Source organism: Lytechinus variegatus, chromosome 18, assembly GCF_018143015.1.
Source record: "Lytechinus variegatus isolate NC3 chromosome 18, Lvar_3.0, whole genome shotgun sequence".
In the NCBI taxonomy this organism is placed as follows: Eukaryota; Metazoa; Echinodermata; class Echinoidea; order Temnopleuroida; family Toxopneustidae; genus Lytechinus; species Lytechinus variegatus.
Window position 1 is genome coordinate 534,171 of NC_054757.1, and position 59,318 is coordinate 593,488.

General features: G+C 35.6%; 2 protein-coding genes across 2 annotated transcripts; one reads left to right on the plus strand and one right to left on the minus strand.

Annotated features, from left to right (window-relative positions):
- Positions 1-3,997: 3,997 nt before the first annotated feature.
- LOC121432132 lies at positions 3,998-23,052 on the minus strand. Its single transcript, XM_041629988.1, has 9 exons — positions 22,971-23,052; positions 21,099-21,231; positions 17,931-18,188; positions 15,539-15,593; positions 8,175-8,712; positions 7,567-7,611; positions 6,449-6,655; positions 5,278-5,447; positions 3,998-4,292 (listed from the first exon to the last, which is right to left on the minus strand). The coding sequence occupies exons 1-9, from the start codon at positions 23,050-23,052 to the stop codon at positions 4,005-4,007; spliced, it is 1,776 nt and encodes a 591-aa protein (XP_041485922.1). The 3' UTR covers positions 3,998-4,004.
- Positions 23,053-37,617: 14,565 nt separating this feature from the next.
- On the plus strand, positions 37,618-44,243 carry LOC121405594 (tetraspanin-5-like). The gene is made up of 5 exons (XM_041596524.1): positions 37,618-37,822; positions 40,267-40,573; positions 41,474-41,717; positions 42,701-42,791; positions 43,643-44,243. The coding sequence occupies exons 2-5, from the start codon at positions 40,325-40,327 to the stop codon at positions 43,944-43,946; spliced, it is 888 nt and encodes a 295-aa protein (XP_041452458.1). The 5' UTR covers positions 37,618-37,822; positions 40,267-40,324; the 3' UTR covers positions 43,947-44,243.
- Positions 44,244-59,318: the final 15,075 nt, after the last annotated feature.

Sequence of the window (59,318 nt, forward strand, 5' to 3'; positions counted from 1 at the left end):
CAAGTCAAAGTTAATTTCAGATTAACTTCTGTTATGGAAATATATATATTTTTTTGCAAGTCTTAATAAATTAGCGCCAAATGCTTGTTAAATATCACAATGACAAGCAATGAATGACAGGATATAAAGACAAGGTCAAAGTTCACAAGGGACCTACATGTATTGTAGAAAGAGATATGGTCTAACACAATTTGCAGGGGCCGCGGAACGGTTTTCAAAGTGGGGGGGGGGGGGCTGATCATGCAAAAAAACACAACCATATGGTCATTCTTACGTTTTTGTACACGGTTTTGGAAAAAAGTGGGGGGGAGGCTGAAGCCCCCCAGCTTCCGCGGCCCCTGACTTGACTTTCAACTTATAGATGTTCATGTGTAAACTTTAAAAAGAAAAATTTGAAAGCGAGGGAACGAATTGGCCGGTCTACTACATATATTGGTGAATTTAGTGAAAACTTTCATTTAAAAAAAGTTTTCAAAAATTATTTATTACTTTTTTGGGGGGAGTGGTTGCCCCCCCCCCTGCTGCATACAGCCATGGCTCTCTAACATTGATGTTTCTGCAACAGTCCCCAGGTCTACATGTATGAACTAAGGTTATAAGAGATTGTAACTTTATGCTTGAGCTTAATTATTCATCTTCATATTCCATGAAGCTTGTATGATAAGGAATGATGCATCAGCTGTCATGTGAGGAAAATTTCAAGTCATTGGATAGCACCCTATCTCGTTTCCTCCTTAAATTCTCCTATTCTTTCTTCCCACTTTTTTCTCTCCCCCCCCCCCTTCCAGGACAGTAACTACATGCTGCCCTACCCCATCATAAAGATAATTATTTGATTGGTTAGAACTTTTCCCCCTAAGAAGAAAGTATTTATAATTTAGGGGGATAACATTTGATTTTATGTAGATGAAAGCAAAATAATTGAAGGATACATGCCTCACAGTAACCAGAGTAAACTGCAAATAACAATTCACATAGGCTTGGTCATGATCTAGTTGGGGAAATAAATTTTTATTTTTCTGAAAAGAGCAATACCATTTTTTCACATGCACACACATACAAACACACATTCACACATGTGAAATGAACAGGAACAAATATGAAATGTAAAACCATTAAAGATCATATCCATGAACTATTGCAATCATATTTTATAAATCCTGAATACTGTGTGAAATCAGTTAACATCTTTAAAAGTAAATTCCAAAATTATTCATTAATAAGAGAATACTTATTAGTCATTAATAATAATTAGAATACAAATAATGAGCTTAACAAGATAAACTACAACAAAGAGCATGCAGTGTACACATTTTGACTGTATTAACATTTAATACCATATTTTGAATGAGAATTCATTGGCAAGATATTTGAAAATACTTCTGTTGCAAAGGCCTACACTTATGAAAAATAACACAGCTATGTATCTGTATTGGCTAATTTGGCTAAAGTTGTGATATTTAAGTATAAAAAGAAGCTGAAGTTCTATTGATAGAAATGACATGAATTAGATGAAATATAATACTTCATTTTATCAGACATGTAAAATTAAAAACAAGTGTAATACAGAAAATGCATAGAATTCAAAATCACTTTGAACAGTCAAAGATTATTCAGCCAAACTCCTGTATTCAGTTGGGTGTAATTTAGACCATGGTCTAACGCTGTGCAGAAAATTATGGGAAGCCAAACATATCAAAGTTTTGTTTACAATGAATGTTTCTCATGTTTATTGTGCTAATTCTTAATGGTGAAGACAAACTATCATACAATGTCGTATTCATCCTTCCTAGGTAGCTAATTTTTTTTAGAGTCAAAACAGCTGATACATTGAACTTCTACTGTTAGAGATTTATGTCATAACTGGCTTTTCATAGTTAAACCACAACTTAAAACCAGGGTTTAAATTAAATCCAACTTTAGAATACAGGCCAATGAGTTTGCAAAGTTCATCAATATAACATATCCATGTGCTACGAAAAGACATCATACATTGTATCAACAGGTATCTTAGGAAAATATGCTGCAAGGATTAAAATGTATGTTCTAATACTGGCCACATGGATGATTACAGTTTTTGAATAAAAAAATATACCCTTACATCCATAGATGAATAAATGTACAATAAAATTTGAATAAATATATATTTCACAGAATAAGTAGATGTACAAACAAATTCAAGAATAAGAGAACAAATAAGTGCATCGAGATCAATATAGCAATATTGAATCCTTTATTCTATATTTCATGTTTTAGTACAATGAAATAAGAAGTTTGAATATAACATTGAAATTTAATTTCATTCAATAATGTAATAAAGAGTACAATAAATGAAGTCATCAATAAGTGAATGTATAAATAATATTTCAGATCAATAATTATATAACTAGAATAAAAATTGCCTGAAAAAGCAGTCAGTATTTGCAAGTAAGTTCACATTAAATTGCATGTACATGTATTTTCAGCATTCTATTCTACACCAGCTGCATAAAACTAATGACTGATATTAACTTTGTAATCATTATTAAAAAGCCTCTTTCAAATATAGTAAGACAATGCACCTCATGCTAATCAACACAAGCCTAAGTCCCCAAAATTGTCTAAAGTTTGCTTGACAACTCATGACATGTTTTTATTCTCATATTAACATGGCTCAAAATTACTATAATGCATATGTTACTTAAGAGGACATCATCATGAATATTTCCACTAAGTCGAACAGATAGTGCTTCCCACAGTATGTCCCAGAGAAAAAAGAAGACCTTGTTTCCAAGGTGATCATCAATAGGTGTTTATTTCAAATTTGAAACTAACAAAAACTTAAATATATTCTTTAATTTAAGACCAATAGACCGGTTTGTAAATAGCCCTTATCTCAAATGACCTTCAATATCCCCAAATACTTCAAATCATGGCGGGCTGGGTGGTTTCTTTCTTTTTTTTTTTTGCTCTCTGATCAGGTAACCTCTCTTCCTCTCCTTATTTATTACGTATCATTAAGTATTTATTGTAGTTGTTTATGATCGTGATCGATTTCTATTATTACCTTTACTTGACTTAATTCTTGTTATAATATGAAATGTATATGTTCCATAATTTCTATTATTATTTTGTGTTATTCCTTTTCAAAGCACTTAGAAACACTCATTAAAAGTGCATGCGCGAAGATAAGCCCTTAGTAGCACACATAAGGGCGTTTTTGCTCTGGTGAGGTGCGCAGAAGTGTGGTACTAGGGCGTTCCTGCACCAACCAGATATGTCAGTGTGCTTTAGTTAGGGAAAAGCTAATAAGCCATTCATTTGTTATGAAGACTGTTACCTATTGTCTTGCATCATCAGGGATTCAGATGATATTGAAATAGCCTCTTCAATCTTTGTGCAGCCCCCCCCCCCCTGTATACCTGTTATTAAATTTTAGTTTCTGAATTTCATTCCTTTCTTTTCATGATCCCTTTCTGAAACATGCAAGCAGCTCATCTTCAAAGCAAAGGCTGTATAACGTATGAATCAACATCTGTTAATGAAACATTCACCTGATATCATACGTCATATCATAAGTCATTTACTTACTGTAAGAAATATTTATTGGCTGCAATAGGCAAAACATGCACACTATCTCTATTGATCTAAATCCAATATCAGACCAAACTGAGAAGAATGATACATATTAACACTATGTATTCATGTAATACAATATAAATCTGGCACCTTGAATTAAAAATTATCTTACTTGCAATTAAAATGAAAAATTATATTACTTGCAGTACAGAGCAATGTTTTATACATAGCAATGTTTTCCCGGCTTCCAGCCAGGAGCCCCGCTTTTAGCAGGGAACCCTCCTTTACCAGAAGGGTATTTAAGGCTTACTAAATACCGGTACTCCCCAATAATCAGAGGCCGCTACCCCCCTTGATGTTATGGTTATCTGATGTGCATCACATAACCATATATAATCAAGGTCAACCATAAATTTGTAGGACTGAAAAGATCTTCTAAAACAGATCTACTCTTGATCAAGACTTTCATTTGAGATGGAAGCATGTACTACTACCTGGCCATCAATATCTTTGATGATCCTAGCTTCGATTAGTTCTGTATTCTCTCCATTATCTTGATCCTTGTCCAGGTTCTGTGGCTTGTCTCCTCTAGTCTGAGATGTCATTACTATAGGTCCTTGGTAGGTTTGGGACTGGTGTGATAAGGGAGACCAGGCATAGTTGTGAAAGCCTCCTTGGGCATGGTGTGGTGGTCTAGACTTGGTCCAGGTTGGACTTCTGTTGACTTGAAGTACCTGTAAAGAGATGAACATGCACATTCCAATAAGTTTTGATCTAGTTGAGAAGTCTTTGGACTAAAAATGGAGACCAGGCACAGTTGTGTATGCCTTTGATGTGATGATCTAATTTTGCAAAGGTTTGAGTTATGGTACACATAAAGAAATAAACACTATATCGCCCGAATTCACACAGGTGGTTTTTAAAAACCATCAGCTGAACGCATGCATGGTTTATAAAGATTTCTTGTATAAATTGCACTTACTTACCGCATATATTAAAAAATTTCAATGCTTTTGTCACAGTGCACCAAATTGACACCTGTTGCCATGGTTAAGTATACTATTTTATAGTCCACTGTTTGAAGAGTGGACTCATGAATAAAATAGCGTGGATAACCACAGCAACAGGTGTCCATTTGGCGCACTGTGATAAACCACGCATTAGTATTGGAATTCTTTTGCTATACACTACTGTGTAATTTACTACACAAGTGTAATTTATACTAGAAATCTGCATAAACCATGGGTTCAGCGATGGTTTTAAAAAAAATGTGAATTCAGGCCATTACGTTCTTTTATATTGGATAAGTCTTTGGACTAGAACAAAAAATGGAGACCAAGAAAAGTCGTGGATGTTTTAAGCCCAGCGTACACTATCATATGCAACATGATTGCATTAAAGATCCAAGTGGAGCAAATCACCCTGCATACAGCCCTGCAGCATGCTACATCTCCCAGCAAATTGGCCATGAAGTTATCGTCTAGGACAAATCTGATTGGCAGAAATGATGTATGATATTCGGTCTGTGATACTACTGCAACAAAGCAGGTCGCAGTTTCAGGTAATTGTAGGTTATTGCAATCGGATCTTGAAGATATCATCTCACAAAGCATTTGCTGGGTTTAGGTCTATCTTTTTATGGTCTAGACCTTGCCCAAGTTGGACTGCTGTTGATTGACCCTAGATGACAAATTTAAGAATGCATAATGTATCAAGTACCTGTGTGCTGACCTCTTGACCTGTCTGTGCAGATACTGCAACTTCCTCACAATCCTGATTTGACCTTTGACCTTCTGAGTTGCAGATGTCTAGTGATTCATAGACCAAGCTTCTCAATTCTTTCTTAATTTCATCATGGACTTGGCTCTCACTCTGGTTGCTGTTGAATTCTTCAAGAAAAAAAAAAGAATTTTCACAATTCATGAAAAACATGACTGTAGCAGTTTGGGCCATTTTCATAAATAACTCACAATTATAATCATAATTAGAACTATCATTCTAAGGTAATTAATACCTTCGCCTTAGCTGTTGCCATGGCAACAGTTTCCAACACATGGAAGTCCTGCCCATCTTTACCCCAAGACCTATGTGTGAGCAAAATATCATGAGAATTGGTAAGGAACTGATGTAGTAGTTTGAACTTCAAGATTTTTGCCTATTTTTTTTACACATAACATACTGTTTTCATGGCAACATCTTTACATCAATACCAATGTGTGTGCCAAATTTAATGAAATTTGGTTAAAAACTGAGGAAGTAGTTTGAACTGCAACATTTTTACCTTATTTACTGTTACCATGGCAACACAATTTTTGACACATTCAAAAATTTGTCTTGCACATCTTCACCCCAACACCAATGTGTTCCAAGTTTCATGAGAATTGGTTAGAAACTGAGGAAGTTTGATGCGCTAGACCGTACCCCCTTCAAACTTCTTTTCGCAGGAGATTTAATTTTATAATGATAAATAAAATGCAACATCTATAAAATGTTTAATACAATATTTCTAAGTGTTGCATACTATTATTTAACTTGCCATTCATGTTAGTTACCATTGGATAAACACTGTGACTTCATACTATAAGTGAAAGGGAATGAATTGAGCCAATTAACAGAGATACCCCCCCCCCCGAACAATACGTTTACCGCATGGATTTATGCCAATTTTAGTAACAGCAACAAATCATAATCAAGCTTTCTAAGGTAAATGTAGTTATACAGTTAAGACTAAGGTACCATAATCATATGTGTAATAAGTTCTGTAATAAGGCAGGGCCATGGACTACATATGTATTTTGGGGCCTACTTTTACTTGAATACAAAAACAACTTTCAAACAAGTGAGTAAAACATCCATCATATGTGAATGCTGCTTAACACATCTTCCTAACCTTGGTTTTGTTCTGCTATTTCTTCATTGGTTTGAATCACATCAGACATGGAGATATCTTGAGTTTGACTATTGTCTGCCATTCGAATAGATACAGGGGTAGGTTGGCTTGAAGACTGTTGTTGTCCTTGAACTGTGGCAGTGTTGTTATTCTGATTAGCATGGAGACCATTTGGCACTGCAGTAGGGCCAAAAGCTTGGGTCATACCTACACAAGAAAAAGTTATTTCAGTACAGCGAATTCTAGCCCTTTAAATAATATTTTCAATCGTTCAAAGAACATTTACTAACAGGAAATAGTTGTAAAGCGATCATTCTAATTAAGGCAAGGATTTGTTCTGTTTGGCAGGTGTAGAGTTTAGGAAATAATACTAATACCCAAACAAATTGTGTATCATGAGAATCCTTGTTACTTGATAAATCTTCTTTATCTCAAAACTATAACCATTAATGATATTAAATATGATACTACTCATCATTACACATATATGGACATAAAATTACATGAACATTTATAGTTCAAAATAATTTCCTTCTTGGTCACATCATACAATTTTGTCATTATTGCCACAAAGGCCCTTTGCTAAAAGTTTTGGGGTATATTTATCATGTTATCTTAATTCACAACAATTGCAAACAAAATTTTAGAGGCATAATAGCATGAAATATGAATATTTGACTTTATTCTGATTATTCAAATACATTCCCCACTAAGTATCAAAAGTAATTTGTCAGTATTCAAATTGCCAAGAAAAGCAAAGGTTACAATCAACTGTTAAATAGCAATGACCAATGAAAAACATTATTGCACGAGTATGTTGTTCAAAACACTAACCAGGAACCAATCAGGGATATTCTTTCATATTTTCAAATTACATACACCTTTTGGGTACAAGTGTTGCTTTTGTTAAAAAAAAACCCCATTTCAACAAAGGCTGTTTAGTGGCCATTAGTATGCAGTAGAATACACAATGCACTGAAAAGTTTGGTATTGACCTTATCAATTTTTAATATAAATCATGATTGGCCATTGATTGACAACTATTCTGCAATTATCATACAAAATATTTTGAGATTATCAAATAATTCTGAAGTACATATAAGGCTTAATGGTCCTACCTTGTTGATTACCCTGAATCACTGCACTGTTCCCTCCAAAGTAAGCTGTAAAAAAAGTATTAAATTAAGATTCATTAATGATAAATAATCAATAAAAGGTACTGTTTCCATCATTTATTCAAATGAATTGAATTTCACATATAAAATTGAATTGCTATATTGTCATTTGACATCACATTATGCAGTAGAATACTCATGAAAAACTTATCTTGTAATTTTTTTCACAAAATGTGATATTAGGGGCTGAATCAGTCCCAATGCATATTGTTTTAAGGTTTAAAGGAGGTTGTCAAGTTTTCATCATCTGTTGTAATCTTCAAAGGGCTCTGCAGCCTATCTCGAAGATGAAATTAAACTTGGATGCACATTATGAGTAGGAGGGATATTTTCAACATCATTTTGCAGAAGCTTTTGGAAGCTGTCAAGCAAAACTGCATTAACTATTTGAAGAAGGAGTTTATTCCATTCAGGTACAGATCGTTGGGCAAGGGCAAATTTGTCAATATCGCCTCTTGGACGTTTTGATGATTTTAAAGATTTGAACAATATCCCACATAAGTTGAATTAAAATTACATTAGTTTATATGTTGAAAGATGTTACATCATACCTGCATTATTTGGTATAAACTGCTGCTGATTACAAGCTGAGAATCCAGATACATTCCACTGTCCCATATTAACAGGTTGCATGGTCTGAGGCATTGCCATCTTCTGACCAGCTATGACATAGCCTACTGTAGGAGCACGATACGGCTGATAGTACATGTTACCTCCACCAGTGTGAATGGGGCCAGTGGGACCGGGAGAGAAAGTCGACTGCATTGGTGTTGTGTCTGCTAACTCAATATAAGGATATCGTTGGGCAACATGTTGTGACTGGAAAAATGTTGGAGCGGTCCTGTTCACGTGGTAGAGTGGTGGTGGTACATAGTCTGTTCGGGTGTTCCCAAGAAAGCGCTGTTTGCGGCGAGTGACCCTGAGAGGGTTTGGTGTTCTACGACATCTAGGGGCTTTGGGGACTGGAGCATTTTCATCATAGTCTTCATTCAGAGACCAGAGACACCCTCTCTTGGTTGTTGGTTTTTCCTCTTGGTTGATCTTACGTGATTTAAAGCGTGGTGTGGTCAAGGCATGACGTACAGAACTCTGGAACAGATAAAAATAAGTCTATTATTTAGTATGAACAGTCCAGTTTACCTAGGGACTTGATTTGATTTGATTTGATTTATTGTTTTCTTCTGCATCCATAACATTTGTATAATACATTTTTCATAACATAATAAACATAATATGTTAGCATTTTTGGCATAAATTGTAAATAAAGATTACTAAATTTAATTCCAGACAAAAATGATTAACTATATGATGTTCACAATTTGCAGGAGAAGGATTGTCATCATAAGCAGATTGCTTGAAAAAAATGACAATCCCAAACTTATACTAATTGAATTAATACATTTTTAACATTGATAAAGCAGAATGGGCATATTCTTTCAAATAGCTGAGGGTGATGGTGATATGATGATGATGTTGATGATGATGATGATGATGAAGGCCATGGAGATGATGATGGTCAAGATGAGATATTGGGTCATGACTAAAACGAAGGAGGATAAATTCACGATAAAAAGGATACGACACAGAATTTTACTTCAAGTATTCTGATAATAACATAGATTTAACGTTTGCCTTAAATGAGTGAAGAGACGAACATTGTTTAACAGGCTCTGGTAGAGAGTTCCATAAATCTGGACCATGGTGTCTTATGATCTCTGCGCAATAAGCAATTTGGGGTTAATTAAATGGAAATTTGAAGAGTTACGGGTAGGGTATGAATGAATAGATGTATTCAGAGTATAAAAATTGTGGAATGAAGGTGGGAGCATGTTATTTACGTACTTATACATAAGTAGTTAAGCTTTGAAGAGTATTTATGTCAAATACTGTTAGAGTCTTTAGTTTATGGAATAATGGATTTGTGTGATAAATATTGGGAATCAGTACGATTCGAATTGCTTTTTTCTGTAATAAGTATATTGTATTAATTTTAGTTTTTGCACATGTTGCCCAAACTATGTTGCAATACGATATATAAGGCAATATTAATGAATTGTATAGTATGACAAGAGTTGTATGTGGAATTATATTCTTCATTTTGTAAAGTATACCAACGTTTCTAGAAATACTAGTAGTTATACAACGTACATGTTCATTCCAATTTAAATTTTCATCTATTGTGACACCTAAAAACTTTGTTTCTCTTTTCCTTTTGAGAGGAATATTGTCTATGTTTATATTATAAGGAAATTCGTTACCATGTAAGTGTGTATGCTTGAAATATATAAAGTTTGTTTTGTCTATATTGAGTGAAAGCTTATTACACTTAAACCACAAAGATAGTTTTGGTAACTCACGGTTAATTATATCTACTAAAGTTTCTAAGCTATTATGTGAACAAAAAATGTTGGTGTCATCTGCAAATAATACATATGATAATAAAGGTGTTACAGAAGTCAAATCATTAATATATATTAAAAAGAGCAAGGGGCCTAGGATTGATCCTTGTGGAACTCCGCATTGTATTAACTGAAAATCAGAAGAAATATTATTGTGAATTACATATTGTTTTCTATTGGACAAATAACTCTTAAACCAAGATAGTGTAATTCCGCGAATTCCCTAATTTTCAAGTTTTTTAAGTAATATCTGGTGGTCAAGAGTGTCAAAGGCTTTGCTTAAGTCCATGAATACACCTATTATATGTTCTTTATTTGCCATTGCATTTGTAATTTTATCATATATTTGTATTAACGCCTGATCAGTCGAATGTCCTTTCCTGAATCCATATTGGTTAGAATTTAGAAAATGAAAAGTATCTAGAAACTTATAAAGTCTATTGTAGATAATCTTCTCTAATATTTTGGAAATGCTGGGAAGAATAGAAATAGGCCTGTAATTTGTTATTTCATGCGGATTGTCTTTTTTAAAAACAGGATTTACTTTGCAATTTTTAGGAAATCAGGACATATTCCAGTGCTAATTGAGAGATTGAAAATATGACACAAAGGAGAGGCAATATAGTGTATGATCTGCTTAAGAAGGGAAGTACTAATTCTATCAATTCCCTGTGATTTACTTGATTTTAGATTTTTTGTTATTTCAATTAATTCCTGAACATTTGTTGGGTTAAAGAATAAAGAAGAGTTAATGGGTGTGGGAAGAAATTTTCCAAATTTTCATCAGTTCTGTCAAGTTTGTTTGCCAAGGAGGGTCCTAAGTTAACAAAAAAGAATTAAAGGTATCAGCTACATCTTCTGAATTTATTGCAAGATTATGAGCTGTGAAATTATCTTTGGGTAATGTTTTGGGTTTCTTGCCAATCAAATCATTTATAATCTCCCATGTTGCTTTCATGTTTGATTTGACTTTGTAAAGCTTCTCGGAATAATATAATTTGCGAGAAGCTCGAATTGTATTGGTTAGTCTATTTCTATAAGTTTTGTATTTATTTTTGTTTTGAATAGAAGGGTTCTTTAAAAATGCCTTGTAAAGTTTATTTCGGGTACGTATGGATCTTAAAATTGCTTTAGAAATCCATGGCATTTTTGCCTTCTTTCTTTTGACCTGTGATATCAGGGGAAAATTTTTCTCGTAAAATGTCTGCAATTTATTGTTAAAATTTGTGTAAGCAATGTTTGGATTAGACTCATGAAATACATCCAACCATTCTTCAATTGCAAGATCCCTTTTAAACGATTCAATGTTATTTTGAGATTCATTTCTATACATTGTCGATTTGAGTATATTTTCTTTTGGAATATCATTATCGCAAAATAAAAAACCGGCAAATGATCCGATATATCAGATATTAACAATCCGCTGGTAATATCTCTGTTTAATATATTTGAAAAAATGTTGTCGATAAGTGTTGATGAATGGTTATCAATTCTGGTCGGTTTGTTTATATGGGATAATAGCCAAATGAATGCATTGTGTGTAGGAATAAATCGTGTTCATTATTTTGGGATAACAGGTTGATGTTAAAATCTCCCATTAAATATATTTGTTTCTGTTCTTTTCTAATAGTATGAAGGCATGTTTCAAGGTCTTCACAAAATAAATTTACTTTATCATGAGGGGGTCTATAAATCAATCCAATAATTATATTTTTGCTTTTTGGCTTCGTGATTTCTATGAATAAAGTTTCACTCTGTTTTAATGATATTTCTTTCCTTACTTTGAATTGTAAATGTTCACTGATGTAAAATGCTACACCTCCTCCTCTTTGTTCTTCCCGGTCACGCCTAATGAGATTATGGTTTTGCAAACTGAATATGTTAGGTGAAGTATTGTGAAGCCATGTTTCCGTGACACCAATAATGGAAAATTTGAAATTGTTTAAAGTGAAAAGTAATGATTCCAATGACTCAAAATTTTTGTTCAAACTTCGAGCATTAATATGAAGCAAACTGAATTTATGTTCCATGTCTCTAAATCTAGAAGTAAAATCTTCGGTTGAGTAATAGTTATTATCAGATGATATATTGTTTGTATTGAAAATAGAAAAAATTTCCATGTCATTACTCAGGAGGAATATTTAATATTACCAAAAACTTAAGATTATTGGTATGACATGTGATTTGTGTGTAAATTTTCTGTGTCGTGACAGCAAGATGGTGATGAGATGAAGAGAGGATGAAGTTTAAAAAAACTAAAAATGAATGAATGTGAAATAGAATTTGCTGTTGGTGATTATGATGATGATGGTGATAATGATGAGGATGATGAAAATGATGACAATGATGACAATGATGATGGAGTTGATGATTGGAGAATTCAAATCCTACAACCGGAATCTGATGAATATTCATAATCGAAATGTAACGAACACTCTTATTTCTGAGTGTCTCAGCCATGATTTGTATATGAAGGAACCTTTTAAACACGAAATATCAGTGGCACTGTAATAATAAGGATACAAAATAAAGGTTTCGATCCTATCGATAAAATATACATTTATATATATTGATATAATTGGTTATCGGCATCACGAAGTGTCTCAGAGGTCTGAGTCAATCCAGAATCAAAGAAAAATTTTAATTTGTTAATTTCTAATGAGATGCAAATTGTTAAATATCTCGTTAAATTTCAGAGTCTTTTATTTTTCATGATCGATCACTTGTGTTGGTATTCAAAATAATAAAGTAAATTCTAAAAGCTAGAAATTAAACACAAGTTTCTCAAAATTGGTTCATGACCTCTGAAAGAAGGATAGTTCGTGAAAATGATGATAAATTAGCACATAATGTCATGTACAACCAAAGGGTGGTGCCACAATGGATATACGTGGTATAGTCACATAATGCATGGTTGCATAGGGCCTATACACATAATGGCTGCATACATGTTGATTCAGCAAAAGCTGGTGGATGCAAGGAAGGGAAAATTTCACTTGTCAATAAATGTCTGGACGATCAAATGATTATAAAAACTGCCCTGACCTGGCAACGGGTAATGCATGGACAACGTGATGAGTTTATTCACCGATTAATAACAATGGAACACCCCGTCACGTCACATGGCAACCGAGATAGCAAGAAACATGTATAAAGGTACGGTCCAGTAAACCGCCATAGGCACAGTTAATATTTCCCGGAAACAAAGCAATGAGGTATCCCTAAACTCACTCATATAGTGAATTGCAGCAATCAGGAAGTTGATTACATAAACATTTGTTTTCCCGTCCCTATTTTATCGATTTAGTCTAATTTTTCACTTGAGGCGCCCAAAAACAAGATAAAATAAAATGACAAATCGAGCCTTCCAATTGATATCAGCTCACGGTGAATAAACTACATTCTCGTATGCACCTTCACATTCTAGCTACACAGCAATAATAAATAAAAAAAATCCACAAAATACATCCACATATTAGAGTCTCGCAATATGTGATGAAATATGTGAAGTATACTAATGGTAGTCACTTCTTTAACAATATCTGCAGACATTTCGCATCTCCAGTATAAAAAAAGAAAGATTCACATAGAGCCAGATTTAGTGTACACTTTCACAACTAGCTAAATGAATCTCATGATATATTGAAATTTAATTGTGGTGTTTACAAAGACAATATAATATATTCAATATTTTCCTTCTAGATAATCTAGAAATTAACGCATTTAACTGAAGTTCTATAAAGACTTAAAAGCAGTTGTTATCCCTCGAACAAAAACACAACCACATATTTTCACAGTTTGTTGATTGAATCTCTAATAACGTATATTGAAATATACTTTGTATATTGATGATAATCTTATGTTAATAAGAATATCTGCAGAACATCTGCAGTTTACCTAGGGATACCAAGTCTCACTAAAAAATATTAGATGTCATTATCAAGGCCCTGGCAAAATGCAGTTAATTGCAAATTTTAAGCAACGATTATGAACACTTAAATGTGAAATAATTAAAAATGTATTTATGTAATCTGTTTTAAGTGATTGCCATTATGCATTACATCAAACCCCCGTTTGGAGAAAGACTGCAGTTCAGATTGCAAACTGCGGTTCTAGACCCCAATTTTCATTTGAAAATCTCAATAACATTTCCAAGCCCTGATAAATCCTTTTTTGGCCAGGTAATCCCTGTTGTCTCAATTTCACCTCCACAGGCCAGTAAATGAGCGCTGAGCCCAGGACAAAATGATAAACAGCAGCTGTGCTATTACGTAAGACTTCTCTGCCTGTAGTAGGACCTTCGGAATGAAATTATTGTATTTGATATTTAATCACGTTTTCAAAGGCATATTGTATTAAGAAATGCAATGTTAGTCCATTTTCAATTTCGAACGAAGAAAATCGACCTCGAAAGGAAAGTAAATAAAATGACAGCATGCATGGCAGGGACCACACTCGGGGCTGTTGTGTTATCTTCAGACCGAGGTCAAGAAACAGGTGTTTTGATACTTAAATATTATTGCTTGCTTGGGGCAGTGGGTTTGGCGTACTTGGAGAAGAGAATTGATTGAGGGAAATTGGGGTATGGTGTTCTCAAATGGAGGTTTTCGTCATGTGTGATCAATTGCAAAGATTTGTTAATGAGCCAGAAGGCCCAAATTACTTTTCATATTCACACCTTATAAATATATATATTTAGACCAATGTAATCATTAAATATTAAATGCCTATGTGCCACAAGGCCCCACACATGATAAGATTCAAATAAGGATATATGATAGCTCAGGTGTGGAACATGAAAGAAATTAATAGTTTATTTTTATGCAAATAAACTTTGTTCATATAGAAAGATATGGGGCTGCATAGGCTTTAATATAGATAAGCTAATCTGTACATTAGAATCAATTTAGGGCCTGGTTGTCTCACCATGATCTTAGCTATGTAACACAGAGGTTGGTGATTAATGAAAATGTCAAATCAAGATCATAGATACATGCATGTTTGTTCAAACTAGTGAATAAAAATCAATCTGAAGTCTTTTACATATGCTGTCTCTTGCAAACCTATGTGTTACAAGGTCTGCTGCTGAAAACCAAGTCAACAAAATTCATACCCTCATCAAATCCCTAAAAAGGGATTCTCCCATTAACGTACATTTAGTAGTCATGCCAAATCTTAGTTAATTTCTCTGCCCAATTATTATTATTGATGATTTTCTCATGACATAGTCACATTGTCTTTCCTGAAGGAATCTTGCAATCAGCAATTCACAATCAATCATCACAATGCATAAAAAAGAACACATTAAGGCAGGAAAGCTGTAGTTAAAATAATAACACCTTTCTCACAAAATTCCTCCAAAAAAGACATGGCACAGACTTTTAACTAGTTGTCTTAAAGTGTCTTTAAGTCATGTCTTTTGCTCATTTAAAAATAATGGTTGAATAGATATGAAATTGTCAGTGTAATCAAATGTTTCATCCCTAAAGCCCTAAAAACAAAGTGATCAAACTCACCTTCCAACTCTTTCTCTTCTGTCCAATGATATGTTTGTAATAAGGAAATACTTTCCTGCAAAGGATATCAAAATGTCATTTTATATTAAAAACATTTCAAAACATATACACGAAGGTCCTAGGACATACTCTCCTACAAGGACTACCCCAGATATTTGGTTATGAGAGTTACATGTAGGTACATAAATCATGTAGCCTCTGGGGTGATATTCTGAACATCGTGTTAAGTTTGGTGTTAAATATCAAGTAAACTCTTTGATTTAACACGCCCTGAACATTCCTAACTCAGTATTCTAAAAACGGTTTTATCTGCGTGTCATCTCATTTTGTGCCATCTTCAGCTCCTCCCACTCTGCATCTATTTACTCCAATCAAATGCGCTGTTACAGAAAAAAATCATGCAGAATTTTAAGGTAAAAAAAATGAGTGCACGCACGCTGACACAAAGCCTGCATTGTGACATCATTTTTTTTATGAAAAGCACAAGCAGCTGAATAAAAGTTAGAGCTAGATACAGAGTGGGAAGGGATGATTGTGACAATTAAAGGTCAAGTCCACCTCATTAAAATGCTGATTTGAATCAAAAGAGAAAAATCAGACAACCATAATGCTAAAAAATTTCATCAAAATCGGACATAAAATAAGAGTTATGACATTTTAAAGTTTCGCTAATTTTCCACAAAATAGTTATATGCACAATTTAGTCATATGCAAATGAGAGAATCGATGATGTCCCTCACTCACTATTTCTTTTGTTTTTTATTGTTTGAATGATACAATATTTCAATTTTTACAGATTTGACAATAAGGACCACCTCGACTGAACCATATAATGTTAAACACAATGGTAATTCCACATGTTCAGTGAGAAATAAAACTTGTTTCACAGGACAATGAGGAGAAAAATAGAATATTTCATATTTCTTACAATAAAATACAAAAGAAAAAGTGAGTGCGTGAATGTCATCAGTTCCCTCATTTGCATACCGACCAGGATGTGCATATAACTATTATGGGAAATTAAGCAAAACTTTAAAATGTCATAACTTTTTTATTTTACATCTGATTTTGATGAAATTTTCAGTGTTATGCTTGTTGGATTTTTCTCTTTTTATTCAAATCAACTTTTTGTTGGGGGTGGACTTGTCCTTTAAGAATGGATCATTTCAGACAGCATAGATACAAAATCATAGGAGACAGAGGACTCGATCGATTGTGGAGGAGGCATGGGGCGATCAACCCATGAAAATACAGGGGGGGGTGTAAGCATATCTATTTGCCCCCAATAATTTTGAAATCTAAAAAATAAAAAAATGAAAAGCATGAAAGCACTTTTCATACATTAAACTTGACATAGAGATATTAATCATCAAACACACAAAATTGTATTTTTGGGGTGCGCTCCGCACCCCAAAAGTAAGCAAAATTCATTATCATAATTTGGTGTGCAGAGTGATCAGCAAAATATTTGTTTGTTTTTTTCGTTTTGGCCCTCCCCCCCCATTCGAAACATAAGATTGATGTCCCTAGCAGCGGGATAGATTAAGGATAACCTACAAGCATTGAGTGCTGAAAATTCTAATCACTGGAATTATGGTATTGAAAAGGGGAAAAAAATTGTGAATATTGTAGAAGAGTTCCCCAATCCCATGTTCTTAACAATTCCATTATTTTGCTGTTTTTGCTTTTTTAATTGAATTTTTCCTTTCGTCCTTCCTTACGATATGGCAAAAAGTAAGCAAATAAATTATTAATGAACATGCATGATAATGAATTTAACATACGGTTAGTTAGATTAAAGATCAATGCATTTGAAGGATATTTTCACAGGAAGTATATTGTCAGAAGAGAGAAAAGTAGATCGAGGGAAAATAAAGCTGGAACAAATGGACTGCTTCTGTGACATAAGACATGTGTGAAAAATATACTTTATTACCCTTATGTCTATGTCTCATGAACTTTTCGATTTGTGACACAAAATATGGTTTCATTTATATCATTGTTACTGTATGAATTTATGAATATGAATGCAGAAACTTCTGCAAAAAAGTAAAAAAAAATATTCTCTTCTTTGAAATTAATTAATCTGGATACTTTTACGAATTTAACAATTTCTTAAAGGTAACATGATTTAATATGTCACAGTACATACCCTCATATCTGACTATTCATAAACTAAAATAAATGTTGTACTTGAATGAGATAGAAAATACATTTCATTAAGTGATTACAATGAAACCAATCTATCTGTAACATCCACATTCCTACTAGCATCTGGAAATATAACAATGTTCTAAACAATTCAGTTAGTTGTATAAATGAAGAAAAAAAATGAGATCTATAATAAAGAGTTACCTAAATTTCTTTCTCTTATACCAATAATTGTACTTACTCCATTTCAAGATAAACCTGTGAAGGTAACATTTCAGTCTTGGAGCTCTGTTTAAAACATTCTACCACCTGCTGAATAAGACCCACAGAGGGGCGCTGAACATGGGTGCATTCTTCTTCATCTGCTGAAGAATTGTTGTTATAATTCAAGAAAGTTGGCATCTGGGGGATAACCTGGGTGGAACCAGGGAGGGGTGTGGTGTGCCAGATATCACTAGACTGAAGGCAAGTCTGTGGCTTCACAAAAGATTGTGGTAGCCTGTCAAAGGAAATGCAGATTTATATCATAAGAAAGCAATAGTTTTTGATAACTGAGAACGTAATTGATTTTCCATTATTTGTAATTAAGGATGTTCATTAGTTATGTTTGTGTGCATCATTATCTGCACTTATTATGTGATACTCATTGACATCACAATGACTTACAGTTGACTGGTTAAATCAGGGCTCTAATGGATACCGGTAATTCGTTTTTCTTTTCTAATCATCGAAGAGCAAAAACGGAAATCAGCCCTGTGGTTCGGTCTTTGAAAACACAAAAACGAAATCACAGCGAGAAAAAACGTGCTGTGATTTTGTTTTTGTAGATCAAAAACAGAGTATTGAAATCAGAAATATTGTGTTTTTTAAGACCAAACCACAGGGCTGATTTCCGTTTTTGCTCTTCGATGATTAGAAAGGAAAAACAAATTATCCATTAGTACCCTGATTTGGTTAGCTGTAAGTATCAGCTGATGTGTCTGTGACTTATAAACTGCCAATATGATACGTTATATGAAGCTGATTAGCTGAAATGAGTACCAGGTCATGGTTTGAAAACTCTCTACATCTCTAATGAAAATGACATGGACTTCACTTAAACTGTGGAACAGTTAATATAAGTTAAGAGTTTTTTCGGGGTTTTAGGGTAGTTTTCTTTTCATGTTTTTTAACTACTTGATATTTTACAATACAATAACACAGCAGAATACAGTGAAGGACAAGTCAAGAAGCTGTACTAACTAAACGGGTAAAATTAAATTGACAAACCCATGAATTTTATTCAATCAATATAGTGAATTGTTAGATAACTGTGGTGTAATAGGCCAAAAAAATGGGGCTTGATATGACATATCGCATGAAATTTATTTAAAAAAACTATGAGTGATCAAAGCAAGCAAGCAGAAATTTTGAAATTTTTATTACAAAAATCCAATTTGTGATAGATTTTAACATAACATCCAGAAAATAATACCATATTTCACCTTCTCTTTCCTTTTCTTTTTTATTTTCTTGGTCATGAAAAATTGGCAGGGGGTGCAAGTGCCCCTCACCCCCATCCATACACCAGTGCTTGATAAGGATTATTAAAAGCATGGGTTGACCATCACTCCACATGCAGCCCCTTCTCCTCCCCCTTCTGCAATCTCATGAAGATATGAACATAATCTTGTAATGCAATTTTCTTATCTTTCATTCTTTGTAATGTTGCGAGGAACACAACATAATGCACACAATCAAACATTGGGAAAAGGGCAATTAGTTCCCCCCCCCCACCTATTAGTAAGTGGGTTCAATGTTGTACCAGTGAAAATGCATATTTTGAGGGAAAACTCCTGGGAAAGAAAAAATGTTTTGATTTTGCAAACCGTCCCCCTTTTTGCAATCATTTTCAGTTCATGAACAATATTTTATTCATTTCAAAATTCATCAAAATGAAATCCTCTCATCTTTTCAAAACAAGAAAAAAGTAACAATTCCTTTGCAGGCTTGGATGATAGAAGAACCTTACTGTAAACTTTGTAGAAAGGACTGTTATTTTCATAACAAAAATGTTATGAAAATCAAAATGAGTGGAAATTGAAGGACAAGAAAACAATAAACAAGAGTATTCTTTTGTGGGATGATTTAAATCCCTCATTATGACTGTAAAGCAGAATGTAGAGCAGTCCTGTGATGAGATTTGGCAGCAAAGAGAAAGTGGGATAACGAGTGACTGTCCTTAAGATAAAGCCCCTGGGAGAAAATATTTTGCCTACCCCCTCACACACACACATCTTTCCCTCTGTCAGTGTTGTTAAGTTGTTATTCTTTTTTTGTGCGTGCTGGCAGCATTTTCAAGATTTACAAACATTACCTACTCCATCCAGCCCACCCCCCCCCCCCCCCAGTTGAAATGTTTCTCTGAAATCTCATGAAGATGTGAACAGAGGTAAGGAATGTTCATTCTTATTTATTCTTATAGCACTGTTCAAACAAATATTTGTTCAAACAAATATTTGGTCAAAAAAGTGAATGCAACATATAAAGCCCCCCCCCCCCCTACAAAATACATCAGGACAAAGAATGTAACCGTCAAAAGGTAAACATTTCTCAGAATCAACCCCCCCCCCCACCAAAAAAAAAGAACCATCCTTGCTCTTATTGCAAAAGAGCTCAAATTAATTGCTGGTAGAGTCTGTATACTAAATGGAATGATTGAAATTGTTGAAATAAATGAAGGAAATTCATTATGAAATTATTTTTTTTACATACAGGTACACATTACCATCGTCCCACTCCCTCCTCTCACCTTTGCTTTCTGATATCTCATAATAATAATAATAATAATGAGACTTGTAAAGCGCCAAATCCACTCTGTAGAGTGCTCAAGGCGCATAAAGAGCTAAGAGTTAAATAGCAAAGTTTTTAGAAGATTTTTGAAAGTTTCGACAGAGGTACATTTTTTTATGTCTTCAGGAAGGCTATTCCACAAAGTGGGGCATGCAAAAGCAAATGATCTTTCCCCCCAAGTTTTTGAAGATCTGAAAAGAGTTTAAGAAGTTAACTTCTTTCTTTCTTCTTATTGCATTGCAATAAACTGAATATTCTCTTTTCCTTATGGCCAAAGATTAGCAATATTGAGGAGAGTTTCATTAAGCACTTTGTACAGTTATGCATTAAGAGCAATTGATACATGCTATCAGCTGAATTACATACCAAATATTTTCTGAGTGTTTTTAAGCAGCAGGACTAAATTTCCTTTACCCCTGATCAAGTACTTGTTCATATTAAGAACAAACTTGTCAGTCTTTAAAGATTGTATTTGGAAATTAAGTGGCAATCTCTCAGATTTATCACAAAAGAACATGTTCTAGTCATTTGTAAAGTAATCCGACACCGTCCCCCCCCCCCCGTTTGGACTGCTTACCTCTGTGACTGTGTCTGTGAGTTTGGATAAGCAACTAATGTTGGTTGGGGATTCCCCTGAGAGTCTGTTTGATCTTGACTGATAGCCAATTGCCAGCTACGATGAGGAATGTCCAATGCAGGATTGTTTTCAACTGTTGAAAAGAAATGGAAACATATCTCCAGAGTTTTAACGAAAGCCTAGGCCTAACTTTATAACCATCTGTTGGGTGAATTGAGACTCCATGGCCTGAATTTACAAAGGTGGTTTGAAAACCACTGGTCTATGCCTAACTTTGATAGACCCTCCACCTACACTAGCTTTAAACTAGGGCAGCCTAATCTAGGCATAGCCTAGATCAACTCGGTCTAGATCTAATGGTACCTTTCAAATGGCAAAAAAAATGGCATCCTATTATCAAAAACTTTTGAATTGCATAGACATTCTAGATCTAGATCTAACTCTTAGGTCTAGGCCTAATCTGCCAAAGCTAGGTCTAATCTGTCATGAGACTGAGACCAGTACGGTAGATCTAGATCTTAGATCTCTAGATCTAGGCTAGATCTTCTTATCTAATTCAATACCAATTTAATTTTAAGTGGTCCAGTTGACCAGTGGCAGTAGGCCTAGATATGAATACAAACTTTATGAATGCAGACTTTATGAATGTAGACTCGTCTAGATGCAATAGACTAAAACGTAGTCGTTAGATCTAACGTCAGACAGATAGATCTAGACTAGACTAGGCCTAGCCTAACTTAGATCTATTCATTCAAAAAATTGACTCAAAATGGTGGGAAAAAAATGAATTTTTGGCATTTCATGTAAAGGCCTCAAAATGTAGCCTTTTTAAATTCAAGATTAGTCTATGACTAGTAGGCCTATACGGTACCTAGTTGTTGTGCGTCCGGACGATCAATTATAGAAAGTAATTTGGAAAAAATTACAAGCGAAGTTTCATCAATTTTCAGAACAAAATGTTAGGAAATATTATACCCAGTTGTTGTGTGTCCGGACGATCAATTTTAGAAAGTCATTTGAAAAAAATACAAAAAAGTTTTTATCAATTTTTAGTAGCCTAGGCTTACGAAATGTTAGGAAATATTATATAGGGCCTAGGCCTAGATCTAGAGAGTCTAAAGAAAAGAGAAAATGATTAGGACAAGTAGGTATTTAATTCATATTTTTAGTGTAGGCCTAATCCAAAGACAAAAAAGAAGGCTTCAAAAACTGAAAAAGATAAACTGTAAGGACACCCTAGGCCTAGGCCCTACCCCCCATCTAATAAAGAACGAAAATAGAAGATGATTACAAGTAGGGCCTAGATCTAGGCCTATTGAATTCATATTTTTAGTGTAGGCCCTAATCTAAAGACAAAAAAAGAAGGCTTCAAAAAGATAAAGACTAGGCCTAGATCTACCCCTAGATCTAGAATAGAATGAGATAATATTTGGTAGGCCTACGCTTAATTAACGTAATAACTAATATCATTCATTCACCTGTCAATTCGTCATATGAAAATTATTAACTGAAAGATTTTGTAAAATACGGTACCGGTACGTTCACGTTAGATCTAACGTTAACACGTTAGGTTCACACTGTTAATGACGGGGTAAAAACAACGGTAATTAACTTGGGTCATACCACCATAGGCATAGCCAGGCAGCCTAGGCCAGCCCAAGGCCTAGCTCTGCCTCTGGTCAGGTCAATAACCCAGGGAGTTCCGGCGCGGGCCGGAGCTCCCTGGGGCTGGGACTGGGTTATTGCTAGGCTAGCATAGCTCAAAGTCAAATCGGTGACGTTTAAATTATTTGTAACAACAACTGGATCGAACGTTAGATCTAGAATCTAGTCCTTGATTTTACCCTTTATTATATTTACAATTTTCTTCACCTTGTTCGTTGTCTGCGCTTATTTCTTTCTCCATTGATGACTTCAACTCACTACCTGTATCTTGGACTTGTTGGGTTTTCATTTTGTTTACCGTACCTCGATATCAGCTGATGTAATTAACCAGGCCGGCCAGACACTCTCGGCTCACTATAGCGCAGGTGGTGATTCACGCCATTACCATAGGCGCATAACGCAGTCAATTTATGCCCGAAATTTGGCAATTGTATTTGTTCCTGTGTTATTTTCTACGCGTAAATAACGCCAAAAATATGCGCATACGCGCTCATCTAGCGTTCAAACGCCAGCAGTGTTATCTCATTGGTCAATATGACAGAGTGGAGAATGATGTTATTTGTATCGTACTTCCTCCCCCTGGTCTTTAAACAAACATGCGAGATAAAACGGGTGTGGATTCATTTCCTCCAACTACAAAATGTAGGACAAAGACTTGACCTCAATCCTCAAAGCAAAACTTTGCTCATAGTTAAGGACGTTCCACAGTTAAAATGAAATCCATGTCATTTCACCAAATCTTACATAGAGTTACTTTGGTTTCTATGCATTATGAAAATGCAAATAAATGATATAGGTTCACCGTTCATCGCTTAATTCTTTTCCACGGGACTTCCAAGTTGCCGTAATTGAATGATATGGAAACATTTCATAGCGCAGTCAAGAGAATTATGCCTCTCTTAGACCTCATGAATTCACCAAATGAGTTTAAATCATCCTTTTTTCAGCCATTTTCCCCCGATCTGCCGCTCGAAGATGATTTTTGGTCTCTTTGAAGGGGCTAGTCCTAATAGTCACTGTTAAGTTTTATTTTTATAAATCAACATAAATACACAATCCTTATTTTATAATGCGAGCGCGAGCTAATTTTTGTGTGGAAATTTATGTATTTTTTTCTAAAATTTGAACATTCTGGGCAATGTTTGTTATCCTGAAAAAGAAGTGTATTCATTTAAATAATTGCATAGACGAAGCATGAGCAGAAATGAACCAATGGAAAAGGCCATCGGTTAAAGACTGATTATAGTTAGCCATGAAAACGTTGAATTCCTAGTGCCTACATTGATATTGCGAGCACAAAGCGCGAGCAGAAAATTTTTTGATATTGTGGAGAACTGGATAATGATTTAAAATTTAAACTAAGTGTCCAAGTGTTGCAAGTTGGCTTGAAAATCGCCGAAAATGCGCCGAAAACATGCAAAAGTTTAATGGTTCCGTATAGTTCTCTTCCGAAACAAAAAAAAATCTATGTCATTTTCATGGATTTTCATCCTACTCTGTATAGATTTGCAAAGGAATATATTCTGAAGACGTTAAAATATTAAACGTATGGGTCCGTATTCTGATAGCGTGGTTTAACTTTACCCTGATCTAAGTGTGGTAATAAACTGCAATATTTAAACCTAGGTTTGAGTTTCGTATTTCGATAGCAAGGTTTAAGTCACTGGCTAAAATCCTACTTGTTGATGCACCCATCAACACGGATTTTAAGCCGGGGGTATGACTGAAATATTTTGGCATTTTTTTGCAATCATGTTTTTAGATATGCAAGGAATTGTCATTGATATGTCCACATTGGCGTATCGTGGGTCACACCAACAAAATTTTTGAATCACTGAGTGAGCGTGCTCAGTTACCAGTTATTCTGACCTAATAGAGACATTTTAAGGACAATGTCATTAAACGGATATGTATCTCACTGATCAAATAATGCGAGCGCAAAGCGCGCGCTGAAGTTTTCGTATATTTTGACCCCAAACAGCGAGATTTTAAGGAATATATTTTAGGAATCCATTAAGAGTATGCATATCTCACCATAGTCATCTAATGCGAGGGTTACACTTCGTAATTCCGAAGGTTCGTAATTCCAAAGGTTCTTTATTCCGAAGGTTCGTAATTCCGAAACACGTAAATTGCCTATATACCTCGATGTTCGTTAATCCGAAAGCGTAAAAAGGTTCGTTAATCCAAACATTTATGGCGTTATTCCGAAGGTTCGATAATCCGAAAACGAAATGGGGTTCGATGTTCCGAAGGTTCGTTAATCCGAAAACGAAATAAGGTTCGTTGTTCCGAAGGTTCGTTAATCCAAAAACGAAATAAGGTTCGTTGTTCTGAAGGTACGTTAGTCCGAAAACGAAATAAGGTTCGTTGTTCCGAAGGTTCGTTAATCCAAAAACGAAATAAGGTTAGTTGTTACGAAGGTTCGTTAATCAAAAAACGAAATAAGGTTCGTTGTTCTGAAGGTTAGTTAGTCCGAAAACGAAATAAGGTTCGTTAATCATTTCGTTTTCGGACTAACGAACCTTCGGAATTACGAACCTTTGGAATAACGAAGCTTCGGAATTACGAATGTATGCGAATGCGAGTGCCAAGCGCTTGCTGATTTTATTAGAATTACATCTGAAAACATGAAATACTTTTTGTAGTCATTGCAATCATACGCATATTGCGAGCGCGAAGCGCGAGCTGAAAATTTATATAATTCAGACCTGAAGTGGGGTATTCTAAGGTTTCTTTGTAGGAATTAACTAGTACCATACGCATTTCATTAATCAAATGATTCGAGCGGGAAGTGCGAGCTGAAAATTTTTTATATTCAGATCAGAAGAAGGAACATTTTAAAGACTGATTTTAGGAATTCATGAAGAGCAGACATCTCACCAATCCACTAATGCGAACGGAGAAGAAATATTTCATATATACGAAGACCTGAACATGGGGTAATCACTGTTGGAGTCATGAAAATGAAGCATATGTCACTAAATAAAACAATGATAACTCAAGTGCTAGGAAATATAATTGGTTTATATTGACTTGAAAACTGGAGGTTTTAGTACAACATGATTATATATCTCGTTAAACAGACAATGCGAGCACCAGGAACAATGAAGACGTAAAGTTAGGATAAAAATGTTTCTTGTGTAATGTAACATAACATAATTATAATATAATTATAATTATAATGAACATTTCCTTCTTTCCCACTACGTTTCTCTTCCTTTCTCCCTCTTTTCTCCTTTTCCCTGTTTTTTTTTTTTTTTTTTTTTTTGGGGGGGTCAGCCGATCCCCATGGGGGGGGGGTACGTGCCCCCACGCCCCTCGTAGTTACACCACTGTATGTCCATATGGCAATTACCCTCCAAGTTTATTATCTTCTTTACCCCATGATGGTTTAATGGTTTGATTGCAGATCACATTGAATTTTTTTTTGACATTCTATCCATTCACAAAGACCCCAACATTGATGAATTGGAAGAAACGGGCAGGCGCGTACGCAAGGGGGGGTTTCGGGGGTTCAAACCCCCCCCCCCCCCTTTCGTTTTTTTTTTTTTTTTTTTTTTTTTTTTTTTGCTTGTCTCCCCAGAGGTCGGTCTGGTCAAGGAGTTATCGGGCAAGAGCGTGATAACTCCTTGGTCTGGTTACGGACAGTTCCCCTACCCAGTAATGTATATGACAGCAATAATGAACAGAATCTCATGTTTCCGACGAAAAACACAGAAAAAATTTCCGCTCGCTTCGCTCGCTCCATTTTATTATATCTTTTAGTTCCGCATGTCGCCGACATGATATATCGCCATTAACAAGGCCATACATGATTATCATGATGTATACTTATGAATACAAGTGAACCAAGCAAGACAAAGACATACGTTTTCTTACAAAATATGTTTTACCAATATGAAAACCAAAATGACGGAAAACGCTAAAATGTCGGTTAGCTCGCTCCGCTCGCTCGTAATAATTTATGAAATTCCATAAGTATCTAGTCTCTTGTTCAAGGCCGTATTATGAGTGTTACGAATAGAAGGACATGCAGCATCGACTAATACTTGATTTACTAACAAACTATTGACAAGAAATGTATGTTTTGACGGGAAAACGCGAAAATTTCGGCTCGCTCACTCCGCTCGCAATCATTTATGAAATTTCTTAGGTTTCTAGTCTCTTGATCAAGGCCATATCATGAGACTTACGAGCAGAAGGACATGTATCATCAACTAATATGTAATCATTACCAACAAGCTATTGAGAAGAATTGTATGTTTTGACGGAAAAACGCAAACATTTCGGCTCGCTTGCTCCGCTCGCTCGTAATTATTCATGACATTTCTCAAGTTTCTAGTGTTCTGATCAAGGCCATATCCAGGCGCGTAGCCAGGGGGGGCGGTCGCCCCCCCAAAAAAACGTCCCCAAAAAGAAAAAAAAGAAGGGAAAAAAGGAGAGGAGAAAAGGAAAAGGGAAGGAAGGAAAGGGAAGAAAGGTAGCTTTGTGTTTTTTCTATTTATTCTTTATTTTTTTCTCAAAAGAGAAACTCCTTCACTCTTCTTGCTTTAAATTCATATATGAATTTTGCTTCCGCGCTGCGCGCGGTTAAATGACAATATTGAAGTTTTCCATTGTTCCCCCACCTTTTCTCTAACCCTGTTTTCCACCTCAGCTATGTGCTTCTTGCCAGTTAAAGTTAAAATTGTATACATTAAGGCATGAATTTGAGTAAGGTTAGGCCGAAGTAAATGTATGAAGTTATCTTTTTTTTCAATTGATCGCGCAACTTCTGGTCTGGTCGGCTCCGAGCGGGTAAAATCTTTATATCAGTTTCTGCTGTCACCTCCATAAAGTCAGCTTCTCCCGCTTTTCAGCTCATTACTATAAACAACCATAATTTGGGGGCAAACAGGTTCCTAATTTAAAAAGAGGAAAGTATGGAATTCGTGTCGTATTAAATAAAAAAGTACAATATTTTTTTATCAAATTGTATTAAACTTCATGTCATTTCCCTGTATACATTCATCTCCTGTCCTGTTTTGCGCCCTCAGTTTGAAATTTTGAATGACACTTAAGTTTCTTTATATTCAAAATGAAGCGCTTCAGGATAAGTCAAAAAAATTAATCATCCTTTATTATATAGATAGATAATTTCAATAAATCACAGAAGTTTCAACTTTATGCGCACTATTTTCCTTGTAATGAAGTTCAATAATCTTAGAAAATCAATTGAATTAGAGACGATTGGGTATTAGAGATATCTACATTTGATGAAACGTCCGCCCTTTGAAATTTCAGAGTTTCATTGCTCATCGCGGGGAGGAATATCTTCCTCTACCAATCTTCTCCTCTGTTTTGCGAGTTAAAAATATGCACTGATGCTAAATTGTTTGTAATCAAATCTGATCTTTCAAAAGAAAGTTTCAATATATCTTTGAGAATACCCTTTTCTCGGGACCCTTTTTATGGCAAGAAAAATTGATAAATTACTTTAGCTTCCGCGCTTCGCGCGGAGTTATTATCATTTTGATTTCCTCCATTGTATACCTCTTTTGTGCGTTTACAATCACTTTTGAAAACAAGGTTCAAAATCGCAATATAGTCAACCGAATTGGAGGTACTAGAGACAAGAGAAACGGCTCCTTTTCATTTTAATTTATGAAACACTAAAAGCTTCGCGCTTCGCGCGGGAGGGGGAAACTCCCCCTCCCTGCACCCACCCCCTAGGGAGCGCGAGTGTTGGCACGCTTCGCGTGCATTTACCGCCCCCTCCAAAATGAAATCCTGGCTACGCAGTTGGCCATATCATGAGTGCTACGATCCGAAGGACATGTAGCATCGACTATGATACCAACAAACTATTGACAAAAAGGTTATGTTTTCAACGCAAAAACGAGAACATTTCTGCTCGCTCGCGGGTCATGACCGCACTGTTACATACCCATCCCCACTTAAATGTTATTGTCTTATTTGCAGCGCTGAAAAAAAAAAAAATCATCACCCCCCCCCCCCCCCCGCTCATCACTTTTTAGAGACTGGGCGGGAGATTTAAAAAAAAATAATCAGCTCGAAACCCCCCCCCCCCTTCAAAAATCCTGCGTACGCGCCTGGAAACGGGGGTTTGTCTTCAATGTTATAATAAGGACATAAGTATTTCGTTTGGAAATTGTGAACTGGCTCTTTATTTACATTTTATGATTTAATAATATTGTTTTATTTGTTAAGCGGTATTTCAGAAAGAATTTTCACCAATAAAACAATTATCTCTCGTGATTTTTTTTTTCATTTCTTTCGTAAAAAGTGGGGGGGGGATGTTTGTACATGCCATCCCCCCTCCTCGAAAAGTAGGGGGATGTATACCCCATCCCCCCGGGATTTACGCCAGCGGTAATAACCCTTGTCTAAGTGTGGTAATAAATCGTCAAAAAGTTGAACTCGCGCATGAAATTTGAAACACACATTGGTCTCTCAAGGTATAGGAGATGCAAGATTTTTTTCCCTTTTCGGAAATTGTGTTGCAATGGTAACATGATATTATGGCCAAAGTTTTGCCGTTTAAAATACTTCATCAGTTTTCTAACAATTATCAAGAAAGTTGGCACACATATTGGTTTTGCGGTAAAGATATGCAAGGCACATTGTTTCATGTGTCGGAAATTGTGTTGCCATGGTAACGGTATATTATGGCAAAGACTGTGTATAAATCTTTCTGTTCCAACTACTTCCTCAGTTTTTAACCAATTCGCATGAAATTTGGCACATTCATTAGTCTTAATGTGAAGATGTGCAAAACATATTCTATGCCTAAAGTACATAAATAATTGCGTTGCCATGGTAACAACATATTAAATATCGAAATTAGATGAAGAACTTGTGGTTTTAATTACTTTATAATGTTTAAACCATTGCTCATGATATTTGGCACACACATTAGGCTTGAGTTGAAGATGTGTAAGACATATTTTTGTATTTATCACAAATCGTGTTGCCATGGCAACAACATATTACATAATGAAATTAGGTGAAAATCTGAACTACTTCATTAGTTTTCAACCAATTCTTATAAAAGTTGGCTCACACATTGGTTTTGAGGTATAGATCTGCAAGGCATATATTTTTGTGTATTGGAAACTGTGTTGCCATGGTGACAGCATAGTAAATCAATAAATGTGTAAACACATCTAATGGATTGAACTGCTTCTTCATTTTATGACATAGGCCTATGCTCACGAAATTTAGAACACATAGGTTTTTGACTTGAAGTAAAATAATCTGCAAGCACATTTTCTCACTCATCAAAATATGTGTTTGTATGGTAACTACACACACCAAAATAAGATTGAGACAATGGTCAATGCTGTTGTTTGGCTACATAGACAGAGCTACCAAGTCTCACGCATTGTGCGTGAGACTCACGCATTCAGGGTCCGTCTCACGATCTCACGCATAGCACCCATTTTTCTCACGCATCGGGACCCGACAGAAAAAAGGAGAAAAAGTAGCATTATTCGCCAGATTATACGACTGGCCGACCGCCTTCGCGTCTAGCCAGGCACGCGAGACGAATCGAGAGTGCAGTCAGCGCACAGCTAGTACGTGATACGATGAATCGCGTGCGTGCATCGCATAGTTTTGAAGCCCATTTCTCATGTGCGCGCGCGTTGCGCGCGCCTTTTCGCAACGTACGAGTGTAAGTACTGGCCGCGCGCGCACAGAGACGTCGAGTCATGAAAATCTCACGCATAACATTTTTTTGAACTTGGCATCTCTGCACAGAGTAGTTGTATGCTTGGTTCTAGTTTTAAGGGGGTGCTAGACCTCTATAGTTCTCGAACTACAGTCCCTAGCTTTAGATCTAGGCCTAGATCTAGATCCTATAGATCTAGTAATAGAAATAGGCCTAATCCAGCGTTAGATCTCTAGCCTACTTCCTTTAAAGGCGTAACGTTCGATGAGTAGATGTACTGTATAGATTATCCTATTGACTGTTTTTTTTTTAGAATCTACATTAAGCATGTTGAGAATCTACAAATCTCTAGATCTAGACCTATTACATGTAGACTTAGATTGATATAGATATAGTTAGATAGCTAGATAGGGTCTAGTTTTTAGTCTAAGTTATTTAGTCTAGATTTAGGCTAGCGTTAGAGATTCTACATCATACAGTAGACTAGATCAGCCAGTCCAAACGTTATGGCTACCGACTAGGTATAGAATGCCCGTATTCTGATAGCAGGTTTAATTTAACCCTAGTCTAAAGTTAACCCTGGTTTAACTAAACCTCATCTAAGCCTCACATCTGGTCTAAGTGTAGTTTGATTATTTGGTATTCTGATAGCCAGGTTTAACTAAACCTGGGTTAAACCCGGGTTTAAAATTCTTCTTGGAAATAATCACCCTCTTTTGACCAAGACTAGCACCTTTTATATTTATTTTTTCCTTTTTATTTTGCTCCGCCAATAGGGGAGGCCCGGACCCCTCGCCCCGCCCCCCCCCCCCCCGGATCCGCCCATGTTGCATGTGCTTGATATTAAACTATCAGTGTCCAAAGTGTTGCGAATTGGCTTGAAATCGCCTAACATCCGCCGAAAACGTGCTGTCTTATACCATCTAAAATGTCTAAACGGCTCCGTAGTTCTGCTCCCAAACACTAAAAATCCATTATTAAATTATAAGTGTCCAAAGTGTTACGAATAGGCTTGAAACAGTCTAAAATGCGCCAAAAACAAGCAAGTCTTAAAATATTTCATGAGCTTACAATATTTTATGAGCTAGATCCATAAACGTTCTAGTTATGATGCCAATTCAACACAAAATGTCATACTCCCAACACTGCCAGAGGTCATTAACCTTTAAATTACATGTTCCTGAAACGCGCACAGGGTATTCATGCTGCTCTTATTATGTCCAAGTTTCATGAACTAGATCCATAAACTGCTCAAGTTATGATGACAATTCCACAAATACCCCCAACATTGCCAAAGATTGTTGACCCTAAATGACCTTTGACCTTGGCCATGTGACCTGAAATTCGCACAGGATGTTCAGGGATACATGGTTGCTCTTATGTCTAAGTTTCATGAACTAGATCTATAAACTTTTAAAGTTATGATGACAGATTCAGATTCAGATTTATTTTCAACAGAAATGACATAAAAATTGATAATGATAAATATTGATAATGACAATTCCTCCAAAACCCCCAACATGGCAAAAGTTCGTTGACCCTAAGTGACCTTTCACCTTGGTCATGTGACCTGAAACTCGCACATGATATTCATGATATTGCACTATACAGACTGGTTTTCTATCCCCTTTCTTTTCGAGGCCTCCATCACTTTCAAGCTCCCAGCTTAAGATGGAGGTCTCCCACATTTCTATATATATATGTTCAGTAATTAAAGAAAATGTATATATAGATATAATTTTCACAGTACAGTTGATATTTTAAAATGATTTATGTACATTATTCACTATGTTTAAAAAAATATTTGCCTATAAAGTAATATTGGAGAAAAAAATATACTTTGTTTTTTCTTTGAAATGTGGAAATAAAATAAATCAAATCAAAGATACGTGGTTGCTCTTCCAAAGTTTGTAGACCCTAAGTGAACTTCAACTTTAATAATGTGACCGAAAACTCAAGGAGGATCTTCAGCGATATACACTAAAAATACCTTTATGTCAAAGTTTTATGAACTAAAGTCCGTATACTTTTGAAGTTATGAAAACATTTTGAAAACTTAACCTTGGTTAAGATTTCAATATTGATTCCCTCAACATGGTCTAAGATCATCGACCCTAAATGACCTTTGACCTTGGTCATGAAACTCAGACAGGATGTTTAGTAATACTTGATTACCTTTATGTTCAAGATTCATGAACTAGGTCCATGCACTTTCTAAGTTATGATGACATTTCAAAAAATTAACCTTGGTTAAAGAGATGGGCCGGGCTGAAAATATTCATATCTTAATACATAGAGTAGAAATCACTGAGCAAAATGCCGAAAATTTCATCAAAATCGGATAACAAATAATAAAGTTATTGAAGTTTAAAGTTAAGCAATATTTTGTAAAAACAGTCGTCATGAATATTCATGAGGTGGGCTGATGATGTCAAATCTCCACTTTCTTATGTTATTACATAAAACCATATTTTTTCATCATTTCATACTTGTGTGAATAATATGTCTCACTTATAATGAAATAAGTTGCAGCGATAAATATCTTATGCACTAAATCAGTTGCAAATCCAATTTTTCTAGTTCTTGGAGGAAAAAATTGAATAAACCTAATTTCATATAAAAAGATACAAGAGAACAAGTGACATCATCAGCCCACCTAATTAATTTTCAAGACAACTTTTTTTCACAAAATATTGCTAAAATTTAAAATTCAATAACTTTGTTATTTGTTATCCGATTTTGATGAAATTTTTAGCACCTTGCTCAGTGAATTCTACTCTATTAAGCTATAAATCATTTCAGCTCATACCATCCTTTTAAGATTTCTATGTTGACGACCCGCCGCATAGTTGGCCGGGGCAAAACAAAAGCGCGCCAAAAGTCATTTTGGGCAATTTCAGATTTTTAATTTTTGTTATGCCCAGCTGGAAGAAAACACTTTGAAGAATACTTCAGCAAAATATTTCATTCGGGAATGTGCATAAAGGTTGTTAATTTCTTACCTCAAATCGTAAACATTTTGCGAAATGCTGCGTATATAATTATGACAACTTAGTTGAAAAACAAGCCATTTCACAGGAGGTCTTTCATGTAGGAATCTGAAATGGCACCCACATAATCCTAATATATATTTTGTTTTCGCGGGAAAGGGTTCAAATTAGATAAAAGACATATTCAGAAGGTTTGTAGGATAATTATTCTTCGAAATAGGCGGAAAATATTTTTTTTGCTTTCACCTTAGAAACGTTTGGATTTCCGTTGATTTCCGTTTAAATTTATCTCTTCCAGAAATAAAAGTAGAATGATTTCAGCCACAAACCTCCTTATAGTAAAACTTTTGTGGTGTTATATACTCTGCGTTTTACCCAAGTCTACACCGCTTGATATAAAGCACGGTTAATATTTTTCAGATTTTTAAGTATTTAATAAATCTAATTATCATTTTGATGCCATGCAATTATTTTCAGTATCTCATACACACTTTTTAGGCATGTGAGAACCAACATTCACTCTGGTCAATCGTTAAGTAACACATAACACAAAGTTTATATACTGCACATTGTTTAGCGTAGTTTGTCTTTTCACAAATAGGTTTTTAGTAATATGATATATAGCCAGTCAAAATTTGGTATCAAAGTGGGGTCATATTGACCCGTATTCTGAAGTCGGGTTTAACTTAAACTCAGGTTTAAAGTTGTGGTTTAAGTATGGCGAGCCAATTGTTACATAAATCACAAACAGAAGAAATATCATACTTCAGCTCATTTGGCTCTCAAATCATTCATAATTGTCTAGGAAGTATAAAAAGATTATTGGCTTCACCATCGATGAATCAGGAAAGAGCACAATAAACATAAGAAACATACAACTTAATAACAAATTTGATACTTTTGGCTTCCCATACTGTCTTAAACCACAACTTTAATTCTGAGTTTAACTTAAACCCGACTTCAGAATACGGGCCATTGGCTTTAAATTATGTTCAGTCGATTCTACGCTCAAAATTACTCTTAGTCAACATGTTGAAGTAAAAATATAACACGGAATATAATTTTGGCGCACTTTCAACTCATTATGGCCCGCTGTGCGCCGCCGTGCACGGAGTAGCAGTCGCCGCCGTCGGAAAAGCGGCGCCTATAATCTCGCTCTGCTATATGCAGGCGGGACAAAAATCAGCTCGCGCTTTACTTGCACTCGCATCATTTGGTTAGTAAAAATAAGTATGGTCTTAATGAATTCCTACAAAAAGCCTTAGAATGCCCATCTTCACATCTAAATAAAAATCAGCTCGAGCTTCGCGCTCGCAATATTGGATTAGTGAGATACGTACCATGTTCATGATAACAATGACTTCATGTGTTTAGGTGTAATTCTCAAACAATCAGGACGGGCTTGGCGCTCACATTAGATGACCATGGTGAGATATGTATGCTCTTAATGAATTCCTTTTAAAAAAGTCCCTAAAATGTCCTAGTTTGGGGACAATTCATGCATGTTTACAAAAATTTGCTTATTTAGTTAGCAAATTCAGCTGGTACACCCCCCCCCCCCTCCCAAACAAAATTATTCTGTGTACGGCCCTGCTCATTAATAGGATACATATTTCACCAATCGAATAATGCGAGCGCGAGCTGAAAATTTGTGATATTCCAACATGAAAACTGGAAATTCTAAGCATTCTTACTTAACAATAGATTATTGATGCGAGCCCAGAAATTTAAGATTTCCTAACCTAAAATATGTTCTACTTCCAAATGGTGTTTCTTTTGAAAAACGGCACATATCATTTTTTAGAAACGACATATTTTTTCTTACGGGGAATTCATCGGCGTAACAGATTGGGGGGGGGGCAGGCAGCCCCCCTGGCGGATTTCACCGGGAAAAAAGTGAAAAACCGGAAGCAAAGTGGCGTATTAGGCCTACTAATATACAGGTATTATCATGATTAGTAAGAAAGGGAAATAAATTAAAAGATGAAATATAGCAAACAAAAAAAGGAAATGAAGGTAGAATGGAATTACCCAAATTGGAAAAACGAAGATAAGGGACAAGAAAAGAAAAGAACTTAATAACACGACCGGGCTGCCGAGGATTGAAAATAAAGAGCGGGAAGAGAGATGCACTGCATACAACATACTGTAGGCTCGCTAAATTTTATACAATAAAGATGCAATCAGGACAGAAAAGAACTTAACCAAAGGCCTGAAATAAATATGTACCTACCTAGGTAAAACTTATACGCTGGCAAGAGTTACCATTAAAAAGTATCTTAATGTTTACTAAATCTCCAAAGCTGGAGTAGAGCCCCCGGGCTCTATACTCCAGATCATCTAAAACATCCAAAGGGTTCTATAGCACCCCCTGTATGGACCCTTCCTTTTTTAAGCTTTACGTTCAATCACATGGGGAAGGGGTCTTGGTTTCAAATAAAAGAAAATATAGGAGGCAATGTAATGAAATTAATGGCAAACAATGAAATATGTTATTTGCTGAATATAATCGAAAAATCTACCACATAATTAGACTTTCATTTCAAAAGGCATTTTTTTTCTCGGGCTTTTACAAATTTTCCCACATTGCTATGTTAATTGTGCCCCTCAAAATGTTTGGTTCATTCCGCAACTACGTTTAATACTGTGTTGTATAAAACTTATATATTGTACATGTATATACCCACTATTTGATTAAAAATATTGGCAATATGTAAGCTTTATAACTTTGATATCAAGAGGTTTGGAAAATTTTATTATAGGGACATGATTTTTCTTTTTTTGTATTATTTTCCAAGTCCAAGGTTTGGGACACTGCCCTCAAAAGTTCTACAATCAAGAACAAAACATAAAAATTGGAAAGGAAAATATAAAATATGATGTTAGTTACTGAATATAATGTCAAAAACATCTCAGATTAAGATTCTCATGAAAAATGATTTTTTTTTTCTCGCTCGGGACTTTATATTGAGCAGCACATGCGCCATACTGTGCCCGTTTTTTTTTATACTCTTCTCGCTACTGCGCACTATCATAACAACAATCCTGTTACAGTGGCGTGCTTACAAAAAAATGCAATAAAATTGTCAAAAATCTTACTCGCTCGCTTGCAATTTTTTTGGAAAAATAAATTCTGCCCGACACGCCATATCTGGTCCCCTCAAGATTTTTGCCTCATTACGCCATTACGCCTGTTCATACCACGATATGATCGGGATTTTTTTTGGATCTTGCCCCCCCCCCTGGCCACCGACCCCTGTTAGGCCCCTTGGGTAATTTAAAGGGGCAAGTATTCCCTGCCCCCCCCCATTCCGCCACCCCTGAAAGTGATATACTTATCTCTTCATAACTCTCAAACACTGATTGAAATGTTCCGTTTTAAAGTGAGTATAGTTGGGGCATTTTGCCGCTCGCATTATAATGTTAGTCCCTTTTCACGTCAGTATAAATCAGAAGAAAAAGAAATCAACTGGCGCCAAGCTCTTGCATTATTATTTTATCATAATTATTCAGAATCGCAAAGCGCGTATACAGCTATTGCCAGAGGGGGCAGAAAGAAGGAAGAAGAAGAAGGGGAAGAGAAAGGAGGAGAAGAAGAAGAGAAAGGAGGAGGAGAAGAAGAAGAATGGATGGATGGTGCAAAATGCACAAAATCTTCTGAATGTATCATTTTTTTAATTTATAATTTCCTACTCCTCCCTCTTTTTCATAAAGAAATAATAATAAAGGTAGGATTTTTATTTACACAATATCATCTTGTATCCTTCTCGTGATGAATATAACATCTCCATGGTGGGGGCAAATTCGTGTAGATCTATGGGGTGTAAAATCTGACACTAGTTAGTGTCCCTCGAGGACTACACCCTCGTTACACTCATTGGTTTTCATTCAAGTCATCATGTTATTTTAATACCTCAGAGTTAAAATAACACCCTATTAAATAAACACCAATGAGTGTAAAATCAAAAGACAAAGAGTTCAATACCCATGGGTGTTGAACATAATTATAACACTTGAGTAGGCAATGACTGGTCCCTGTACATTGGTGTGTACCTAATTAAGAAAAGACCTTTGAACAAAAACGCCATCAAGCAAACCACCTTGGTTAATCAGAAATAAACAAACAAACAAAAATCATGAGATATAAACCATTATACATATAGTTAAGCATTGACGAACCACAATACCAGCGTGCGCACACTCTAAACGTGAACGAATGGATGCGGATGAGGTAGACGAGACAGTCAGACAAATCATACGCACAATTCAAATAAGGAAATCAATTTTAATTTGCGATTGGTGGACAAAAGGAATATCGTTAAAACGTGGTATATTTTGGAATATTTCGAGAAACCATACTTATTTACTGACAACGAGTTAAACGCCGTTTTCAGGTAAGATATTCTGAGGTATCATCAGAATATGCAGTATCAGTACGTGTATATAAAAATGTCGTTTGTTCCGGGAGAGATTTTTATAATGTGGAAATCCACCCCATGGTCGATTTGTCTCAATTTTGTTCCTTTTTTTAATATCTTTATGCACATGTTTTTGCGCTGTATACAATTTAGTATATATTGATTATCATTATTATTGATATCATAATAAATTTGTTATTATTATTGTTCTTGTAATTATTATTATCATCATTATTCTTATCAATATTAATATCATTATCATTCTAACACAAGAAAGTATGATATGCAATGTATGCTTTATATTATTTTGCAAAAAAATAATATGGGCACATTTTTTCGCGAAAATGAAATGAAGAATCGGCGCTTACACGATTCTTTTTTCATATTATTTTTCATCCATAGGTGTTATTGTGTTAGTCTATAAAATTGTTATTCATGTAAATTTAATTCCTTTAATGTTTTCATCGTGATATCTGACAGATATTATTTTTTATACTCGTACATATTATTGAATTTAACCCTCCTGCGTTTACTTGGTGATATTTCATGCAAGCCATGTATGTGCTTTCAAAAAGTATATTTTTTTAATTCATTTATTGGTTTATAAATATGCACATAAAAAATGACCAGCAGCACATGCTGAAAGGGTCAATTCATGAAGTAAAATATAACGAGGTAAATGTAATTTATCACAGGAATGTTTTTATTGCCTAAGCATCACTGATTATAAATAACAAAATGAATATCATTGATCTAATTTGATGTTAAAGTTAACGTAAATGTCTTTGTTATTGTCCGTTTGTAGTTCGATTTATAGTTATTTTTCCACATAAAAGAAAATATATTTCTGGTGTGTATTAAGCTTAGCCTTCAATAAAATGACAGCCCTGATGCCATGCCTATCTGTTTAATACCTTTTTTTAACTCTACACCCTCTTTATTTCAACATAGGTTTCCACACTAAACGGTCCCCACACTAAAATGATATTCATAATACACAAGGTTGAATCAATAAGGCGTGTTATACGGAGTGAATATCGTGTAATTCGAGTTCCCTTCTTTGTATTGCTGTGCATCTGTATCGATAATTCATATATGTGTTGTCATGACAATGGGAAAAACAAAGAAAATCGTTAGCCTCATTCAAAGATTTCATCATAAAGCTATTATTACTGCCCGAAGTTTCACATGATATAAACAATTGTTGATAACATACATTTATAACGATGCACTCTGAGCTTATCTCTCAGATCGAACATAAAAATCTATAAACTGCGCGATTTATTTCATGCTCGTGACTATTTATAGGGATCAAAGCATCATGACCCACGAGTGGGTTGTCATGGACACAACCTAGTTTAGGTCCGGGTTGTCAGTGGCTCATCGACGAAGAAGAATGTAAACAAATAAGGCCTACAGTCACACATGCAGTCCAACTAACTAATGCATATTATTGTCCGATCTGTATGCAACAATTTTTTTTCCTTGGGATGAGGAGATGGGTGCGTAGAATGCTTAGCAAATTATATATACTGTAATATACAAGCAGCCATCGAACTTTAAAAAATCGAGGAATTGTTATTTTTATTGTATTTTTTTTTATCAACGGATCTGCTGTACACTTTCGGTGGCCTGTCGTCAAGACCCTGGCGAATGATTGTCGAATATGTGTTTAATATATATGAATATAAATAATTGAAACAAAAATCTCCGCTCCATTAGCCCGACTAGAACCACTGGAAGGAAAAGGTTTTTGCAAGTTTGAAGAACAATCTTCATTCTATTCCCAAACATACCATTATTCTTATTTTGTACTATTTTATCTATCTTTTTTTTTTTTTTGGGGGGGGGTATTCTTTCCTATAATAATAATGATAATCTAATAATCATTTTCTTAGTACCGCAAACTCAATAATCGGTGTGTATCGGTATTCTTGGTTGGAGGATGACTGACTCAAATATTTGTTTATTCTGAGGGGTTTTTTTAGTGTAGGGTGGTGTGCATGGCCATATAACAAGTGGGGGTGCTGAAGCACCTCCAAGATTTTTCTTAGGGGTGCTGCGTGTATCATTCTCCAAAAGCAATGCCCATAGAATTCTGGTAGGTGTTAAAAATAGAGAAATACTTTTTTTTGTAAGATTTCTCGGAACCAAAATGATCTTCCTTTTGGAATGATTTTTTTTTTTTTTTTGGGGGGGGGTTGTCAAATATAATGTACATCAGCACCTTCAGTAAAAAAATAATACGGGGGGTCAGTGGTTTTATGAGACAGACAATTTTAGTGCTCAGACATGGCGTAAAGGGCAAACTTGATTAAAGCTGCGTGTGAGCTAAGCGAGTGAGCATAAAAGACCTTTCTAATACACAATCTAATCAACAAATAATTTTCCTCTTTTATTTCTGTCTTTATCTACCTCAGACCTTTAATCAGAACTGAAAAACGCGATACAGAAAAATTCCCCCCAAAGAATATAAGGATGGGGAAGAAAACAAAGACACAGCCCTATCCTGATACGACGAGCTCTCAGCAGCAGCTCCACTATCATCAACCCCCACCGGCCCGGGTAAGAAGGGCACCACGAGGTGTGAGCGTTAGTATCTGCGTCAAATACACCATCTTCACATTTAATGTGATCTTTTGGTTGTGTGGTGTAGCCATCCTGGGTTTTGGTGTGTGGGGTCTCGTCTCGAAGAGTGTATCCAGTGTGGAGGCCATCGCAGAAGAGGTATCTTTACAATTCATTGCACAGTGATCATCATTAGTGTCACCGTTAGTATTACTTCAATCGCCAGTGTCTTCGACACCATCACCCCACCATCATTATCATCATCATCATCACCATCAGTACCACCACCACCATCATCATCATCATCACCACCACCACCACCACATCACCATCACTACCACCACCATCATCGCTACCTTCAAAATCTTCAGATAATTTTTTTTCTTCCTTCTTCTTTTTCTTCTCGTTCTTCCTCTACTTCTTCTATCTCTGATTATTGTTATTATCATTATCATTGTTATTTTCTGATGAAAATAACAATGATAATGAGTGCTTTCGCGAACACTAGAAAATTCGGGAGGGATTCGGGAACATTCGCGGAGGAATTCGGCTCGTTATGAAATGAACAATTCAAAAAGAGCCGAATTCCTCCGCGAATATTTCCGAATCCCTCCCGAATTTTCTAGTATTCGCGAAGGGAGAACAAAATACTCCCGAATCAACCCGAATACGTGTATTCGGATGGATTCGCAGCTGACTGAAAAGAATACAAATTCTGGAGACTCTCAGTGAGAGTCTCCAGAAAATGTATTCTTTTCAAGCTAGAGTTACACCGGAACCGAATCAGCTGCGAATCCATCCGAATACACATATTCGGGTGGATTCGGGAGTATTTTGTTCTCTCTCACGAATCTGCCTCAATTCATCCAAGCACTCGAATGTGAATTTAAACATGTGCTTACTATATGAAATGACTTATATCATCGAAGCTTAAATCTCCTACTTCCACACTATAAACACATTCATTGATAGTACCGTATAATTTTAGGACAGTTTCAAAAAGATTTCATTTGTAGGTCTGTTGAAATTTATTTTTTTGTTATTTCGCTCATTTTTTAGGTTGGAATCAAGTTAGATCCTATGTATGGGTTCATCATTATCGGTGGATGTATCTTCATATTAGCATTCTTAGGATGCATTGGATCGCTGAGAGAGAATACCTGTTTACTAAAGCTATATGTATTTATACTGGTTCTCATCTTCCTGGCTGAGGTTACCATTGGTCTTCTCGTCTACTTCTATCAAGACAGATTCTCAACACTTCTTGATACATGGGTGGAAAAGACTCTACTCAACTATTTCGGTAAGGATGAATGGCAGTGGTGGTGGTGGTGGTGGAGTGGGGTGGTACGAGGTGGCGTAGGTGGTCAATCGGGGCCTCCCGATGGGCAGTAGCATAATGAGCCAAAAATTTCGAGGGGGCTCGATAGGGTGTTTTGAGCAATATTTATAAAAAGTTGCAAGCGAGCGGAGTGAGTGAGCACAAATTTTGACATTTTTTATAACTAAATCCAATTTTGTGATAGTCTGTGTGATACACTGTAAAAAAATTACAGTATCGCATTTATTTCTTTATCTCATCGTTTCTTTACCATGTCATGTTATCAATGTTCTGGGAACAGCGCTTATACAAGACCCCTTAGCTTCATTTTTCCAGTTCCCCATTTCATTTTCATTTTTACTCTTGATTGTTAATAGTTTTTCACATCAAAAATATTTTTTTAATCGAGAAAGAAATAAATGCAAATTGAATTGAAATATATATCTTCAAAGATACATATTCAGAATTTAATGTAATATTTTATCATTCACTCTTTCGCTTTCTTTCCTTTTTTTCTCGGTCGTGAAAAAAAATCGAGTTCAAGCGCCCCAAGCCCCCAAGGTGTCAACCCGTTGCTCATAGCAACCCATGAGCCCATAAGGCTGCAGTACAAAATTTGACAATCAAAGGGGGTGCCCACGAAGTTGCATTGCAGTTCTAACGATGAACGTTTCTCCTTTTTTGTCACTTCTTAAAGAACAAGTGAAAAAAAAATTATAAAAAATAATAATTTAAAAAGGGAAAGCAGAAGAGGATTAAAAGTTAAGATACGGATCGTAACTCTATAATACCCCTATTTAATTGAGAAATAAAATATGACGTCACCGTAAGGTAATCTTGCCTGCTCCCCCATTTGATTTCTTGACGCGTCGGCACGCCGCCCATGGTTATTGCAATATTCTGTTCATCAGTTTCTAAGATTCCAATCTCTTAAAAATATCTCAATATTATTGCCTATCTTTCAGACGATCCTGATAGTCAGTTCTTAATGGATAACATGCAGGAAGGCCTGGAGTGTTGTGGTGTTGATACCCCTAATGACTGGCAGAAAAACCCGTAAGTATAGCGACATTAGTATTTATTGCTACATGCTTACTTTAATGTCTTTTTTAAAAGTCTAAAAGCGTGGATAAAAAAATATTATTTTGATTTTTAGTCATCATCATCATCAACAACGTCACCACCATCTTCTTCCTTCTCCTTTTCCTCCTCCTCATCATTATCATCTCTCTCTCTATATATATATATCTTGTATCATCACTTCCGTTAAGGTCGGAGATCGCTGATCGGAGATCAGTATAAGTGTTTAGAGTTGCTGAGAAGGTTTTAGCGGGTTATGTAAGGATTGCGAATGAAGTGTAGAATAATGCTATGGAGTTGAGTTTGGTTGGCAATCTTGATTCTTAAAAGGGGAAGAAATGATAATAATTATGAAAATTATTTTGATAATCAGTAATATAATTGACATATCAGGGCATATTCGGCCAAACGTTGTAAGGTTTTACAATTTGACGTTTGTCGGAGAATTTTTACATTTTTCAGTGAAAGTATAATTTTGTGATTTAGATTTTGACACAGTTCCACAAAATCATGTTTTAACCCTTTTATACCTTCCTTTTTTAGAATTGTTGGTCTTTGATCATTTTAGGGGCAGTGCCATTGAATATGATGATTGTACGCAGGATCATGCTTATGATCATAATAATATAATCACGATTACGATGGTAATGATGACAACGATGTGATCATGATTATATTTATAATTTGAATTATGATAATGATATGGTTATTATAATGATGGTTATAAATCTATTGAGTAGTAACACCGTTCTTCTTATACCTTTTTATGGGAATGATCCCAAATGCTCAGCAATTCAACACTTCTCCAATTCTATTTACCCATGCAGATATTTCAACTGTTCCTCGATAGCACACTCCCGATGTAGTGTTCCCTATTCATGCTGTGTACCCGACCCAACAACTAATGTTATCAATTATCAGTGTGGATACGGTGTGTTACAGTTACCCCAGTCAGATTGGTATCAGTTTATTTACACCATAGGTTGTGCTCAAGCTTTGACAGATTGGTTCAAGACCAACGCCATTCTCTTGGGTTGCATTGGTGGCGCCCTAATTCTTATGCAGTCCATCGCTATTTGTCTTGCTCGTTCACTGATCGGTGATGTCGAAGAGGTCAAATCTTATTGGTGATAAATTGCTTTTCGGGAATGAATAGTGTCAATAGTTTTTTAATGGGGCTGGTACCCCCACCAAAATGAATTCATATCCCTAAAGGATTTTAGGGTGTTCTAACTGCCATTAGCATAGAAAAATTGTTTGAGTTTATATGACCTCCTTTTCATTTTATTTCATTAAGCTTTAAATTTCAGATTGACTGCAACATATCAGTACTGTTTTTACAAAGTTAATAGTAAATTGTTAAAGGTCAAGTCCACCTCAGAAAAATGTTGATTTGAATCAATAGAGAAAAATCAGACAAGCACAATGCTGAAAATTTCATCAAATTCAGATGTAAAATAAGAAAGTTGTGACATTTCAAAGTTTCGCTTATTTTTAACAAAATAGTTATATGAACGAGCCAGTTACATCCAAATGAGAGAGTCGATGATGTCACTCACTCACTATTTCTTTTGTTTTTTATTGTTTGAATTATACAATATTTCAATTTTTACGAATTTGACGATTAGGACCTCCTTGCCTAAAGCACAAAATGTTAAAATAATGGAATTGCACGCGTTCAGGGAGGAATGAAACTTCATTTCACATGACAATGACGAGAAAATACAAGTATTCCATATTTCATATAATAAAATACAAAAGAAATAGTGAGTGAGTGATGTCATCGACTCTCATTTGGATGTAACTGGCTCGTTCATATAACTATTTTGTTAAAAATAAGCGAAACTTTGAAATGTCATAACTTTCTTATTTCACATCCGATTTTGATGAAATTATCAGTATTATGCTTGTTGACTATTTCTCTTTTTATTCAAATAAAGTTTTTGTTGGAGTGGACTTGTAATTTATTAATATAATGCACATCATGTATCAATCCATGTAAAGTGATAGTATATGTAATAATGCAATGCAATGTTATCATACTCCGACTAATATAAATTACAAAATGTATAGTATTTGGGAGGAAATATTGAAAAGTTCGCCTGTAAACAGTTCCGTTTGTCCTTTCCTCAAACACACAAAATAATGTGTAGTAAAGAGATAGAGTTACAGAGGATATAAGCTCGACTTTTTATTCAAAAAAAAGTTTGGCATATCAGTCCAACTCTGTTTGTATTGGATTGATATTTCCCTTGGTGAACAGTATAGTTTACGAGGTCTGAAGTGATTTCTTCTTTAATTTTCTGCCATATTGTGTTTATCATTGTTTTTGTTTCAGTGAGTAGTTGGAACTAATCTTCACTACCGTCATGTTAAGGATACTTTTTATGTTTTTTTGTTGTTGTTCTTGTTTAAAGAGATTTTTTGTATATATTCGATGATATTTAAGTGCCCAAAGAGTGTGCCATTACAAGTAGTGTGCCATTACGAATAAATCGTGAAAATGAATTATTTTAATTTATCAATTTGCCCTCTTTATGATTATTTACTACTATTTTTTCTGAAAATACATTCTTTAGAAAATGATATTATCTATATTGTTTCCTTGATAACAAATGGGTTATAACCCATTTGCTCTAGAACGTTCAGCATACCATTTCAAAGGAAATCAATGCGTATTTCTCCTATGATGAAAAAATGAATTAGTCTTATCGACTGGAATGATAATCAGATCGATGTGATATTAGTTAGTTCTTCAATATCTTGTTTAATCAATCTGTATGGAAATTAAGCATGTTTTCTTAAAACGTATTTATACGAGAAATGTATATATATAGTACAGATATTACAAATATATTACAGATAAAACAAACATGTTTAAGTCATTGGTGTAAATCCGTGACGTCATTCAAGTTGGGGGAGTGGTGGGTGAAACAATAGATCGCCCCGGCCTAAATCCCCTGGATTTACGTCAGTGATTTAAGTATAAGTCTACGTAGATTTTACTATAAATTTTCATAATAAATAATTATAAATAATCTTCAATCAATTTCAATGTGTCGTGTTTTGCTGTTGAAACGATTATCTTCCCCACTGCCTTCATTCTCTTCATAATAACGATGTTAAAGGGAAATCCAGCCTTGATCGTAAAACAGAGGCGTCGATTATGGGGGGGCAGGGGGCGATCGCCCCACCAATGAAAATATTGGGGGGGGGGCAAACATATCGTTTTGCCCCCCCCCCCCAATAATTCCGCATGTGCTAAAAATAAGATAAGATTGTAATGTTACACAGATATCAGCAAGCGAGATTGAGATACACAACTCGTTCTTCGTCTAAAATCGTGCTCAAAATGTCAACTTTTCAGATTGGAATATAAAAAAATTTCAGCTCGCGCTTCGCGCTCGCATCATTTCTGTAACAAAAACCCATACTTTCCATGATTAAATAGGTGAATATGGTCCCATTTTCAGTTCTAAACCTCAAAAGAACTCCCCTTGGACTTGCAATAATCTTTTGTTGGATATATATATATATCTTGTTCTTCATTAAAAACGTCCATTAAACTCAAGTTTTTTTTCAGATCGAAATATCAAAATTTTCAGCTCTCGCTTCGCGCTCGCATTTATCTGCTGGTGAGATATGTTTATATATATATATATATATATATATATATATATATATTGGGGGTGTGTATATATATATATATATATATATATATATATATACACACATATATAGGCATATGTGTGTGTGTGAGAGTTTGTTTGTTTTGTGTGATCGAGCGCTTTTGGAAAATTGATTTATGATTTTGCCCCCCCCCCCATTTGAAAAATGGATCGACGCCCCTGTCGTAAAATGTTATGTTGGGAAGAAGAAAACACAGCCTGAAAATTAATCTAAAATGAATTTATTTTGAAAAAGAAAAGGAATTTTCCTTTTTGGAAAAATAGCATTTCCCTATTATTTATTTTGGGGGTTCAAGTGCCCCTGCCCCTCCGGCGTATCCAACTTTCGCCAAAAGGGGCGGGGAGTGATATTTTTTCACCCATAATTTCCTCAATCGCCAGCGCAAAGTTGATTTGTTTTTTTTTCTGTAAAAGGGTAGTCCTGATATCAATAATCAACAGGACCAGGCTGAAAAACAGTTAATCTGAGCCTGTTATCCTGTATAAAGATATTTTAATAAATAAATAAATAATCAGCTTTATTCTTATGAAATAAAGTAAATATGTAACAATATCATAAGCCCTTTTAAATTAATTGCAAACGCGAAGCGCGAGCTATATTTTTTTGGAAATATGATGTTCGTAATCTTTAAAACAAGATGCCTATGTAACTAGAGAACTTTTTGATCACGTCATGTCTACATCCTGTGGAGGAGATGATCAGATGACAAGATCTTCGATCCATGATCATGTCATCTGATCACCTCTTCTAAAAGATGTAGACATGTCGAGTTACAAGATCATGACATCTGATCATCTCTTCCACTGAATGTAGACATAACGAGATCCAAGATCTTTTCATCTGATCATCTCTTCTACAAGATCTTAACATAACGAGATCCGGGATCTTGTCATCTGATCATCTCTTTTAAAAGATGTCGACATGATGAGATCCGGGATCTCGTCATCTGGTCTTTTCGCTTGCAAGGTGTCTACTTCCCAATATAATTATCTCAACATCTGGGTGGCACTTTTAAGCTTCCATACAATTCATTGTTTTCAGTAACTCGGTAAATTCAGTATTTTCCGTATTTTCAGTATTCTCACTCTTCTCAGTAGGCCTACTTCCAATTTCGTCTTTCTTCTGCTTTTCCTAGTCTGCTGGGCAAACCATTCACTCGAAATAAGGGTCTGAATGTGCAGCATACTCATGCCTTGTGTACTGAAGGCTCTCTCGCTCAGGCAAGTTTTGTATGTGCTAGTCTTTGCGTGGAGGCACACTTGTTGATCAAAGTTCCAATGAGGGTCTGTGCCTGCAGACTATGCTTTTCCGGCCGTGCACTCTTTTGCTCCGTTCAACAACGAAACTGATGAAAGGCATGTGAACAAAGTTGGGGAAGGCGGGATAATTTGTGACACTTTTTGCATTTTGCATGTTATTGATATGACTAATAATATTGTAGAAATAAGTAAATTGCCTTTAAATTTGATTCTTGGGAAATATTTTTCACCTATATGTAATTTTCTACCCCCACACTCAAAGTCATTGTGATCTTTTAAAAACAAAACGATGTCAAATGGCTCAACTTGCCCCAGCTGTGGGGTAAATTGTGCCACCGTCTGGGGTAAGTTGAGCCAAAAAAAATATGTACAAAATGTATGCGGGAAGAACCAGCATGTCAATATTTTATTTAAAGTCTTTTCACTTGCTAATTCTCTATAAATACTAACAGAACTGCCATGCGAATTAGCTCATTTCTAACTGCATATATGGCTTTTAAATGTTTGTTTGTGTTTTTATTATACATTATCATGAGCATTACCATAGCTCAACTTGTCCCATGTTGGCTGGCTCAAATTACCCCAGTCCGAACGTCATAGGCGGATCCAGGTGGGGGCCCGAGGGGCCCGAGGGGCCCGGTCCCCCTCCCTATTGGCGGAGCAAAAAAAAGAAAAAGGGGAAAAGAGAGGAAAAAGTAAGGAAAAGAAAAGAGAAAAAAAGAAGATGAGGAAGACAAGTGAATAAAATAAAATAAGATGAGAGGAAGACTTGGAAAAAAAAATCATTTCATGTCATTATATTAAATTTTCGCTCGCGCTTCGAGCTCGCATTGTCTGTTAAGTTATTCACATATCTTATCAACATGGAGCTTAAATATCAAGTTTGGAAGTCAATATACAACACACATTTCTCCTCGGAAATCGAACTTTCATTATTGTCACAGATAATGTAGAGTAGAATATTTTATAAGGCTATATACACTAATAAAAAGAATCGTTCAGAAATTGAAAAGTTAAAAGTTTTTAATTGAGTTTAATCCAAGAAGACAAATTGGTCTAAACTTGTAGATTCAAATCAATATATATCATATAATATAAAACAAATTTAATAATAGATAGGTTGACAGCAAAAATTCAAATACAAAATAACCGTGGTGATGATCTTAACTTAATTAAGTAAAAGATAACTGACCAGTTCATAAGTTCTTGAAAAACGGCGAATAACTGAAATTCGTCAATCTATAAAGCATAGCTGGTCCTCGCAGACAGTAGGTAGACCTTGGATCCGATGACCGAGTCCTTGTATCCAGTGCCTTTCGATTACGGCTAATGTCTCATCAATTCGATGATGACTTTAAAAGCCAGTCTAGTATATACGGCTGTAAAAATAATTACAGGGCAATAATTAGCAAGAGCATCAATGATTAAAACTCCCTACGCAAATCATTTTATACAATTGTTTCCATTTCTAAAGCCTGGTCACGTATAATATTTATATAAGCACATTACGGTAGTATTCAACTATATGAGCTTGAACAATTCCTTCCTTATACATGTCAAATATTCTAGCAAGTAGCAACAATAACTGTAAATCTAAGGTCACCAAATGTCGCTTTAATATCAGGCTCATGATTAAATCTGTTAAAATAACCAATCGTCAGACCTAAACCTCCTTATACAATTTCGATAACAAGAAAATTGGTTTACAAAATAATGTGAAGAAAATCAAATATTATACTGTGTTCCAAATAACAGACTGTCAGCCATTAAAAGTTTAATCTAAAATGGCTAATTTATTTACGAAAGTAAATAACCATCACTCTAAATTTGTCGAGAGATGGACAAGAATGTAAAAATTTATGATCCCTCGAAACAATGCTTGTATTTCCATAATTTCATCAAATAAACATGTTTTTACCGGTTTCCCACAAAAGCTATCGCATGGCTGATCGTCAACAAAACGGAGTGTCGAGTGAGTTTGAACGCAAGCCTGTAAAACCTCTTCATTTAATGAAATTATTGAAATTTAAGCCTTATTTCAAATAACCAGAACTTTGTTATTTCTCGACCATTTTCTGTAATTGAGGTATCAAATTAAAGAGCAGATATTGAACTTTTTAAAAATGTGGTTTTCTTTTTCAAATCCTGATACGACCCGCCAAGTGAATTTTTGGTATCCCCCTTTACAAATTGTTTTTGCTCACTCATGCGTGAATGAGATGAAAGAGGAGATTCTAAGCTTTAAAATGGTAGGTCATATTGTCTATGGTATTTGTGATTAAATTATGATAAATCATTGAAAAATCTCGGTTTCGTTTTTGTGGGACGCACTGTATAGCTATCATGTTCATTTTTACAAAAAGTGATTGAAATTTACCATTTATTATGTAGAAATGTCAAAAAATTTCAGCTCGCGCTTCGCGCTCGCATTATTTGATGGTTGAAATATGAAACGTCTTCATGGCTCAGTGCAAGCATGTCCTTAAAAGGCACATTTCGATCAGTCCAAAACGTATGCAAACATTTTCTGGTCTTAATGTAGGAAGATCCCCTCTTACTCATCCTTTTCATGATTTACAAAACATGAATAGAGTGTCCCGTTCTAGGTCTAAGACTAGAATTTTTCGCGCTCGCATTATTTGATTTTTGAAATATGCAACGTCTTCATGGCTAACTGCAAGAAGTCTTTAACAGGTAGGCCTACCTTTCCGATCAGTTCAAAACGTGTATAAAAAATTCTGCTCGTGCTTCGCGTCCGTTGTAATTATTGCAGGCGTATCTTTTTTTCAGAATGTTCAAATATTAGAAAAAATACATACACTTTAAAAAAAATTGCTCGCTCTTCGTGCTCGCATTACAAAATTAGGATTATGATATATATTTATGGTGATTTGTAGGATTAAGTTAACAAGTGACCTATAGGCCTACCCTCTTCAAAGAAACAAACAAAAAATCATCTTCGAGCAAAATTCCTGCCCGTGTTGAAGGCTGGATCCGCCCCTGTTAACGGTAAACAATAAAATCAATTTGAATACTTGCTTTGATTTGATTTATTGTTTTCTTCTGCATCCAAAACATTTGTATACATTTTCCATAACATAATAAACATAATGTGTTAGCATTTTTGGCATGAATCATAAATGAAGTGTACTTAAAAAATAATTCCAGATAAAAAATGATTAACTACCAAATTATTATATGATATTCACAATTTGCAGGAGGATTCTCATTATAAGCAGATTGCTTGAAGAAAAAAAATGACAATCCCAATTACTTATGCATCCTATTCATAATAAAAAAAGTGCTTGAAATGTACAGTGTTCATGCCATAATATCATCAGATTCCGCTTTTATTTTCAGATGTATTTAGAATGCCAAGATTCTAGGTCTAAATCTAAAACACGCACGCACATGTTCATTAATTTATCCAGTTTCAGATCACAATATAAAAAAAATTCTGCTCGCCCTTTGTGCTCGAATTATTAATGTAGGAAGATCCCCCTTTCTCATCTCTTTCATGATTTACAAAACATGAATAGAGTGTCCTGTTCTAGGTCTAAATCTCGAAAAATCATTTTGTGATAAACTTTAAACATACCAATAATATTCCGAAAAAAATATTTTTCATTCTTTTCCTTTTCTTTTCTTTCCTTTTCGTCATTTTCATTGGCCGTGAAAACTTTGGGGTCCATGCCCCTAAGCCCCCTCCCTAAATATATACACTGTAGCAATGGTCAAACAAAATGTAATCTGTAGTAGGCCTATTGCGAGGATAACTGAATGCAAGACATGTTATGTCATGAATTAACACAAAAAAAATGGGAAAAGGAGAGATTATTAGGAGGGAAAAGTGGAAATAGCCTCCAACTGAAACCCAATATGCTTACCTTTAGAACCCAATGTGATACCAGTATAATGTATCGTGTGTGTGTGATGCCTCGTTCCAACACGTTCTCATGATCGATTATGATATTGGATTGTAAAGTTACTTCCCCCCCCCAAAAAAAAAAAAGAAGGAGCTGTAACAGTTGCTCTTTATGAATACATGCGAATACAAAGTAATAAACTGACATTAAACGTGTGACAGACAAAAATCTGCGGAAAACACTGCTATTATTGTGGACAATGTTGAGGTGCTGCCCGGAATCTTCGATCACCATCTGCTGACTTACACCGTTAAATCATGTCCCAAGCTCCAACCAAAGCCACCACGGAAGATTCATCAGTTCAACAAGGCAGATATCTATCAACTTAAACAAGCTGCAAGAGACTTCTCTGATGCGTTTCTCCTCTCAGATCCTGAAAAACGTTCTGTAGAGAATTATTGGATGATGATCTCCAATTTCCTCAGTAAATATTTGACTGAGCTTGTCCCGTCAAAGATGAGCAGAGGTAGAAGAAATCTCCCATGGATTACACAGGACATTAAACAGAAAATGAGGAAAAGAGACCGACTGTACAAGAAAGCTTACCATCAGAATACTGGAGCTGACTGGGAAGTCTTCAGAAGGATTAGAAACCAAGTAGCCAAGACTGTCCATAAAGCTCATGATGATTACATCAATAACATCATAGGAGCCAGCTTGAGTGATAATCCAAAAGCCTTTTGGTCTTACATCAAAAGCTGCCGCACTGAACAGATTGGAATACCTCCCCTGCGCACAGCTTCAAAACTGTGTTCCGTAGCTGCAGACAAGGCTGAGGCATTGAACATCTTTTTCCACACCATGTTCACTCAAGAAAATACTCAGAGTCTACCATCAAAGGGCCAGTCTCCTTACCCATCTATTGGCCATCTACACATTGACAGGAGAGGAGTAGAAAAGCAGTTAAAGCAACTCAACCCGTCCAAAGCTAGCGGGCCTGATGAAATCCCACCCAAGCTTCTTAAGCTTATAGCCTGTGAGATTGCCCCTGTGTTTGCCTTTTTATTTCAACAAAGTTATAATACAGGTACTATACCATCACAATGGAAAAAGGCTCTCGTTTCACCAATTCACAAGTCGGGCGACAAGAGTGACCCATCAAACTACCGGCCAATATCCCTCACCTGTATTGCCTGTAAGATAATGGAGCACATAGTCCTCAGCCATGTTTCCAAACATCCTGCATCCAATGAGATTCTTAGTGATGCCCAGCATGGCTTCCGCCAGGGACTATCAACTACCACCCAACTGTCGTTAGCCGTTCATGACTGGTCATGACTGGTCTTTCATTTTACAGAAACGCAGTCAAGTTGATACTATCTTCTTAGACTTCCAAAAGGCCTTTGATAGAGTGCCCCATGAACGTCTTGGCATCAAGCTCCAGTATTACGGCATCAAAGGTGACCCTTTCAACTGGATAATGGCTTTTCTTTCAGACAGGAAGCAGTCTGTAGTTGTTAGCGGCAAACAGTCTTCATGGAGGGATGTCTCCTCTGGTGTCCCCCAAGGCTCGGTCATCGGTCCGACTCTCTTCCTTCTCTTCATTAACGACATCCAAGATAACATCAAATCCTCTCTTCGGCTGTTTGCTGATGACTGTGTCGTCTACAGAGAGATCGTGACTGATGAAGACTTTCACATCCTGCAGCAAGATCTACTACAGCTGTCATCCTGGTCTGCTACATGGCAAGTGAAATTTAATGTCAAGAAATGTGCTGTACTTTCCATCACACGTAAACACTCTCCTCGTACCTATGATTATTTTCTTGACTCCGATGCGATACCTAGAGCCAACAACTACAAATACCTGGGGGTGACAGTGACTACAGATCTGCGTTGGAATCTTCACTGCCAGGACATCAGGAGAAAGGCCAGTCGTACACTGGGCCTCATCCGCAGAACTCTATCACCGTGTTCCAAAAAGGTTAAGGCCAAGGCATATACTGCGTTAGTCCGTCCTCAACTGGAGTACGCTTCTGAGGCATGGAATCCGCACACTATTACCATGGTTACAGCTGTTGAATCACTGGAACAAGTACAAAGATCTGCGGCCCGATTCGTTCACTGTGACTTCAGGAGAACAACATCCTCCTCAGCCTTGGTCTCCACCCTTGGATGGAACAGCCTCCACACTCGTCGGCTCTTAGCACAATGCTCCCTTTTCCACCGGATGCACCATCAACTGGTTCGCGTGCCTTTGCCACAGGTCATTTCTCCAGCAACCTACTTTGGTAGGCACGACCATATAGCTAAATATGCAATACGAAAGCTACAATAGACACATACAAATATGCAATGTTCCCTAGGACAGTACGAATATGGAACAGATTACCAGGACATGCCATTCTCCATGGAAACCCAACTACGTTCAGAGAGGCTGCACTACCTATCATCAGCATGATGCAGCCTCCTGTTAGGTCCCACATGCTATAAATGGACCAATGCATGTTTTTACTCGCACCCCTGCATGCTCATTTTTATTGTATATAATAGCCAACACAAATCCTGCACCTTATCATCTCCATTGGCACATGACATTATTGACATCCCAGTATAGCTTCCAAGGAGCTGCGTTTTGGGATTATTGCGACAAGTAATTATATCAACCGATTTTGGATTGTATTACTAGTATTATCACTATTCGCTTACAAAAGTCAACAGAATTTTTTTTTTTCAGTATAATCGATCATGAACAGTTGGAATACCTAATGAAAAATATACACTTAGATTTATACAGTAATATTCATTGAAAAATAATAAACATTGAGTAAAACTATATATCATTTATTATATGTTATGAATAAAAAATACACTGAAAATTTTGGATGTTATTTTGTATTTAAGTACTTTTTTTTATTAATAACTGGAACATAAAAAAAACTATTTACTTCATGATCTTTAGCAAGTACGCATTAGAAGCACAGACGATAGGCGACGGACGTCGTTTGGCAACAAAATTTAACACAATTTTACTCTTTGGAAGACCATTAAGTAGCAGATGGGCTTATTAAATCTATGGCAAGAACGTGTTCATCATCACTTCAAATTCTCATCTCGCTCCCGAATGTGGATAGTCACTGGTGTTGAGGGGCGAGATTTAGCGTACGGAGGCTTTCTAAACAGCTGCGAGTGAGCGAAGCGAGTTTGCAAATAAGCCCAATGATTCAAGAATCTAATTTTGTGACTATTTTTAAAGATACTACTGTAGTATTATATTTAGAAAATCATTAAACATGCTTTTGTAATGACAATTACTCTACGCTGCCTCTGGTCGGATGATATGAGCAGACACATTGCTCACTTGTACAGGGGTAGCGAAAATAAATGTTGCAATATTTCTTGAAATATGGTTTGAAATTACTCGACTGGCCGCAGTTGTGACACATAGCATCACAAATCAATGTATTCCAAAATGATTCCAACCAACTAATCATAACATTTTTATAGTGAGGAAGTTTGTTGGATTTTGTTAAATGTTGATTTTTTAAAAATATAATTGTAAATTTTGTATCCCGATAATAACATAATGCGAGCGCGTAGCGGGAGCTAAAATTATATTTATATACAATACTTTTATGTAACTAAATTCAAATTCAAATTCAAAATTGATTGATTATAATCACAAACATGTTGGATTGTTCTCAAAATTATACAATGAAACACAAACAGAAACAAAATAATTTAAATGATGTAACTATGCATAAGCGAATCCAGGGGGCGAGGGGCCCGCCCCCCCCCCCCCCCATTGGCGGAGCAAAAAAAAGAAAAAGAGGGGAAAAGAGAGGGAAAAGGAAAGGGAAACATAAGAGGACGAAGATGATTAAATGAAATAAGATGAAGGGAAGACTTGGAAAATAATCTTTAAAAAATAGTTTCTTTAAAAAAAATAATCTTTACAAATGTCCCTATATAAAATTTTGGCTGGCGCTTCGCGCTCGCATTGCCTTTTAGGTGATTTACATCTTGCTCAATATGGAGCTTAAAATATGGAGCTCAAATTTTGAACTCAATATACAAACATATATCAGCTCGGAAATCGAACTTTCATTATTTTGTTTGATTTACAAAACGAAGTGCTCTCTGTATTCCATAAAGTTATCAAAATATCCGTTTTCAGGTCTTATTGCCAAAATGTGTCAGCTAGTGCTTAACGCTCGCATTTTGATTGGCGAGTTATGTATGTCTCAATATTGATTATACAACAAACTACTTAAAATCCCCTTTTCATGACAGTCTATCAAAAAAATTGGGTCGCGATTTGCGCTCGCATTAATGGTTAAAATATATCAACTGATGCATCCTATTTATAATTACAAAAGTGTTTGGAATTTCCAGTTTTCAGGCCATAGTGTCATCAGATTTCTCGCCCTCATTAGCATTAATGAATAAGATATTAATTTTCCCTTTTGTTTCATCTCGCGCTTAGCAAGAGGAATAGGAAGATAGTCATTTTCATATTAATGTCCTAAGGATGTCCCGGTCCTATGTTAAAAATCAAACTAATAATGATAAAAAAAATATCAGCTTTTTATTAAGTGTGATCCATATCAATCTCACAATATCCATACAAAGTGCTTGAAATATAGATTTAAAATTGACTCTTTTTTTCAGATCGGAATATCATGTAGTTTAAGCTCGCGCTTCGCCCTCGCTTTGTATGAAACACGCGCGCATGTATATTCAGATACTCAACTTGTTCTCTCTTTAAATCATTATCCAGTTCCAGATCACAGTATCAAAAAATAATGCTCGCGCTTTGTGCTTGCGTTTTTCATGTACGAAAATTCCCTATTACTCATTATTTTCATGATCTTCAAAACATGAATAGAGTGTCCCCTTTTTTGGTCTATATCTCGATTTTTTTCCGCTCGTACTTCGCGCTCGCATCGATCGTTTAGTTATATACCTATCCAATTTACGATTACAAAAATTGATGAAAATTTTATAATCTTTGAGTAGAAATGTCAAAATTGTTTAGCTCGCGCTTCGCGCTCGCATTATTTGATTGTTGAAATATGTAATGTCTCCATGCATGGCTAACTGCAAGCAGTCTTTAACAGGTATCTTTTCCATCAGTTTATTTCTGCTCGGGCTTCACGTTCGTAGTAATTATTGATTTGCATACACATCTTTTTCAGGATAACAAACATTGCCCAGAATGTTAAAATTTTAGGAAAAATATACATAAGATTTAAAAAAAAATTAGCTCGCGCTTCACGCTCGCATTATATAAATAAGGATTATGATACTATATGTTTATTCATAATAATAATAAAGCTAAGAAGTAATTATTAGGACTACCCCTTCAAAGAAGCCAAAAATCATCTTCGAGCGACCGAACGGGAAAAACATGGCTGAAAAAAAATCCGCCCCCCCCCCCTATTGGCGAAGGCTGGATCCGCCCCTGGAACGTCATGCAATATTTTCACATCCACACATTTCTTATGCATCCATCATGTAAAAGACTTTGACAAGAATGAGATTTCATACCTGGATTAACAATATTGTTTTTTTTTTGGCTATGTTTAAAGACGTGTGTGGGTAAAAAACAAAAAGCACTGATCAATTTCATACCCATTTTATTCAATTTTTGGGCTGAAATTTGAATTGTCCCTCTAAAAAAATACTTTTTGTTTCAAAGTGGAAAACAATGTGGTGGGGTTAAGGGTTATATGGGTCATCAATACATGACACCACCATAATGTCTGACTCATTCATTATCGGCCTGGGGTGGTGGCTCAACTTGCCCCTATGCTCAACTTACCCCGCCTTCCCCTACACTGTTAAAAAACTCTGATTTTACAGAAAAAACAGAAGAATTTGCCGAAAGCAATAACAGATTCATTCTGTAAATTCCTAAAACAGGATTTTTTCTGCAATTTAACAGAACAGGTCTGTTTAAAAAGGGGGAAAGGATGTTTTATTCAAGGAAATTTGTAAGATTCCATACACCAAATACCAATTTCCTGTAAGATTACGCAATCTGGTAAGATTACAGGTGGTCTCGAGACTTTTTAAGGATAAATTTTCTAACAGTGTATATATTCTGAAACTTTACTGAAGTTATCAGTGTCGCAAAAGATTTCCAGAAAATTTGTGCAGAATTTCGTGCAAAAAATCTTTGAATACCATGCTTATTGCATGGCACGTAATTGAGCATGAAGCTCGATTAATCTTAGCAAATTAATAGGCCGTGAGCCTATTTCAAAACCAATTAAAGTCATGAAATAATTATTTTTAAAGTCGGTGATGGTTAATGAGCATCAGTGGTGCACTGTGGGACACGGCATGGGGGGGGCACCATCATTTTTTTGGTCTCACTTAGTTTTCGCGCAAAGCGCGCTCAATTACTAGGTATACTGACCTAATATAAACATTTAAGAGCTGTGCTATTATATGTAACATTGGAACAGTCTCACTGATCAAACTTAATGCTGGCGCGGAGCGCGAGCTGAAAATTGCTTATATTCAGACATAAAAAGGGACATTATAAGCAAATTTTTGTAATCATGATATATAACTGTCTCACTAAACAAACAATCCGAGCGCGAAGCGCGAGCTGAAATTTTTGAATAAATTGACCCTAAACAGGGACACTTTAATTACATTTTTTTAGTAATTCATGAAGAAAATACATATCTCACCGTAGTCATCTAATGCGAGGGCCAAGCGCATGCTAATTTTGTTAGAATTACACTTAAACACATCAGAAGCACTTTCTGTAGTCATTGTAGTCATGAACATTATACGTATCTCACGAAGCGCGAGCTAATTTTTATTTTTATTTTCAGACCTGAAGAGTGGCATTCTAAGGCTTGTTTGTAAGAATTCACTAAGACCATACGTATTTCACTAACCAAATAATGCGAGCACGAAGCGCGAGCTGAAAATTGTTTATATTCAGACCAGAAAAAATGAAATTTCCATGACTCTTTTTAAGAATGCATGAAGAGCAGACTTATTTCGCCATTCCACTAATGTAAACGTGACTGGAAATGAAAAGCTGAAAATGTTTTATATTCAGACCTCAAAAGGCGGCAATCACCTTTGAAGGTATCTATCTTCGAGATTAATGTTTAAAAAATAGTTTAAAAGAAATCCATTAAAAAATATACAAATGGGCCCTGACCTTCCAGATATCTATATTTTCCATGCCCTTTGAAGTCAACGCAACTTTACAGAGACAAATTAACAAATTGTGTGTTATCATTTATGCTATTAAGGCCTGATGAAGAACGTTTTGTCAGATGTGTCAAATCAAACGTATTTTTTTTAATCATAACTCCGTTATAAACTTGGAAGAACAGCGTTTTTGCTGGTAGCGCCTAGCTGGTATAACCAATTACCTAGGAAACATTTTACCCCTAGGTTAATCAGTCACAGAGGCTGACCTTGTTCAAGACGATAGATATTACTCTTGGGCCTTTTTATCTAAGTAGAGACAATGGCAGATGGGGATTCGAACTCACAACCTTGCGATTATGCGTCCATTGCTCTAACCACTGGACCACATGACTCTTGCAGATTTAAAGTAGACGAATTTGAAGAAAGAAAATTGGCATTAAATAGAAATAAATACCACCACTTGGGAATTTTGTAAGGTTTAGAAAGAGAGGGATGTGCAAGAA

What these genes read in the sequence shown, in the direction of transcription:
- LOC121432132 (XM_041629988.1), bottom strand. Translation starts at nt 23,052, where the DNA reads ATGAAAACCCAACAAGTCCAAGATACAGGTAGTGAGTTGAAGTCATCA. An exon ending in AATAGCAGAACAAAACCAAG is followed by an intron (nt 5,448 to 6,448) that starts GTTAGGAAGATG and finishes TTTTTCTTGAAG; the next exon opens with AATTCAACAGCAACCAGAGT. An exon ending in GTCAAGAGGTCAGCACACAG is followed by an intron (nt 4,293 to 5,277) that starts GTACTTGATACA and finishes ATCTCTTTACAG; the next exon opens with GTACTTCAAGTCAACAGAAG.
- LOC121405594 (XM_041596524.1), top strand. Translation starts at nt 40,325, where the DNA reads ATGGGGAAGAAAACAAAGACACAGCCCTATCCTGATACGACGAGCTCT. An exon ending in TGGAGGCCATCGCAGAAGAG is followed by an intron (nt 40,574 to 41,473) that starts GTATCTTTACAA and finishes CTCATTTTTTAG; the next exon opens with GTTGGAATCAAGTTAGATCC. An exon ending in GACTCTACTCAACTATTTCG is followed by an intron (nt 41,718 to 42,700) that starts GTAAGGATGAAT and finishes CCTATCTTTCAG; the next exon opens with ACGATCCTGATAGTCAGTTC.